At 42.1% G+C, this 72,089-nt stretch overlaps 2 protein-coding genes across 4 annotated transcripts; one reads left to right on the plus strand and one right to left on the minus strand.

Annotated features, from left to right (window-relative positions):
• Positions 1-5,635: 5,635 nt before the first annotated feature.
• On the minus strand, positions 5,636-7,610 carry SOWAHC (sosondowah ankyrin repeat domain family member C). The gene has a single exon (XM_030569231.1). It carries the CDS (start codon positions 7,595-7,597, stop codon positions 5,873-5,875), a length of 1,725 nt encoding a protein of 574 aa, XP_030425091.1. The 5' UTR covers positions 7,598-7,610; the 3' UTR covers positions 5,636-5,872.
• A 312-nt stretch (positions 7,611-7,922) lies between these two features.
• SEPTIN10 (septin 10) lies at positions 7,923-60,040 on the plus strand. Of its 3 annotated transcripts, XM_030569243.1 has the most exons (11): positions 7,923-8,048; positions 13,480-13,597; positions 14,795-14,990; positions 17,824-18,010; positions 32,637-32,798; positions 33,898-33,994; positions 34,575-34,743; positions 40,753-40,821; positions 44,508-44,640; positions 57,729-57,919; positions 59,289-60,040. In XM_030569243.1, exons 1-11 carry the CDS (start codon positions 8,019-8,021, stop codon positions 59,296-59,298), a joined length of 1,362 nt encoding a protein of 453 aa, XP_030425103.1. In that variant the 5' UTR covers positions 7,923-8,018; the 3' UTR covers positions 59,299-60,040. The 3 variants fall into 3 exon arrangements, with proteins under 3 accessions (XP_030425103.1, XP_030425112.1, XP_030425123.1); XM_030569252.1 differs by lacking the exon at positions 40,753-40,821; XM_030569263.1 differs by lacking the exons at positions 57,729-57,919; positions 59,289-60,040 and having other exon boundaries at positions 44,483-44,608.
• Positions 60,041-72,089: the final 12,049 nt, after the last annotated feature.

Consider the following 72,089-nt stretch of genomic DNA (forward strand, 5'->3'; position numbering starts at 1 on the left):
GGATTTTTTTTTTTTAAATAGTCATTGGTAGAGAGTTTTTTCAACCCTAGCTGTGCTAGACAAAGCATCCATACAGTGTCAGCTGTAGCTTAATAGCAACTTTTAAAAATTCTGTATCATAAGTGGTTCTAGATAAAACATGTTACTTATTTAGCTGATATTCACATGCACAAAAATGGTAATACACATTTATTTTAAGACTCTGTAGCAAGCAAAGAGGAACGTTGCACTGGTTTGTTGGACTTTTCAGAAAGCACCTTGTAACCCAGATCTTCATTGTAATACATTTAATGTAACAATATCATGTAACAACTATGACCACACCAAATACAGAAGAATTGTTTAGACTTCTGCAGAATGGTTGACTGTACTGAAAGATGCTGGCAAGAGAAATAAAATTAGATTTGAATTGGACTTACTAAGAATCTTCTTTGTATTTACTAGTTCACTTATGCTGAAGTAGGAATTAAGTGAAAGGATAAACAGATTTAAAAAGTGGTCTAACAAGTATTGTGCCTTCCACAATATTTGCAAACATATTTTTTAATTTTTTTGTAACAGTATTCAGCAAGTTAGATCTCTCTCCATATTAAAAATCACAGTCTTCTGCAGGAGTGAAAACAATCAGTTTCAGATGCTATGTTTAAGACAAAAGGGCTTGGTAAACATGGGCTGCTTTAGTCTTTACTTTGGGACATCATCAAATCTAATGCAAGTTTTAAGCAGAAGTTGGTCAGTTTAGTCTCTAGAACATTTCCTATATTAACCCCTTAATTTATACAGCAGACCATGTTTGACTAAAACAAACTGGGGCCTACTCTTGTCCTTCCTCCCCTCCTTCAATTGATCTGGTGAGACAACCTTAAAAGATGATCCTTCTCAACATTTCCAAGCAAATGCAAAAGTAAAACTTAAGTTGTCTGCAAATATGCCTCTAGGTCAAGAATATTTCCCCAAATAGAGCTATCAGCAATAAATCCTCATAGTTAAGTTTAATTGTATTGATTTGCTCTCCTCCCAAACAAACCACACCGTTCCTATAAAAGCACTATTTGACGCTTGCATTCTAATGAGGTAGATTTGCCAGTACATCTAAGGGTAAGGAATACCACACCACCTGTTGATTACATGGCAAGGCCAGAGAAAAGGAAAGCATCTTGATGTATTTAACCTAATCTTTGTGACGTTTAGTTTCCTAATCTTTGTCATTTAACTCCCAGAAGCATCAGATTTACAGCTAGCAATATCACTTAAAATCACACTATTCGACTTGTTGAGTGTCTGTTCAGGACAACAGAGGGATTAGAAGGGCCAACAGTTGTGCAGGTGGTGGGAACTAGAGATGGGCAAAGTAGCTCCACCCAGCAAGAGTTTTCTACAGAAATTACTAACACTTGTGCTGTGGCCTCACCTACTTCTCCTCCAACCCAATAACTGTAACAAAAGAGTAGGTTAAGGCCTCCTAGCAAGATCAGCTCAGCTGATCACACCTCTTGTTTATCTTTCAGGGGAGAACAGCTGTACCCATCCCACTACAAGAGCAGTCTTCACCCCTCGTGTGTAAGGGAAAGGAAGAAAGTAGCTAATTTACACTGCCAATTGTCTCACCTCCATCAGGACCATTATGGGGAGAAGGAAAAACAGAGCAAAGAAGAGTGAGCTAGAAATAGAGATGGTATGCACAGTAATTTGGACTAGAGCCCTAAAATCAGCAAATCAGGTAGACATGGCAGTTGATAGTAGTATGACTATATGTGCACAGATTATCCATAGTGACACAAAAAGTTTACCCAAACTGAAAACCTCAGTCTCATATGTGAAGGGAATATACTTCCTATTAACGTATGTGTTGGAAAGGCTTAGTGAACAAGTTTTGGTATTGTGTTCTGTGAGACTCTAGGATCAGGACTACTATTTAGGTATATTCGTCCTTCCGAAGTCAGTTTTGATTGCACAAAAACAGCAGATTCAGGGCAACAGTTAAGTTAAGAGGTTAGGCCTAAATGAGGCTGCCTTTTGTTTAAAAGGCCAGTCCTATCTAGCATGGATAACTTCAAGGGCACTTTGATTAACTTTAAAGTAAACTATTCAAGAGTACTTAATAGCCAGCAAAAATTGTTACTGTCTTACAAAGAAGAGACTGTATTCCCCATCTCTCCCCCACCCACCTCACTTGCTAGTGCTTCAAAAGTTATATCCAATCAGTTATTCTGGTGATTAAAAGCAAAAAAAATAAATTAAAAAAAAATGTAATGGTTCTACAGACCAATTTGAAAATAGCAACCTGATACATAAATAAGTTAAAGCAAAAAAAAAAACCCTCACAAACACACAACTCACTGGCATTTGTTTATTTCAGTAAAATGAAAGTTTGACTTTTGCAGATTCTTAGCTCAAATATCCATTCAGACAGACACCCATAAAAAACCCTTGTATTAAAAAGCTGGCAGGCATCCAGACCTCTAATATTTCAGGCAAAGATGTAATACAAGTGATCAAATGGTTAAGTTACAGGCTTGCTGCATCACACCATCATAAAAACTGAATAAAAGAACAAACATTCAATATTTCAAGAGTACCATAAAAAAAGTAAGTGCTCCAGTTTTGTACCATACAAGTTGTTTTAGTTCAATTCACATCTTCCTCAGCAATATATTTGCTAATTCAAATACATACATTTAAGAGTACCAGAAGACTATGAATATGCTGAAACAAAAGGTATCAAGAGTAATCTCCTTTCCCCACAGAGAAACTTGTTTTAGCTCAAATAAAAAGCAGGGCGGGGGCGGGAGAGCGGGTGGCAGCGGGGAGAGGAGTGGAATGTGAAAGCCAAAGTGGTGAAATAGAAGTCTTTAGTCCCATAGCACAAGCAGAAATTTGATTAGCTAGCCATTTGGAATAACTACAGTAGAACCTTGCTAAATTTTGCACTTTAATTCACCATAGTGTACTAATAGTGTGTGCCACCACAACTCAGATTTTCTAGTGTTGTGGGGAGGTCTTATACCACTAAGACGTCATTACTTTTTTAGACATATTACAGCCACTTACTAGTGTGTTGTGAAGTATCAAATTAAAACTAAAACTGAATTACATTGTGATGCACATTTACCAATTGCAAATTTCAGTAATTTGTACTGGTTCTCCCAGTTAATAGTGAGTTTCTACTTTTTTCTGCAGGTATTAAGATAAATGTCAATGGACAACTTAGAACACAATTTGAAGAGTGATGCAGTAGTCCAAGATCTCAACAGTCTAAAGTGTTTCCCCTTTCACCAACAGAATACTAATTCAAGATTATATATTTTTGTGCAATTCTCTGTCAGACCTACACTTGAAAAGCTCAACGCCTGACTCTGTCAAAATGAAAGATACACAAGATTCAAAACTGCTACACTAATATAGTTGAGATTTGGAAATAGGTAGCAGCATGAAATGTGTGTCCACTTAGAAAAATAATACTCAAGGAGCCTCAAGCTAGAAACTTGTAAATTTAACAAACCTTCAGCTTGATTTACAGAAAATCTAGTAGAAAGATTTTATTTCCGCGCTGCAGAAAGTTTCAGTAAGTATCTAGTTTTCAAGTGCACTTCCCCCTTTGAAGCACCCAGTTCTTGTTGCACCAAGTTATATGCTGGCAGAAAGGGCTGAGGGAAGACTGTTATAGCCCTGCCCCATATACATATCAGTGAAAGTGCTGAATATACCCATGTTTGTAGTGTACAACTAGAAGTGAAGGCAAATGGAATTTGCCATGATATCTTATAGATTATAAAATTAACACCTCCCCATGATTTTTAGTGTTTCTGAACAAAAACAATGACCTGAACCTAAATAATGTGTAAAACAGATTAAACTGCTCAAGGTCAGTTTTTCTAGTAACAGTTTGGCATAGTATTAATTGCCTACCTATGTGACTATCATAGCTTACTAAGGTCAACAGTCATGCAAAATCTGGGAAGTGATCTGTGGCAAAGTTCTCCCCCACATCTATTTTATCTATCTATCTATCTATCTATCTATTGTAGGCACTCATGCTATTGCCACCAAAATGCAGAAAGCTGTCAACACGAGAAAGCACAGATCTTTCAGGAGCAACTCCCCCAAATACGCACATACATTACAAGATAGTGTAACTTAGAAACATTTTTCATTGGCAGTATTTTGACATTTACGCACAGATGATTCAATGGCCAGCTGCGTCCATGATGTAGGACCAGCCCAATGCCTCTCTTTTTGAAAAAAGGCTATTTTAACATAAGTATGCCTTCCAACATTTGCAAGAATTACTGACCTGAACAGCAGAGAAACCAATTAAGTTCTGAAGACTGTACAGAACAGATTTAGAATAGACCTGTCTGCGGCTGAGAATTTCCAAAACAATTACTTTGAGAATTTCCAGTGCATTTAAAAAACAAAACCACACAACACAGACAGGAAGGGTTTTGATGTTTCAAACTAAGAAATTTGATTTTTAATCAGTTTTACTAGAGAGTCAGAATCTGAACGTTGCCCCACTACTTTAAAAAAAAAAACCAACCAAACTCTCTCATTAAGTAGCTTTTACTCAATACACTAAACAAACAGGGATAGAGATGGCCTTAGAAAAAAAGAGTTCCTGGGTCCCTCACCCTACCATAGCTCATAAGCATTTCTGCATATAAATACATTGAAGGAGCCAGTAGATACTACAGCACACAATTATTGAATGCCTAGAACAGCGCTATAGCATTTCAATATTTTATTGGTTTTGTGAAGATCTCATACAACACCATCTACACTCCTTTTTAAGGAAAAGTGATGTGCTTGGATGAGATGTGTGGCATAATTACCTAGTTTTACATGAATAAAAATAATCATATCAACTTAAAATATGTTGCTATTACTCTAGTGTAGTGTTGGCGACAAACGATCAATAACTCAAATGGTACTAGACGTAGTATTTGATAGTTCACAGTGATTATGAAAGTAAAATTGCTTTGATACAGAACTTAATTAGCAGTTATTCAATGTATAAAAATTAAAGACCTTTCATTCATGCTACTATATTCTGCATTAGCATCCCAATTCTATTAGAGTTCAGTAGTACCTCAATTAAGCAGCAAAGACTTATAGCATGCTTAACTATACCCTTTGCAAGCCATCCCATTGACTTCCATATTTGAATTATGTGATTTGAACAGCTAAAGTTAAGACTGATCTTAAGTCTTTGAGGACAGGAGCCCAAATGTCTACAAGCATCCTGACAGTCAGCAGAGCAGTTTCGACACACCGGTCACGTGTTGTACTTAACTCTATTTAATCATGTGGTATTGCCATTAGAAAGAGAGACTTTAAAAATACATGAATGTATTTAAGAAATCCTACTTAGATAGTTAGCTGTCCATGAAGAGTAATATAGAATACCAGTTCATAATCTAGCAGTGAAATGTAAAGTTTTGGATTATCTCTCATCTTCCCTCCAACTCCAATTAAAACCAAGTATAAATACACGTTTCCAGACCCTAATACTTAGCTTCTAAAAAGAAAGGGCCTGCAGATTTTACATACTCAGCACTTCTTTACAGACCCACTGTCCCTGGCTGTACTTGCAAGCAAACAGCTCTTAAGTATGGGGAGCCCCCACTGCTTGGCTTGAAGCAGCTATTTCCTGGAAACTGCTAAATCCCAAGAGCCCTGCAGATATTTACACTTCATGAAACTCAGAAGTTAAAACAAGGCATTTTGCTTTATCCCCAGGAGAATGCATGAGTTCTGGATGAGGGATTGTCACTCACACAGGCCTGCAAACATCACCCCTCTTCTGCACTACTTACAGAATGGGTTCAGGAGCATGTAACACCCCTGATTTAGATACTGCTTGTTTCCCTGCTTAACCAAAGACATTGGATTTGGGTCTGAGCTTGAAGGACGTTTTCAGTGGCTTCTCCTCCTGCTCCTCCTCCTCCTCCTCAGCCTCCCCTCGGAAAGAGGGGGTGGTGTGGATGATCTGGGTGCGGAATCGGATTTTGTTGAGCCGTGGTTTCATTCTGCCGCTATTTGAGGTTTTCCTACTCATCTCCCTGCCCTGGGCCGCTGCCCCTTCGCTGGACTCAGTCTCCTCGCCCTGCCCCTGGTGGTGGTGAGAGAGTTTGTGGGTAATGAGGTTGGAGGGGAGCACCTTGGAGAGTCTCCAGCGCCCGCTCCCATTGCCCACAGTGCCCTCGCCCTCCTCCTGCAGGCCCCCCACCAGGCTCCGCATCTCCTCTGTGGTGCCCTGGCTCAGGTAGTTGGAGGCCTTGCGCCCGCTGTAGTCCCTGACATCCACGTCTGCGTCGTAGGCCCCCACAAGCAGCTTGACCACTTCCAGGTGGCCGTGCATGGCCGCCAGGTGCAGCGCCGTGTACCCGCCGCTGGTGCGCGCGTTGATGTTGATGGGCAGCCGCTGCTTGTGCGCGAAGTTGACTAGCATGGCGAGCAGCTCGTGGCGCCCGTGCTTGGCGGCCCAGTGCAGGCAAGTGAAGCCGGTGATGAAGTCGCGCTTGGAGAGCAGCCCCGGCTCACTGCTCAGCAGCCCCTCCAGGCTCTCCCACCGGCCGTCCGCGGCTGACAGCATCCAGGCGTGCTCCAGCGGGTCCAGCGCCACCGAGCTCCCCCCGCCGCTCTCTTCCTCGGCCGTGGAGGAGGCCAGCGAGGCGCTGTCCGAGTCCCCCCCGCGGGCTCGGGGGGCGCTGGGGAAGAAACTCCGTTTCAGCTGGGGGGAGCTGCCCATCATCAACTCGCGGAAGTTCTTGCGGCCGGACCTAGGGGTGGCCCCCCCGCCGGAGCTGCCCGGGGAGCAGGGGGAGCCGGAACCGGCCTCGGCCCCCTCCTCTTCGGCAAGCCGGCCAGGGACAACCGTCTCCTCCGCGCCGTGCCCCGGCTGCGCCTGCAGCCCCCGGGCCACACTGCGCCGCGAGCTCCTCTTCCTGCCGCCGCCCGGGGGCACCTGGCCCAGCCGGGGCAAGTCGCTCCCGCTCCCCGCCTGGGGAGGCTGTTGCGGGCAGCTAGGGGGGCCCTTCCCCAGGAGCGCCCCATCCTCGGGGTCCGGCTTCCCCGGGGCAGCTGGCGCGATCTCCCCCGGCTGCCCCCCGGGGCAAGGCGAGGAGTCCCGACTCCGCTGTACCGAGTCCGCCTCCTCCTCAGGGGTCACCGCGATGCTGGGCAGCAGCTGCAGCGCTACTGGGGGGTCTAAGGGGGCGGTGTCCGCGATGTCAGGCAGCGGCTCGGGCCCGGGCGCCGCTCGGGGATCGAGGGGAGCGGCGGTCTCGCTACCGCCGGGTTCGAGGGGCCGGTCACCGGGCGGCGAGTCCGGCTTGTTCGCAGCCGGGGTCCCCCCGGGCCGGTAGCGCCGCCGCAGCTGCACGTACTTGGCGCCGGAGCCGGGCTCCAGCCGCACGGTGGCCACGGCGTTGACCAGCTCCTTGAAGCGCTGGCGGGCCCGGGCGCGGCGCTCCGGCTCCGGGGGGCTCAGCCAGCCCCGGAAATGCTCCAGCAGCTCCGTGTTCCGCGCCCGCCCGCCCCGCGCCGCCAGGAACCGCAGCACCGACTCCGAGCTCAGCGCCGGCTCCTCGGCCATGGCGCCCCAAGCTCAGCGCGGCCCCAGCATCGCCGCGGCCGCCTCCTGCAGCGGCTCAGGGCCCGGCGGCCGAGCGCTCCCCGCCCCTTGCTAATGCGGCAGCAGCATCTCCCAGCGGCGGCGGCTCGTGGCCCATTATACCGACCGCGGGGGGGGGGGTCAGGGACCGACCGTCCGCTCCCCGCTCACGTCACGTCCGAGACTCCAGCCCGCCGCGTGCGGGGAGCGCCCCGGGGCTGCGGTGCGAAGCGGTTACAGCGCGGCCCCGCCCCTCGGGCCGCCCCGAGGCCACGCCCCTCCCCGCCCCGTCGCTTGGCCCCGCCCCCTCCGCACGGACCCTCTAGCTGCCGGTTACATTCCAACCGCCCGGAGCTTCCCGCGCGCCTCTCCCCTCCCCCTCCCGCGGCGGCCGCCAGGTGTCATGGCTTCCTCCGAGGTCACCCGGCAGCTGGTGAGTCCCGCTCGCGGGCGCGTGAAACTTTCTCGCCTCTTTCCCCCCCTCCCCCGACCGCACCCTAAAAACTTCCTCGGCCGGGCCGGGCCGGGCCCCTCATGGAGGGGGGACGCCCCCGCGCGGGCTCCGATCACTGTGACGGGACGTGCCCGCCCCAACCTCCCCCCTGAGTTACCGCCTGCCACAGCCCCCTGCCCCCAGGCTCCCCCCGCTGTCACCCCCCCCGAGCTGGTAAGACCCCCCCGCGGGAGACTCGTGCGTGGCGCGCTCGCTACGAGAGGCAGGCGGGGGGCGCCGGGGGTAGGACAGTGTCAGGGTGTTGCCTTTGGGTTTTCATCCCAGGATCTCAAAGCCCCTTGCACACGGCTGGGGGGTGGAGGCGCACAAAGCGGGCGACTCCCCCATTCAAGTCAGGGTTTGGTTTTAGAAGTTTCAGAAGACTCGGGCTCTGCCCTCAGCCCCGTCATTCCACGTTGTGCGCAAATCAAAGGATGGAGGCGCTAATCAGCGTTAATGATTCATTAGCTTAACTTTTATTCGCTCTGAACGCTTCTTTTACACGTAGCTCCAGACTGAGGTGGAACTTCACGTTTGTTGTTAGTAAGTCCAGAGAGAAAAAAATCTTAGGAACATTGATTCACATAAAAACCGTGAATGTGCTTCAACTATGCTTACAACAGCTTTCACTGTGACTGCTTTTACCTTTGTCCAGGCCCTATTTTTTGCAAGAATGCTAACAGCAAAGTAGAATTATGAATACTTGTTAAAATATGTAATTACTTCAGAAGTATTCATGTGGCCATCTTGAAAACTGTCAATTTGAGAGCCATCTAGACATAGGAGCCAATCCCATGCGATTCAAATTACCAATCATACAGTATAAATTTCTAGTTATGGAGAGCAAATACTCTAATGGTTAGGAACTGTAGCTCACAAACAATGCACAGACATATGTTTGAATAAGAAATTCCTTGAATAATTTCTAATAATGAGCAAATTTGTTAATTTTCCCTGAGTTTATAGGTAAAATTGTGAACAGAAATAAGTATCATGCCACAATCCTGTACTGAACCTGTATACAAGGCCCATACACATGCACGTCCGTTGACTACAGTTTGCAGGCTCTGTCAGCATTCTAAAATTATTACTAGAAGATCCAATTCTGAGGCTTTGTCTTGGTCAAAATGGCTGAGAGTTGCTGCATATTTAAAAATAAAAAAATCTAAACAGTCTTAGTTATGTGTTTGCATGCTTCAAGGAAAACCTCGCTCCGCATCCTGGCAAATCCTGTCAACTTTCCACTTCTACCTTGTTCTTCAGATACACAAATCCAATCCAAAACTTAGCTCAGATTCACTTTTATTTCTGATGTAGTGAATTATTTGATTAGCTCATGACATAAAGACACATCTTCTGTCCTGTTCCATCTCAGATGTTGCTTTGTTAGGGACACAAGGAACACAAAATGGCCTAAATAACCAGCTGCGGATTTGTCTTGTTTAGAGGAATCCCTGGATGGAATTTAGTTGGCTGTTCTTGTGCTTTTCTGTCTATGAGGCATTCTGAAAGGTGTGTGGCCAAAGTGCTGAATGCTGATGATCCTTGGCATTTGGATAGTCCATGGAGGCCATTGTAGTGACATAGATCAGAGTAGGGTGACCAGACAGGAAGTGTGAAAAATCGGGACAGGAGGTGGGGGGTAATAGGACCCTATATAAGAAAAAAGACCCCAAAATCGTGACTGTCCCTATAAAATCGGGACATCTGGTCACCCTAGATTAGAGCAGCGTTGGGGGAGAATTGTGCCCTGATTACTCCCAATCAGAGAAGTGCAAAGTCTCTTTTCCTTCACTTTCCAGACTTGCACCTAGATCCAGTGCTGAACACTGCTTCGTTTCATCCAAAAGAAGTAGCCCATTGCGTTCCATTTATGAATATTTAATTATGCTATAAAGGCTACAAAACTTATTTAAATCATTTAGTAAAATATAATACAATTTTATATTGCATGTTGTATATAGCATTCTGTATGTAAAGAATTATAGAGAGAGTAAACTAGAGAACAGAAGTTTCACAGCTTGGACTCATGGCTCTTTTTTTTATATGAGCAGAAAGGAAAAACTGGAAAAGACTAGCATAAAAGAAGAATGGACATTTAAAAAATAAATGTCAGAAAGTATTCTTGTGGGTTAACTACAGTGAGAAGATATTTGAAAAAATGCAGTATCAGCAAAAATGAAATGTGTTGGGGATTTAGAATTTATCAGTAGGCTTACAGATTTGGAGAGGCAAGAGAATTCTAGATAGGGCAGCAGAAGCAAACAATATTACACAGGAGAATAGCGGGGGGGGGGGACCAATATAAAAATGGAGGGAGCATTGGGAGGGGACAAGTTCATGGGTATTTTGGAAACACAGGATGGCAGTTTTAGATTGGATTGTAGTTATTATAGGTAGAGGGAAGTGGAGACAAATAGTCTAATTTCTCAAATTAACGAATAGTAGTATTAAAGTGCTCCAGACAATTTTAATTGAATGGGGTTGGCATTCAATCGTCACAGAAAAACAAACAAAATTTCTAGGAGAATTTCATACAGGTTCAACAAAGGAATTATATAAATTACCAATAGGAATTGTATAAATTACTAATAGGAATAGAATTGTAAGACCTCTTATGATGGAAGTGTGTAAAGTACTGTAGCTATACCTGAAAGAAAACAAAGTAGAATAACTGAATATGAGCAATCTTGCAGCAGGTATTGCTACGGTTCTTCTTTATAATAGAAACTTGTCTTCAGTGCTGTTCAGAATAGTGGGAAAGCTTATTGTTTAGAAGTTATTAGGATATGATGTAGTTAACTTATTAGTCTTAATATTAGGGTTTAGTTTAATTGTAAGTATAACATACAATTTAAATAACGGAGGGGTAGCTGTGTTAGTCTGGATCTGTAAAAGCAGCAAAGAGTCCTGTGGCACCTTATAGACTAACAGACGTATTGGAGCATGAGCTTTCGTGGCTGAATACCCACTTCATAGGGTGCATGTAATGGACATTTCCAGAGGCAGGTATAAATATGCAAGCAAGAATCAGGCTAGAGATAACGAGGTTAGTTCAATTAGTAGGGTCTCTATTAAATATCTTGTACCCATATAGTTACATTCTCAAATTTGCTGCTGTTCTAAGAATTCATGTATCTGAAGAAATTCTGAAAATGATATAAATTCCTTTGGCAGAAGTTGAGCCACTCAGTTTCCTGACCAAAACACACGTCTAAACGTAGCTGACTTGGCAGAAGTTCAAGGACCCAAGGAAATAAGCCAAGTTGGACTTTTGATATGAACTACATAACACTGCTATAGTCAAAATTTTTGTTGTGTAGTGAAGTATGGTTATATTTAGGAAATGAATCGTAAAAAGGCATCCTGTTGTTGCACATGTTGACTATATTTCAGTGCCATTATCTGCTTTGCAGTGAAAATTTGTTCTATTCAGTCATCTTCATTGTCAATGAACTTGGAAGCTATATTCATCATATGGAATAGTTTTAATTTTTTTTTTACTTTTTAAAGTCAAAGGTACCAAATTGACAGCTATAGAGACTAGCTCCTCTATTTTTCCACTGAGCAAATACAGAAAGTCCATCAGTAGCTTTCTCTGTACGACCCTGTTGATGGATTCAAATCTTGACATAAATGGATTGGTGCCATTTGTTGTATTTTTGTAGTCATTTGTCCACTGAGACTGCTAGTGACTTATGCAAAGTAGCTAACAGTTGCATGGTAATTTAGGACACAACTAACATAGTTGAGATTTAGGCCAATGACCAGATATGAAAGGCATCATATCCCTCTACAATTATGCTGAGACTCTAACGTCCTTTGTGTGTCTCAAATCTTAATTGTTGGTGTTATGAAAAAATAATATAGCTTGATTTTTGGTCATATACCAGGTTGTATCTTCAGTTTTGTTAGACAGAAGTGCTGTTCTTGTGTTCACCTTTGTGGCTTGTATAATCTTGTCTTTTATGTTGCCTGTTGTCCCCTCTGCTCCGTCAGGACTCCATGTCCCATTTGTTTGATTCAACCACAACCATCTCTCTCTCTCTTTTTTATATTGGCTCCCACACGGAGTGCCTTTCCTGAGGTATTTTGTCATTTTCTCTTTTTCAGATTGTGGCTATATCTGAACTTGTTTTCAGTCAATACCATGTTAATTTTAGAATCACCATGTTTGATAGTCCTAAAATGTACTGTTTTCTCCTTAAATTGTTTTTGTCTGTGTACATTTTTCCAGCACTATCAGTCTAATACGGGAATGACAATACATGAAAATCAATAAGAGAATGAATAAATATTTAAATTATTATAAGAGATGCACACTAGAAAGATTCAGCATAGTTTCATGATGAGTGCTAAACTCATGTCAAAAGGCCTGACTGAAATATGTCCAAACATATTCAGTGTAAAGGATGACGCTTTTCCCTGAGCTTCTAAATTTAAATAAAATCCCCCAACCTTAGTGAAGTAGGCAAAGGCTAGAATGTAAACCCAGGTTAAGATTAAGTCTTAGGATGCTGGCTGTATTAGAAGGCTCAGGGAATTGATAGTGGGTTGGTGATTGTAAACATAGGAACACAGAATAACATGAACCTGTGGCTAATCATGGCTTTGTTCATCTGTTTATGCTGAATGGTTTATTTTTTAAATTGCATTTCAGGTTCTGCAGTTAATATGTGGAAAAATGATGTTGTTTCCTTTTATTTTAGACTATGTATGTTAGGCATTTCTCGTATACCCATCACCAATATATCTAAGTACCAATTCATTATTAAATAATTTAAAAAGAACTATACGCTCTGGTACTCTAACTACATATGTAATGATATCTTTATAGTTGTGATGTATGGATAACTTTATACATTAAAAAATTCTACTGCTTGCACACTTAGAGTACGTTTTTATCTATGTGTATCTTTCCTCAAGTTTTCAGTCTTTATTTTGAATTCCTGCTGTCCTTTATGTTCTCCTCTGATTTTTTTTTCTCTCTTTGTAGAGGTAAATCAGTTGGGATATCCTTCATTCACAAGTTTCCATTTCCATTTGACTAGTGTGCTTTCTTTGGTTTATAAGCTCTGATCTCACAAGTCAGTTAAGCATGTGCTTAACTTTAATCATGTGAGTAGTCCCATTCACTTCAGTGGCTTCGATGGCAAATTAGCTGGCTACAGTAAAACTTAATTATTTATGCCATCATTTCACTAAATGAGTTGATACTTATTTATTCCATTGACAGACTTTGCAAACTCTTAATGTTTTCTTCAGTCACTTACCAGACCTAAAGAAGAGTTGTGGCTTACTAGTAAATCTCCTTGTATATCACTGTTAATTGTTTGGCAACACATTTTCTTAAATAATCATTTTTCCACAGCAAAATGATAATTGTCGACCCTTATCTTTGTCTGGCCATGTTGGTTTTGATAGCTTACCAGATCAGTTGGTTAACAAATCCATCAACCAGGGCTTCTGCTTCAACATTCTTTGTATTGGTAAGTAATATACTTTTTTTATTATTGACAGCAGTGAATATTAAGTATTTGGCCATAAACTATCTTTTGGCACAAATATTAATACCAAAAAAAGTGGATGACAAGGTTACTGTTACTTCCCATCAGGAAATGACTGCAGTATTGATCCACTGTGATCTTAGGGTGTTTTTGCCTTTTTAACTATGATCCATAATATGCCTCTTTTTATTCGTAACCATCCTTTTGATTATCTTTGTTGTATAGTACTTTCATGATCAGGCTTGAAGGATGCCTTAAGTCTTGTTTCCTGAGCAACTTCTAGGATTCTTTAAAACGTGTGGTCTACATCCAACTCTTCCCCATAGATAAAGTATTTCAGATAATAGAATCCAAGCCACTCCTAGGTCTATCAGTAGGAAACCTTGAAGCTTTTTTATGCTTATTAATTTTCTGGCTGAATGTATTGGAGTTCTTTGGATGTACCAGCCAGACACACAGCCATGCATTTTCCTAAAACCCAACACTGAACTGAGCAAGGGTATAAATAATCCACTCCAGCCCATAATTGACTTTCACTTCATCTCTGTCTATTAGCTGATGTGGTTGAAGAACAGACCTCCCTATATGCATGGAATAGCTAATCTTAAAACTTGTGTAAAATAGTGAAGATGGATAGCTGTTGTTTTAATACTGACCTAATGAACTAGTAAAGTTTTCTTGGTGTTAAGGTTTTCTCTCTTCCCCTGTCCCCCATGATTTTGGAGTGCTGGTGCCTAGGCCACCATGGCAGGCCCATTTAATCATGCTAAACAATCTTTATTCCTCATTTATAAGACACTAATCCTGTTCTTGGATCTTAAGATTCTAGTGAGAGGCTCAAAAGGAATGCCCTTAGTGCTTAAAGGTGTGTTTTATTGTTGTTTTCCCTTTGGGGTACTAGTAGGTGTGTATGCATGTGTTCTACTTGTCAAGGAATTGAAGGTTTGAGGGAATATTCAAGATAATGAGGCACTGCAATTGATTTTTTTGTACAAAACACATTTACTGGTGCTTCTAAGGGTCAAAAAGAGGAATTTGCTCATATGTTTGGAGAAGCTAATTTACAGGTAATTTCTCTTTAAACTCTTTTAATGGGACAATAACTATAATAACAACTATTATGCTTTGTACAAATATATGTAAATGCAAACTTCTTACTTTTTCTTTTAATTTTTTTAGGGGAGACTGGAATTGGAAAATCAACCTTGATAGATACTTTGTTTAACACCAGTTTTGATGACCGCGTATCAACACATTTTCAACCGAATGTAAGACTCAGAGCTCAGACCTATGAACTCCAGGAAAGCAATGTTCGATTAAAACTGACCATTGTAAATACAGTGGGATTCGGTGACCAGATAAACAAAGAAGATAGGTTAGTGTTTCCTCATGTGGTAAGAATTTGATTATGCAAAATAACTTTGGTCTTGACCTGTGAAGTCTGAGTAGATTTTTCAAGTTAGGTATGTGATTAAGACAAATGTGTGGTTCAAATTACATATGTACTCCAGATATTTAATTATACATTTTTCCACATAATTAATGGATTGTATTTTCTTCTTGTCAGGCAAGTTATTTAAGAAATCAGCGTTTACTATGCCCTCATGTGCACATGCCTTTATAATGTGTTACAAATTATATCAATAAAATATATAATAGTGATGGGCATTTTTTGAACTTTCATATCATTATACAGATAGTAAGATGCAGTACAATATGTTCTCTACAGACTTGTGCTTTTAAGTTTCAATAGAATCTACAAAAGAGAGTAAGTTGGAAGAAAAATCATCTGGATTCTTTAAATGTAGGTGTATTTGAAGTTGAACAGCCTATTTAGAAGATGGATCATTACACAGCTAGTGAATTTAGAGTTTTCTTTTCTGTCAATTCAGTCTGATGAATTTAAATATTCATAATTATTGAAATGATTTTCTTCAGACTCTTATTGGGATGACCAATACTATGAAGCATTTTTCATAATAATTTACATTATTCAAGAGCCAAGTAGTGTTGGACATGGATGGAGGTTGTGCATTCACTTCCAGAACATAAATTAACATTAAGGCTACGTTTTAGTCACAGGTATTTTTAGTAAAAGTCATGGGCAGTAATCAAAAATTCACAGCCTGTGACCTGTCCATTACTTTTACTATATACCCCTGACTAAAACTTGCGTGGGGGACTGCCCGGGAGAACCACGGTTGCTGGGGGAATTTGGCCTGGGTGCTAGTGGGGTAGGGGATGGGTGACGGTGTGCGGTCTGGACTCCTGCTGATGCAGGAGGGGGGGAGGTGGGCAGCAGTGCATGGCCCAGGAACCCCGCTGGTGTTGGGGGGGGAGGCATGGGTGGCAGGGACAGTAGGCTCCGTACCTGTCTCCGAACCTCCCTCTCGCCCCCAGCAGCAGCAGAGTTTGAGTGTGGAAGGGGGCAAGGGGTTGGGGCACGGTACAGCGTGAGGCGGGCTCTGAGCGGCGCTTACCCAGGATGCTCCCCGGAAGTGGTAACATCCCCCTCGCTCAGGTCCTAGGCAGAGGTGTGGCCAGGCAGCTCTGTGAGCTGCCTCCGTCTGCAGGCACCATCCCCGCAGCTCCCACCAGCTGCTATGGAGGTCACGAAAGTCACAGAATCTGTGACTTCTGTGACCTCTGTGACAAACTCGCAGCTTTAATTAACATTATAGCAAAGGATACTAACAAAAGAGAGTTCTTGCTAGTGACTTGCCTATTCTTGCCTATTTCTTTGATGAACCGTGTTTAGATGATAGAGAAAAATCTCAGGTACTGGCGTTAATGATACGCAGTAAAATATTTCATATTGAAAGCAAGGCTGTCTTTTACCTGTTTCAAATTCACTTTCCATGTAATCAATGCCTTTGAAATTTTGCCTCCCATGATTCGTCTACACTGTATGCAGCAACAGATACTCAGGACCTGCTGCTCTTATGTATACAATAACATGTTTTGAGGATACATTATGGTCCTCTTGTAATTTGGATCATATAAAAAAGGGAGAGAATCTTTAAAATGTAGTTAAAATAAAAATCAAATTCTCATTCTTTAGAGGATAGGATAATTTCCTGCTCTCTTACACGCATTTACCAGTAATAAAGCTCCCCAAAACACAATACTGATCTCCAAAAGATGTGAAAATATCGTAATTATGGACAGTATCTGTCACATACTATTTATAGTGATAGTCCATTATTTCCAAGATTAAGTTGTGAGACTACAGAAATTACAGAAGTCCATGAAATGGATCCCTTAAGGATTTCAGTAAAAAACATAGCTGATACACTCTGCTTTTCATCACCAATAGAGAAAAATTTAACTGTATCTTTAACCCATCTTGTGCTGCATTAGTTTCTCAAACTAGTATTCAGTAACTTTAGTTTTACATTGCATAGACAGTTTGATCATTATCCATACATTTAATATCCTGGTCTAGTATATTACTTCTTGAGATTCCAGTGTATGTAGTTGATATGTAAAGCGATATACTCCTGGGGGAATTCTGCACCAAAAAATTAAAAATTCTGCACACAATATCTTAAAATTCTGCAAATGTTGTCAAAATAATGCTACATAGTCAAGCCAGTTTCAATTATTTTGGTAATTTATTTCAAAATATCTGTCAGCCAATATGTTTGGAACAATACAGACACACACAAAAATTCCCTCAGGAATAGAGTTAAAGAAACCCCCATGAGAACCCAGTTGCTCTTTCTCTGCCCCCTTCCCCACTCCCTCCCCAGCCCAGCTGGGGGGCTAGACACTCACAACCCCCTTCTCCCCTCTGTCCCCAGCCCACCTTCTGCCCAGGGATCCAGAGGGAGAAACAGCCTGATGCTCTGTGCCAGGCTTGTGTTGAGTTTCCTGTGCACTGCCCTCCCTTTCCCTCAGGGCATGCTAGGAACTGCAGCTGCCAGGAACTCTCTAGTTCCCTCTCACCAGTTAATGTCTTATATGTGCAAGCTGGGCTCTTCTGAGTCCATTGCTAGCTAGTGGTAGCTAGCAGCACTGCAGCCTATTTCTGTAGGGGAAAGGAAATTCTGCATGCACGTTAATTTCTGAAAATTGTGCAGTGATACAGAATTCCTCGAGTAAGCAATAGTATGCAGAAAAATATAACATGGATTCCCTTTTTTAGTCCCACTCTATCTGAGAGAAACTAATCTTTGGTTGCTAACACATCACATTTTTTTCCCCAGCTATCAGCCAATAGTGGATTACATAGATGCACAATTTGAGGCCTACCTCCAGGAAGAACTGAAAATTAAACGCTCCTTATACAACTACCATGACACTCGCATCCATGTCTGCCTCTATTTTATTTCACCTACAGGCCATTCCCTTAAAACGCTTGATTTGTTAACCATGAAGAATCTTGACAGCAAGGTAAGATTGTTTGAAACCAGTTTGAATGAATTTGTAAAGATTCCTATTTCTTGCAGCATCTTGCCTCTCTTATAATTCTTTATTTGTGGTCTTGTTAATACTGTAATTTTTTAAAGTAAAGTCAACATATTATGTTGCCAAGAAATATGTCACTCATTGCTTTTGTTTGTTTGGTCATTGAAAGGGATGAGGGAGACTTCTACATTAGGCAAAGTTGAAAAAACATCTTAAAAAATGAAAAATTCTTTGGCAGATTTCTTTGGACAAAATCTGTCTCTTTGGTGACAGGACCTTTCTACCTTGGATTCCTTCAGTGTCTAATTCACTAAAACAGTATTCCTGGAAGTCAATTGCTTTCATGTAGTCTGATCATAAACTTGGACAGGGGACAGGTTCCATAAAACTAGCCTCTTCTGCAACTCTCTTGCATTTGGTGTGTTTCCTTTTCTTTTTCTGTAGCTTCTAGCTGGTGACGCTTGCTGCTGTTCTTATTGCATGTATCTCTTGATCCATACCCTGGGAGATTATGCCTGAGGGATAACACCCCTGCCATCTGGAATAGGGCCTGTAATTCGCTCTGGAATTCCTCTCCCTCAAAACCCCCTATTTGTCTCAGCACTGTAGATCCTCTTCAAGATACGTCTTATCATTATGATCCATTAACTAGCTGGCCCTAGCTGTCAATGTAGGCTCACCAGCCTGGGATTCAGAAGATTGTTGTTGTTGTTATTGTTGTTTCTTTGTAATACTGTAATGACTGGAGACACTAATCAGGGTTGGGAGCCCCACTGTGCTAGACGTTACAGACTTTGTATTGTACAGTCCCTGTCCCAAAGAACACTCAGTCTTATTTAGGACAAGATACGAGATGTGGGAGTCTGTCAGCCTAGGATGCTAGCTGACTGAACAACTTGGTCTGGAACTGCTTTGAAGATGTCCAGAAAACTCTGTTGGAAAGCAGATTCATGTGACTTTCCATGAAAAGAAAGTAATTTTTCATTTGAGCAAGACAGACAGTGTCTAATCCTTGCTAGTTTTCTACTCCCTTTGGTGTGAGCTGCCTGCTGCACCTTAAACACTCTAGGCTCACCTTTAGCTCAGTGGGAGTATACCTGCCAATGACTTTGGTATTTCACCCACTGGCACAAGACTCTCGTCATTTACAGGGGAGACCTTTTTAAAAGGTCTATCTTGAATATTTCCACCTCTTTGGTTTCCATTCCATAATATGATTTAAATGTGGGGCTCGCCTAGTTAATAGAACCACCTTTTCACCTTGCGTTTCACCTAGTGGTAATTGCATCATTTCAACCTGAGGTATTCAGACACTAATGGCTGATTCACTGAATATGGTATTTCTTAAAATGGTGTAACAACATGTCCTCCTTAAATTCCTATCAAAGGTGGTTTCTGATTTTAATTTAAACCAAACATTTGATTTACTGGTATTTTTCCTAATGCTCCATTCACTGCAAAGAGGCCAGACCACATTGTTTGGAAGTGAAGAGGATATTTACAATCTGAACAGGACTAAACTGTACAATAAACCACTGGGATTCCTGGTAGCACACTGCGATATTTTTTGGGATTAGCTAGTCTCCACTCAGATTATCCAAGTTAATTAGATTCTGTGTACTTTCTTCCTATGAATTAGTGAGTATTAAAATGATAGGTATTGGAACACATTCATTCAGGTCTAAGGTGACCTCTTCTGCTTATGTCAGATGTTTCTGTCACTGAAATACGAAATACTGTTACCTGGAATTCAGTCTGTATTTTTTGTATAGAATTACTTCCTGGATTTAGCTTCTAGATTGGATCTTCAGTTTGGTAGAAGAATCCTACAGTCATTGTTCAAGTGAGACCTCTCAATCCCCACTTGAGTTTAAGGACAAATTATTGCTCATCACAGAGTGGATATCAGTACAAGCAATCATACTGGAGATCTGCAGTTACTGTAGTAAGGGAAACAAACAGTTTTTTAAACATTGAATGCTTTCAACTAGCTGGGTTGACTTTTTTTAAAATTGGTATAGTAGAACAAGTTTTGATTCCAAATATTTTTCTTTAGAATATGGGAATATGTAAACAAAGTCAATGTTAACACACCTTTCCTAGTAATAGTGTTTCTTTATATCTGTAAAGCATTTTGAGATAGCTTGTATGAAAGATGATGCACTTTTTCAAGATCTATTATATGATGGATGGTTCACTCCAAGGATTAAATTGGTGATTGAAAGTATTGTCTGATGCCTTTGGAATTCTCTGCCGGCACACCTAAAAATGCTCTAAAATGAATCATCCTATTGTGTGTTGCTGTAGCTGTGATTTCTTTGCATGTACTATGTATGATGTAGTAGTCTGTCTTGTGAGCTATGAAAAGAGATTTGTGTGTTTCAGTAATTAAGCAAGTAATCAATAAAGACAAATGCAAAGTACTCCTCTTAGGAAGGAACAATCAGTTGCACAAAATGAGAAATGACTGCCTAGGAAGGAGTACTGCAGAAAGAGATTTGTGGGTCGTACTGGATCACAAGCTAAATATCAGTCAACTGTGTAACAGTGTTGGGGAAAAAAAAAAGCAAACATCATTCTGGGATGGATTAGCAGGAGTGTTGTAAGCAAGAAGTAATTCTTCCACTCTATTCCACGCTGATTAGGCCTCAGATGGAGTATTGTGTCCATTTCTGAGTGCCACATTTCAAAAAAGATGTGGACAAATTGGAGAAAGTCCAGAGAAGAACAAAAATGATTAAAGGTCTAGAAAACATGATCTGTGAAGGAAGATTTAAAAAATTGGATTTGTTTAGTCTAGAGAAGAGTTAAGGGGGACATAATAGTTTTCACACACATAAAAGGTTGTTACAAGGAGGAGGAAAAATTGTTCTCCTTAACCTCTGAGGATAGGACAAGAAGCAATGGGCTTAAATTGCAGCAAGGATGGTGGACATTAGGAAAAGCTTCATAACTGTCATGGTGGTTAAGCACTGAAATAAATTGCCTAGGGAGGTTGTGGAATCTGCATCATTGGAGATTTTTAAAAGCCGATTAGACAAACACCTGTCAGGTATATTCTAGTTAATACTTAGTCATGCCATGCATGCAGGGGCGTGGACTAGATGACCTCTCAAGGGCCCTTCCAGTCCTAGATTCTGTGATTCTATTTGCAGTTGGTAAGTGGCTTTGAACTTTATATCAACAACATATTTTACTGAGTTCTTATTTCATTTAGAAATATATACCATTAAAAAAATTTGAATATCAAGTGGATGGAAACTTTTTTTTTTTTAAATTTATGTACTCTTTTTGGCACGGAACCGCTAAAATTCAAGTGTAATGAATTTTCTAGCTGTTTGTACTGATCATAGGATGCAGATTCAGTCATTTGTAATTTGAAGTAAGAAGTACTAATGTGGTATGTTACAAACCAGGTTTTCACTTGTCTTCATATTCAGGTGATTTATCTAATGTTTTGAAGAATCAGATATTTTCTTTGTTTTTTCATGCCAGCAGAGCATTTCTGACCAAGCACTTATATGAATTTAGCTTCTGATTCATTAGGGGTACTTTTTAAAATGATAGAAAAACTTAGGTCAAGAAATTAGTGATACTTTTTTATGGCAATTTTATAGACTTCTAAAAAAAAAAATGTTTGTAAAATATATGTAACCTTCTATGAGTTGGGTGCATATTTCTACCAGTGGTAGCTACAGTGTGAGGGGAGTCACAAGAGTTGAGCAGCCCAACTCACGTTCAGGAAACCTGAAATGAACTGAGAGGAAAAAAATGTGGTTTAAAATTAGTTACATCCAGAATGATTCACCATCACCACACCCTTTGAGACAATTCAGTACACAAATGTATTTTTGCTAAAATATTTACAGGTCACTGTTAAGTTAGAAAAATGACATGTGGCTTGTTCTCACTTAATGTATTTGAAAGTTTGTCCTTCAGGATGTTCAGAACAGATTTACCATGGGAATAAGGGGCTCATGGAGTTCAGTGTAGCAGAACATATTGCTCCTTAAAATTAAGCAAAGGTTATATATTTGAGGGTTCAGCACAAACACTGTTTTGGAGCCAACTATATGTAGTACACTTAAAATCACCTGATTTTATGTGGCTGATGTAAAAAGGCAAATAAAGTCTTTGGAGTTATGCATGGAGGTAAGGAATGTAATATATCAAAAATACTTTGACATTAGTGTAAGACATTACTATGACTTACCTGAGTACAATCTAGACCAGCGGTGGGCAACCTGCGGGCCGCGTGTGGCCCACTAGGTTAAGCTGATTACAAGCCATGAGACGTTTTGCAGACGTTGACTGTCCACAGGCATGGCCCCCCGCAGCTCCCAGTGGCCGCAGTTCACCCTTCCCGGCCAATGGGAGCTGCGGGAAGTGATAGTCCGACCCGCCAAAGTCTGAGGAAGAATGTTCCCTGCTCTTTTCTTCTCACATGTTTGAGCTTCCTTTGTGTCTCTTTCTGCTTGATGACTCTGTTTACTGCTTTAATGCAAATTAAGCAGAGTACACATTCCTTTGTTTAGAACAGACCTGATTGCCAACTTCTGGCTGGAACATGTGTTGTTAACACCATACAGTGGAATCTTAAACTTCACATGCAGTGTTGTCTCACATATTTTACTAGGAGATAATAATGACCAGCAAATTGAGTTTTCAAATGATACCTTAGAAAGCATATTTTGTATAAAGATTATTACAATAGTGTGTAGTGTGGAAATGCAGGGGTACATTCTGTCACAATTACTAAAAAAAGGGCTTCATTTGGAACAGCACACTCACCATACAAAAATAGATATTGCAAAGAGAAAACCAGTAGAAGATGATGAAAATTACTTTCATTTGATTTTTTTGAAGTTTTGATATGATAAGCTAGATACATATTTGGTAGCATAAAACTGTTCGGTTCATACTTGAGATATAAGACATTAGGTGGGAAAGTAACGAGTTGGTACCAACAAGCCTACAGTAGAACTTCAGAGTTACGAACACCTCGGGAATGGAGGTTGTAATGTTGAAATGTTTGTAACTCTGAACAAAATGTTATGGTTCTTACAAAAGTTTACAACTGAACATTGAGCTTTGATACTTTACTATGCAGAAGAAAAATGCTGCCATCTTAATTTAAATGAAACAAGCACAGAACCAGTTTCCTTCCTTTGTCAAATCTTTTTTTAACTTTCTCTTTATTTTTTTTTGTAGTTTACATTAACATGGTACTGTGCTGTACAGCTTTCTTTTTTTTGTTTTTGTTTTTTTGTCTCTCCTGCCTGAATGCATACTTCCAGGTCTAGATGAGGTGTGTCGTTGACCTGTCAGTTCGTAACTCTGATGTTCGTAACTCTGAAGTCCTCCTTTACATAAGATAACAATTAAGGTAATGCCTTGAAGTTTATCCTTTGTTATTGAAATCCCTGCATTTTGCACCAAACATTGAGGGCGCTGAAGCCAGAAACCTACAATTGCGGTTAGTTTTGGAAAATTGTGAGCTCTAAGGTCAGATTAACTTTTTTGTTTTGCTTTTCATATTTTAAAGAGCCCATCAATCTTTGAGTGCTGGCTATGGCCTGTAAGACATGGAAGTTTCTTACTTAAAGGGTGAATGGAATATGGAACAGTTTCTCAGGGAATATGGGAAACTTAAGGAGTACAGCCTTCAGTTAAACAATCTTAATTAAATATGGATTGATCTGATGTAACTAAAAATTTTATTCTGTAACATATCTCTGGATGTCCAGAGCCATGCCTTTTAAGGTATCTTTATTGCGATGTATTAATTTGTACCCATGTATGGTTACAAGAAATATTTTTTTTGAATAAAGCTACTAAAATTGCAAATAATAGATTTTAGATAATCCTGACAAAAACAAGTGTTTCCTTAGCAGGTAAATTAAGGTAAATATAACTGTATCCTGTTACATATTTAATGTTGGAGTATTATTGTTTTAGCCTTGGACGCATGTATTTATAATGGTTTAAAGTAGACCTATTTAACTATTATACCAGTCTGTGCTGGTTGTTTTGTTAGTCTTACAGTTACTTCATCAGCGGTTGTTCTCTACCATACATTATGCAAACAGTTCCTCGTTTTTGGGTGGGAAGCATTTTTTGTTGTGCGCATTTGTTTAATACACAAGGCAAGCATATTTTAGAAATTGTATAAACAATTTGCTTGTACAAACTACTCACCTAATTTTTTTCATATCACAATGGGATATTTATACGGGCAACAATAAGGAGGGGAGAGAGCAAGTTGTAGAAAGTAAAGATAGATATGTCTGAAATGAATAAAACACCTTTGTCTGGCTTGTCGTTGCCCGTCCTTCCACGAATGCAAGTCAATACCACACCATTCTATTTTGTTGTGAGCATGTTCTTTCCATTTCTGGCCAAAGAGTTTTGTCATGGGATCGACCCAGCGCATTTTTCGGTCTGCCCAGCGGTCGCTTGTGGTCTTTGGGGATCCAGTCACTGATACAGGTTATCCACCTATTGTCTTGCCTGCAGACTACATGACCCATCCATCTTCACTTTGCGTCATACATTGCCTGCACTGCATTGGTCACTACATCTGTATGCCTTCTCATAGACTCATAGAGTGGAAGGGACCTCGAGAGGTCATCGAGTCCAGTCCCCTGCCCTCATGGCAGGACCAAATACTGTCTAGACCATCCCTAATAGACATTTATCTAACCTACTCTTAAATATCTCCAGAGATGGAGATTCCACAACTTCCCTAGGCAATCTATTCCAGTGTTTAACTACCCTGACAGTTAGGAACTTTTTCCTGATGTCCAACCTAAATCTCCCTTGCTGCAGTTTAAGCCCATTGCTTCTTGTTCTATCATTGGAGGCTAAGGTGAACAAGTTTTCTCCCTCCTCCTGATGACACCCTTTTAGATACCTGAAAACTGCTATCAGGTCCCCTCTCAGTCTTCTCTTTTCCAAACTAAACAAACCCAATTCCTTCAGCCTTCCTTCATAGGTCATATTCTCAAGACCTTTAATCATTCTCGTTGCTCTTCTCTGAACCCTCTCCAATTTCTCCACATCTTTCTTGAAATGCGGTGATCTCCTCATTCAGTATATGATTACATTCGCCTTTCCATTGCTCTCTGGGTGACAGCAAATGTTTCTTCCTCCACTTTCGTGGTTGACTAGCTTTCTGCTCTGTATATCATTGCTGTCAGAACAGTAGCGTTAAACAGTCTTTTCTTATATTCGTAGGCAGGTTCATCCATTAGAGACATCTTTTTGTTGTTGAAACTTGTTGAAATGAGCCAATGCTGATTATTTAATGCAACTGCATTTAAAAGAAAGTCTCTGACATAAACTGTAACTGCTTATCTCATTCATAAAGCTATAGGGAGAAAATAATCCACCTGGAACATCTCTAATATGACATTTTAGAGCCTAGATTATCAACGTCAGCAGTGTTATATTGCTTTATCTTTACCTAGGAAAGTTGGTAATATATAGAAGTGATTCACAATCATTTAGGAAGCTTTTGTCTTTTTAGTCTCTTGTTCTGTGTTTGGGGTTGTTTTTTGTGGACAATGTAAAAATATACTATAATCAGTTTATGAATTTCCTGTATTGAGGGATTTCACTGTATGTAGTATATTCAAAGGTAAGAAGCGTGGGTTTGTGTTCCCTGCTTGTCGTGGAGGAAATCTTCAGTCTTCTGTGGAATTGAAAAACAATTTTTGTATATGAGCTTCTGAAAAAGTAGTTTGGACTTTGAAATAGATTTCTCTTACCTTGTCACGTACAAGGTGTGTGCACCATCTGTCCATTACACACATTTTATTTTGGAGGAATTCTTGTTTCAATGGTCATAGGAAGATTAATGTTTGCAAAGATGAAAAGTGCCATCCTAGGTACTAAGTTATGGTGAAAATGTGATAGAATGACGGTAAAAGAAATGTAAAAAGTTCCTAACATTTTCTTGTGGCTAGGGTAATTGTACCTCCATGGAAACAGGTCTTTTAATTTTGTCTTCCTGGGTAATTGTTCTCATAGACTAAGTCCAGATTTTTTAAGTTTTTATGAGCTTCTTTTTAAGGAGTGCTTTGCTGCTGTTTTTTATTTTTAACCTGGTTCTGCTGTATTATACTGATGGATTACTGCTGTGGGCTTCTATGCAAGTCCATCAGTCTAGTTCTTTGTGAACCTGCATTGGGGTATTGCTGATCCCATTGCTTTGTAGCAATCTTCAATGTAGCCTTGTGGGAGATCTCAAGAGGAGTCTCAAAGTTTGATCAACTCTGTGTGTTCGTTTGCTCATCTATGCGCGTGCTCCCCCTTTTGCTGGTTCCTAAAAGCAATAAAAACAATCACTAGTGGGGGAGAAATGAGTATTTGTGTAAACTTGTGAAGTTAAGAAACTGGGAAATGGATCATTCTTTCTCAGGACTAAATGCTTCTCTGGGCTTCACTGGAAAGTCACGTGCTTTGCAAAAGACAAAATATTTTAGGCTAAAATTCTTTCTAACAGCAGAAACGTGAACACACAGTATAAAAGTAATCAGAGGATTTGAAAGGACAGTTCACAGTACAAAACTACATCTGACTCAACATCTGCTGTTTGCTTTTGTGAAATGTATAACTGTTTGCTTGCTGATATAGGAGAAAGGTGGGTTTTAAAATAAAACAGGACATAATCATTAGAAATATAGTCCAATATGCTGCAGTCCTTTGATATATTTGATATATTTCATTCATCAAACTAGCTAGAGAGATAAAGGGTAACAAGAAAACATTCTACAAATACATTAGAAGCAAGAGGAAGACCAAGGACAGGGTAGGCCCATTACTCAGAGAGAGACAAAAATAATAACAGAAAATGTGGAAATGATAGAGGTGCTTAATGACTTCTTTGTTTCGGTTTTCTCCAAGAAAGTTGGTGGTGATTGGACATCTAACATAGTGAATGCCAGTGAAAAATGAAGTAGGATCAGAAGAGACTAAAATAGGGAAAGAGCAAGTTAAAGATTACTTAGACAAATTAGATACCTTCAAGTCACCAGGGCCTGACAAAATGCATCCTAGAATACTCAATGAACTGAGTGAGGAGATATCTGAGCCATTAGTGATTATCTCTGAAAAGTCATGGAAGATGGGAGAGATTCCAAAAGACTGGAAAAGGGCAAATATAGTGCCAGTCTATAAAAATGGAAATAAGGACAACCCAGGGAATTACAAACCAATTAGCTTAATTTCTGTACCTGGAAGGATAATGGAGCAAATTATTAAGCAATCAGTTTGCAAACATCTAGAAGGTAGTAAGGTGATAAGTAACAGTCAGCATGGAGTTGTCAAGAACAAACTGTGTCAAACCAACCTGATACCAAAATAAGGTTGCAAGCCTTGTGCATGGGGTGAAGTGGTAGAGGTGGCATATCTTGACTTTAGTAAAGCTTTTCATACTGTCTCGCATGACCATCTCATAAACAAACTAGGGAAATGCAACCTAGATGGAGCTACTATAAGGTGGGTGCAGAACTGGTTAGAAAACAGTTCCCAGAGAATAGTTATCAGTTCACAGTCATGCTGGAAGGGTGGAACAAGTGGGGTCCTGCAGTTCTGTTCTGGGTCCAGTTCTGTTCAATATCTTCATCAATAATTTAGATAATGGCATAGGGAGTATATTATAAAGTTTGCAGCTGATACCAAGCTGGGAGGGGTTGCAAGTGCTTTGGAGGGTAGGATTACAATTCAAAATGATCTGGACAAACTGGGGAAAAGGTCTGAAGTAAATAGGATGAAATTCAATAAGGACAAATATAAAGTACTCCACTTAGGAAGGAACAATCAGTTGCACACATACAAAATGGGAAATGACTGCCTAGGAAGGAGTACTGTGGAAAGGGATCTGCGGGTCATAGTGGACCACAAGCCAGATATGAGTCAACAGTGTAACACTGTTGCAGAAAAAGCGAACATCATTCAGGGATGTATTAGCAGGAGTGTTGTAAGCAAGACATGAGAAGTAATTCTTCTGCTCTACTCCGCACTGATTAGGCCTCAACTGTAATACTGAAATAATCTGGTCGCCACATTTCAGGAACATTGTGGACAAATTGAAGAAAGTCAAGAGAAGAGTGTCAAAAATGATTAAAGGTCTAGAAAACATGGTCTGTGAGGGAAGATTGAAAAAATGGATTTGTTTAATATGGAAAAGCGAAGATCTTACGCCACTGACCCACTCAGCACGCTGCTGGTCTGGGGTTCTGTTCACCTAGGCCAGCAGTGGGCTGAGTGGGGCCTGCGGCCGGTACCCCAGCTGGGAAGGGTCTGGCAGCCAGAACCACAGACCGGCAGCAGGCTGTGTGGGACTGGTGGCCGGGCCCCCAGACTGGCAGTGGGCTGTGTGGGGTTGGTGGCCAGGACCCCAGACCGGCAGTGGGCTGAGCGGCTCAGCCCACTGCTGCTCAGGGGCTCCATCCTCCGGCTCCTGCTACCCGGGATCCCGGCTGCCGGACCCGCTGAGCCCAGTGCCGGTCTGGAGTCCCAGCCCCGCCCTGCCCACATACAGTGGGTACCTACCTTCTCCCTGATTCTCGCCTATTCTCTTCCTCTCTCTGGACTGAGCTGAGAGTTGGAGTGGACCAAGCACAGGGCTGGGGGTGAAGAGTCTGGCCAGGAGCTAGAATGAAGGAGGGGGCTCAGAGTTGGGGCAGGAGGTTTGGATGTGGGGGCACTTACCTGGACAGCTCCCATGTGTTGTGAGGGGTGCAGGTGGGAATGTGAGTGGGGGTGCAGGGGCTCCCGTTTGGTGCTCAGGGTGGAGGTGGGGATGTGCATGGGATATGGGGGGAGGATGTGTGGCGTGCAAGAGTCAGGGCAGAGGGCTGGGGGCATGTGAGGGGGGTGCAGGTGTCAGGGTAGGGGGGCTGGGTTTTTGTAGGGGTGCCAGTCAGGGCTGGGGTCATGGGGAGGGTGAAGGAGTCAACAGAGGGCTGGATGGTACAGGGCTCAGGGCGGGGGGGGGGCATGGCTCAGGACAGAGGGCTGGATGTGTGTGGGGGGGTCAGGGCTCAGGGCAGAGGACTGGGTGACTGTCCCCTCCAGAACCCCCAACCCCCCTGCTCCTCCCAACTACCCCCTCCTGGGACCCCACCCCCTGTCTAAGCCTCCCTGCCCCTTATCCCCTGACTGCCCTCCTAGGACCTTACCCCGTACCTGTCCCCTGACTGCCCCTACCCTTATTCACACCCTCACACCCAGACAGACCCCCTGGACTCCCATGCCTATCTAACCGTTCCCCGCCCCCAACAGGATCCCCAAAACTCTGGACCCATACAACCCCCCCCCCGCTCCCTGCCTGCCCCAAACTCTCTCCACACTCCTTCCTCCCGACAGTCCCCCCAGAATTCCCGACTCATCCAGCGCCCTCAGCTCCTTGTCTTCTGACCACCCCCTCCAGAGACCCCCCCCACACCCTAACTGCTCCCCGAGGACCCTCTTTGCTCCCTGTCCACTGACTCCCCTGACTCTTATCCACCCCCCAAACAGACCCCGGGACTCCCATGCCCCATCCAACCCGCCCTGCTCCCTGACTTCCCCCTCCAGAGACCCCTGCCCCTAACCACCCCCCAGTATTCCAACCCCCCATCCAACCCACCCTGCTCCCTGTCCCTTGACTGCCCCCACCCCTTACTCAACCCCCTTGGCCCTGGAGCCGGCTCCCTTTCCATGAGGCTCCTCGCTCATCTGGAGCCCTGCTGCTGCCCCTGTGCCCGCAGCCCTGCTCCGCCCCGCCCCTCAGAGTGCTGTGCGCGCGGCAGCAGGGCTCCGGATGAGCGGGGAGCATCTTTCCCTCCCCACGGAGCCAAACGCTGCCCCACGGGAGCGCCTAGCCCTATCCTCCAGAGCGCTGCGCGCGCAGCAGCAGGGCTCTAGGGGAAGGCAGGGAAGGCGAGAGAGGTGGCAGCGGCTTGCTGCGCTCGGGCCAGCACTCTGACCCGGGACCGTGGACCCCGCAGCTTGCTGCATCGGCAGGATTTTTAATGGCACGCGGAGTCCCAGCAGGCAGCCGCGTGCCATAAAAAATTGGCTCGCGTGCCTTCGGTTGCCGACCCGTGGTCTAGATAATACTTAGTTCTGCCCTGAGGCAGGAGTTGGACTAGATGACCTCTCAAGATTCCTTCCAGTCCTATGATTCTATGATTATTGAACATATTTAGCTGTTCTGTGGTTAGCTCTCTCTACTACTAAGTATTGTGGTCCCTTCAAACCCTCATAGATCTTGCTGAGTAGGGTTTAAGACAACTCTAGGTTGGAAGAGGTGACTTGTCTCATAGAAAGAATACTTTCTAGTTAGCAAGGCCAGGATAGGGAACCAGTTATGGAGTGGTTCTGGCTTAATTGTCAGACCAAATGCCCACCAAACTGCTTAACTACATCCACTGCCACAATGTGAATGATACCTGCTACTCTTACATTATGAATAGTGGTAGTGTAGCTGTGTTGGTCCCAGGATATGTGGGTGTCAAGATGGGTGAGGTAATACTTTTTATTGGACCAACTTTTGTTGGTGAAAGAGACAAGCTTTGGAGCTCCACAGAGCTCTTCAGGTCACAGAACTTGAAAGCTTGTCTCTTTCATCAACAGAAATTAGTTCAATACAAAATATTACCTCACCCACCCTGTCTCTCTCATTATAAATTAATGGCCTTTAGAAGCTATTCCTGCTGTGTTTTTTAAAAAGTGTGTGTGTGTAAGTAAATTATATGCAGCTGTTAGCCACACTTATTAGGTGGCCCTACACTTCCCATTATAAAACTGTTTTAAGATGCTTTTACCTTTGCCAGACTTTAACGATGTGGGCTGAAATTTTTGCATGGTGGGCATCTGCTTCAGGGTGTGTGTGCGTGAGTGAGAGAGAGAAAACATTAGCCACAATGGGTCAGCTGGTTCTGAGAACGAGGCCAAGGAAAATTACATTTTGTGTGTGTTAAAAATACTGACAACCTTTTCTTTGAGAAACTCTAGCATCCCTATGCTTTGGAGCAGGCACGGCTGGCTTTAGGCTGATTCTCCCAATTCCCCAGAATCGGACCCTATGACTAAGAGAGCCCCGCGCCTTAGGTGCCTTTTTAATTTTTTTTTTTAACTCACCTGGCAGCGGTCCGCTCTGGGGGTCTTTGGTGGCATTTTGGCAGCGGGTGGTCCTTCGGTGCCGCGGAAGACCCAGAGCGGACCCCCTGCCGCCGAAGTGCAGCCGAAGTCCTGCACCGCCGCCAGATATTTGAATCGGGCCCTGCAGTTACTAAAGCTGATCCTGGGAGCAAGGACTTGAAATTTAGCATGGGGTTGGTTTTTGTATCAAAAATTTGCTTTTTGTTTTCCTTGTGAAAATCTGCCCAAATTTAGCCAAGTGATAAAGCTTTGAAAAAGTATAGTTTACAAATGCTCAGTAGAGACTTGCTTGAACTTGGTAGCTAAATTCTCCAAAGAGTCCATCCATGCTGGTCATGCTGCAGCGTGGATGTGATGAGGAGCTGAGAGAAGGAGAACTTGGACTTTCCATGGATGGTACATGGCAGAAGGGCCAAATTTGGGGGGAATGGACAGAAGAGCCTGTGCCCAATATATTGCACTCTTCTCCTGAGCCTGGAATGGAGCCCAGGATTCCTGAGTCTCACCATTACTATGCTGTTAGCAAACATCTTTGAAACCGATTGGCAAAATTTCCCATCTCTATTCAGTGCTGGTCCACATAGAAGATGACAACCTACTGTTGCTCTCAATTACTCCATTAGCTCAAGTGGCTGAGGTCTGTGTGGTGGATACAAAGAGTCCAAACTTGCTGACGTGGGTTTCAATATGATGTCACATGATGGAGTTTGTTTATCCATTTTTTATAAGAAATTATGTACAAAAATACCATAAGTTAAAAGCACATTGTTTGCAAAGTCAAGCTCTCAAAACTTAGGAAATGCCAGAATTAAGGCTGCTTGTGCAGTCTTAATTTGTTTTCCCTTGTGCATATGCATTAAGATTCAGACTATGATTTTGGCAGGAATGTTTTTAGTAAGTTTCTCAGCAGGGCAAAGTTAAATATTTGAATCTAACAGCACAGCAGACTTTTAGGGTACCAACAAGGAGAAAACAGCAAATTTGCTGTTTTATAGGCATAGAGAAATAGCTAGAGTACACAGTGTTAATATAATTTTTTCTTAACTTTGGATTTAGGATCTTAGTAAAAATATACATATTGTAGCTGGTAACTTTGTGTATGTTACTATTCCTTTCCTTACAGTCGTCTTTGAATGGTGATGGAGGTTTGCTTTCTTTCTAGTGGGATTATAATACCTTTCTTCTACTCACTTTTGTTCTCTGATCAGCTCTGTTTTGGTGAGATTATTAGGTAACACGTTACTGCTTGATTATGATGTTCAAAGTATTCACTTTGAAAACGTACACAGTGTTTCTTATTACTTTGGCTTTTGAATGGAACCATTCACATAAGAGTCACTGGAAAGCTTGTTAGAAATTAATTCAGATGTTATGGGAAACTGAATATTTTAACATATAAAATTTACAGGCTTGAAAACAAAGCCTTTACACATCTCATGTTGTTTATATTATTTAATAGATGAACATTATACCAGTCATAGCCAAAGCAGACACCATTTCTAAAACTGAACTACAGAAGTTTAAAATCAAACTCATGAGTGAATTGGTTAGTAATGGAGTCCAGATATACCAGTTTCCAACAGATGATGAAACCATTTCTAAAATTAATGCCACCATGAATGTAAGTATGTTGCATACATTTGAAAGAATGTTTGATGTTCTGGTATAAAGTATCCTTTTTACCACTTTTCATGCTTTTCCTTGCATGTTCTTCTTGAGGAAATAGGATTTTATATTTGTAGCAAGCTGGATATTTACTTTTGCTTTTTTATGAACTACTTAAGGAAAAATTTAGAGATATTCATCTAGTCTGGGTCCCCTTCCCCCCAAAATCCCCCTGTTCTTCTATTGGTTGGTGGTATTCATCACCTTAAACTGAATTTGAGTGAAAACTAGGTTTTTCTTTTTGGAATACTGTCTATGGGGGATCCTGCTGTTGGTATCTATGGATCTTGTATCTGCTGGTCAGAACGTTTGACAAGCAGTGCTGTTGAGGGTTACATGTGTCCAAGGACATAAATGGGTGTGCAGCCCAAGCCACCAGTTGGTTCCCCCTTATCACTTGTGGCAGGGAATCAGAATGCTGTAATGTCTGATACCTGGCATGGCTTATTCTGACAGAAAAGGATTCCTGGTTTTGTGTTACTCTAATAACTTTCTTCCCAGTTAGCAGTACTTCAGGTTTAGTTGTGGAGCAGTCATTCAGTGTTTAGGCAACATTTCCTGCCTCATGGCTGGCTGAGCTTGTGGCATGATCAAGATCTCAGGCCTCAAGCTCTGCGCTTTCTGTAATGGCCTCATGTCTGTCACTGATGGATGCTGAGGATGCCTGTTCTGCTTTGAGGAAGGTTGTATCCCAGACAGAGCAACTGTCTGCTGGCCTTTTCCAATAGAAATTGATACATGAGGGACAACTACCTCAAACTCCATTTACTGTAGCAATCTATGAAGACTGTATTGGATTTGAGAACCAGGAGTCCTTGTGACATGTTCAGCCCTGCGTTGAAGCTCCAAAGTCCCTAAGTGCACTAGCAGGCTGGATTTGATTAGCTATTGATCTTTTTAAATGGATTTGCTATGTGAAACTGACTTGTAGTTATAATATGTTTATTCGTCTCCAAATGCTTGCTGTTTCTCTGATTTAATTTTCAAGTGTTGTTTTCCAGTTCGTATGTAAAGATACTGGGAAATAAGACTGAATTGTTCTGACTGTTTTACAGGGACATTTACCATTTGCTGTAGTGGGGAGTATGGAGGAAATGAAGGTTGGAAACAAAATGGTGAAAGCTCGACAGTACCCTTGGGGCATTGTACAAGGTAAAATCTGAATTTTGAGTAGTATGTGAATATTGTTTTCATTATAAAGTCCACTCAAGTTGCAGAAGTGTTTATGTTTCGATGTTAAGTGGGCTGATGCTGGCTTCTGATGCCAGATTGATAGGCTAACTGATCCAAAACATTCATGGCTTGATCTTCCAGGTCCCATCAACACAATGAGATTTATGAGTGCTGAGCATCTCAGAAAATCAGGCCATCAGATCCTGGATGTGGTGATTAGTTATGCTGTTGCACTGTAATGGTGCAGATGGCATTACCAAATGTTACAAGGCTATTATATCTGAACAGAGGAGAAAGAAAGTGATTTCTTTTGTAGATTCAAATAGGGAATCATGAAAAGAAAAATAATGGAGCCTGATAAACAATGTTTATAGTTAATGCTTGAATTATGTATCACAAATCATGAGGCAGCAACTGGGTAAAAGAAACTAGGGACATTTTACCCCCAAAAAACTTAACTAATTGAATAGAAAATACCAAGGTTATTCAAAATACTGTTTTACAGTATAGTCCTTTGTATATCATGGATCAATATTACTATTATTATTTACTTGAATAGTGGAAAATGAGAACCACTGTGACTTTGTAAAGCTTCGTGAGATGCTTATTTGCACAAATATGGAAGACCTGAGAGAACAGACTCATGCACGGCACTATGAGCTGTATAGACGCTGCAAACTGGAAGAGATGGGCTTCAGAGACACAGGCCCTGAAAACAAACCAGTCAGGTAAGCGAGTGAATCCTTTAGCTTGAATGTTGATTTCATTCAATCCTTCCATTATGATCCCTAATCCTTTATAGTCTGAGGGAAAGGATGAAAAATTATATTCTTTAACCCACCACTAGAAACAAATAGTGCTGTCTGAAGGAAATATCAGTAATACGTGGAAATTGTAATATTTTTATCTAGTCATCATCACTGTATACTATATATGTGATGTGACTATTTTAGAGGAGTACAGACTATTTCTGTATTTCTCATAGATCACTGATGCTTTGTTCCAAAACAGGATTTTGATTTATTTCGTGCAAAAACACATTTGGCAGCCCATGTTCTTCTACATATATGTACTCTATTCTCTATTCTTTTTTCTTGCCTTTGAAACTAATTCCAGCATAACCTTGCTTTTTCTTATACTTCCAACTTTGCTGTTTTGTCTCATTTGTTATTGATATCTGATGTAGAAGTGATAGTGTGGTTGGACTCCATGGTCAGAAATAATTGAATAAATAACTTCAATCCTATAAACTTACTGGTACTGCTTTTAACTCTTTTAATTTATTTACCCATAAAGATTAGAAATTTGTTCATGCCACAGAAAATCTCCAAATAGCCTGCCATAGAATTAAGGGGGGATTCCAAAAGTTCTCATGAAAAGCAAAAAGAAAGAGCTTAGTTGTAAACAGGCTTTTTTTGTATAATCGCACTTTGCACAGCAAATCCTCATAATTCGTATTTCCCAATTTTTCTAACTTTCTGAATTTTTTTCTTTATGTAGCCTCTTCTTTCCACATGCATGACTGCTTCATTTGTCCGTGCACATTACGTGTTAGAATTCTTCCAGAAATAGACTTCTGAACTGCCAATTTTTCTCTCCTTCCAGTCTATAATTAGTAGTCGAATTCTATTGAGAATGGAAATCTGTGAAGTGCAATTTACGGCTGTGCAGTAGTGATGGCCAACTCTGGGATGGAATAAATATAAAAAACAACAAAATATCCTGGAACTTAAAAATGTTTTTAATGTTCTGACTCATCATTATTTGATATTTTTATATCTGCCCATTTTTACCCAGTTATTACTAATACTAAAAAGTAACGCGTGTTCCAGCTATTTTTAGAATAGTTTTTCTAGTTGCATAAATTTTCAGTTTTCATCTTTATCTCTTAGAAGAAGCTACAGAGCTGCAGCAACAGATACGAACTGCAGAATGTTAATGTTTAGGACAACACGGTTTTTGGCATTGATTAAATGAATACCTGTTTTTAGCATTATTCTGTCAAGTGGCACATGATCATGCTGGACATGAGAGCACTTTCCAAAAGATCTAAAGACCTTCAGAAAACCTCTCTAGCGACCAGATGGTAATGTAGAACATCAACTACCATGAGAGAAATCTGAATGTAACTGCACATGTATAGAATATTTGATTAGATAATCTTGAGTTGTCCCTCAATCAGGACACTATGTAGTGAATTAAATCATTATTGACCAAACCTAACAGGAAGCACATGAGCTTTCCATAAGTAGAAAACTAAAGGTCAGATCCAAAGCTCACTGAAGTCGGTGGAAGGCTTTCCATTTGCTTTTACTTCATGGACTTTAGGTCAGGCTTTAAATGCATTGGTAGCTGAATAATTCTTCCTTCAAATGGGGAAGTTGTTTGTGTAAATGGCAAAAGGTCTTAGCTGGCATTAAGAGACAAGTTCAGTGATACCACTGTATTGCAGCTGACAAATCTAGTTTCAGCTGCTATTGGAAATGGCCATAGTCAGCATCTTAAATGTGTTGACTGCAGTACTGTCTACGTTTTCTTAATGTTGGTGTTCATATACCTGCAATTTCTTCAGCAAAATACATATGGCATCTAAACTAAAGCTTCAGGCTGCTTTAAACTTAAACTATTTCCAGGCCTAAAGTTGCAGCGTTATACCTATATGTTTTAACACTCTACTCCCTGGATGTTGATTGGAATTGGATTCTCTGACAAGAAATCAGAATTATAGAAAGCTATAACTGCCATTGGTGTGCAGCTGTATTGGGGACCTATTGAGTAGCTAGCCTACTGAGAAGCCTGCGATTGATGGCAAGCATACTCTTTTGTGACAGATGAATTAGATATGCTTAGCCACAACTATTGAAGGCATCATTGTTTTTTTAAGGAGGGAAATAGGTACAGTAAAAGAATTTAAAGAGAGTAATTAACTAACTGATTTATTGTGACAAAAGTAGGCAAGCGGGATCTGCATGCAATTCTCCCTGTGTTCTGTACCACAGTGAGAATTACATAGATACCTAAAAGAGAAGGCACTTGGTTTGTCTGAAGGAAAATTTACATAACTTTATAATGAGAAGAGAGAATTGAGAGGATTCATTTGATATACAGTCTGCCCAAAAATGCAACATTATTCATAAAGTATTTGAATAATATTCTGGCTTTGCTGCATCAAGAGCTTTGTGGTATTGCACCTATGTCATTTTGATGATTTAATAAATGCACTCATATAGTTGCCACTAATTAATGATTGATAATTCGTTTTGAATTTAATTTTAGTCCAAAACTGTTCCTTTTGCAGGCCAACAGTAATAGGTCTTGTATTGTCAGGACTGCTGATGAGGTCATAGGCAGAGAAAACCATAATTGGTTTTCATAAATTGTCTAATATGAAAAACTATGTTGATAAGTGTCCATTGCATTTAAGGCAGTGGAATTATTATTGTGCCCCAAAGCATGCTAGGTCCTCTCAGAAAACCTGGAAAGAAATGGTCCCAATTCCAAATTGAAAAGTTAGAAACTTACTTAAGGTACAAGTGGGTGTAACAAGGAATAGGAATGGGAGAGCAAATATAACAATTTTTCATGGTTAAATAGGCCAATAAATATAGTAGTCCTCCTAATCTCATGTACTCTGTGAGTTTGCTTAGTAATAAAAACAGTTAACTGTTATTTATTTGTAGCTGCATTCCGGACTTTTTTTGTTTATAATAGAATTCTAACAAACCACTATATCCTAATCCCCACAGGATTTAAATGGCGCTGGTTGTGATTTAGATTGTATTAATCTGAACTAAGGATGTCTACCCAACAAATCTTATACATGTGCCTTGTAAAAGAATACTTGTATGAAAAGAAGGATCAGCTGAATCACATAGGATCACGATGAGATAAGCTTCACGTGTGAGGCCCTATCACAAAAGGGTATTACTAAGTGTAGTGATGTGTACTGAACAAACATCAATCTAAACAGATGTGTGGTATACAGTTTTAGAAATTAGAATTTATCATCTAACACTTTGTAGGGTGTATGGTTCATCACTTGAAGTCAAACATAGCTGGTTTGGTCATGTGGTTAGAACTCTTGTTTACTAGCCCTGTAAATAGCCAACCTGTTACCAATCTGGAAATCAAGTTGTTGAAGGATTTAGAATTTAAAAGTTAGAGTGGAGGAGAGGAGATGTTGAGAGAAAGAGATAATGGTATGGTAGCTCTTTGAAGAGAATAAATAATTGAGTAGATCTGCAAGCTGCAATTTAAAAATCCAGAAATCTGATACTACTTGTATCATGTACTTAAATTACGTAGGCCTTTCTTTAAGATGAGTGTTTTTCTGTTTGCTTCCAGTCATAATCAGTCAGAGCCTGATTCTGACAGGTGTAGAGCACCTGCAACTTCCCTGGAGTAAAAGTTGTGATAGTCAGCCCCCCATTTATATATGGCCATTAATGCAGAAAGTATACCGACCAGAGCTATTGGAACCTTTAATGTTAAATTGGTATTCTAAAGCCCATTTACCACTTAGGCTTAGTCTACACTACGGGGGTGGGGGGTAGGGAAATCAACCTAAGATGCGCAACTTCAGCTATGAGAATAGCGTAGCTGAAGTCGACGTATTTTAGGTTGACTTACCTCGCATCCTCACGGTGTGGGGTCGACTGCCACTGCTCCTCTGTCAACTCTGCTTCCGCCTCTTGCCGCGGTGGAGTACAGGAGTCAACGGCAGAGCAATTGTGGATCGATTTATCGCATCTACACTAGACACGATAAATCGATCCGCGATAGATCGATCACTACCCGCCGACATGCTCTTAAACAAACGATCATTACCTGTACCTCATCAATTTGTAGGTAATCTATGAGTGGAATTCTATTATACTGTGTCCTGATCCAGAAGAAGTGTTTGTTCCTCTCTTCTCTCCTCTGCTGTAGATAGAAGTGTGTGCAGGCAGAGTCCAGAGTGAAGTGACTCCTGGCTGGTGCCTCCCCGAGTCTTTCCTTTGGTTCCTACGCTGGCAGGTGGTAGGAGGCTAGCTGACAGCTAATAAGCATCCCTCCTGTAGTCTACTGCTTGCTGACCCAGTGCTATGGTAGGGCCTACTCCAGGATATTTCCTAAATTCTTTCCTTAGGAGATGTTTATCCTCTGGTGGAAGAAAACTGGCTGTTACAGGAGCATTGAAAATATATGCTACTAGTCTAAGTAAATGGGGAAAGATACATACGGCTTGTAAAATGGATGTTTGTTTACTTTCTTGGATTAAAGTTAATCTTTTTTTATTCTTTATTTTTCTGCATTCACAATATGTGTCTCACAAGCTTCCCAGCCAATTTTCTTTTAAAGGGAACAGAATGCCCAAAATTGGAGCAGCCAGTTATTCCTTGGGTTAATCCACTTTTTTAAGCCATGGTGTCGGATTACATTTTAAATTCTTCAGAGCAGGCACTTGTCCTTGTTCTGTGGGGTTTTCAGAGAAGGGCAACGAATGATTAGGAGCATGAAAAAGTTCTTCATGTGAAGAAAGATTAGGATGGTTTACCATAAAAAGAAGATGAATAAAAAGGGACATTATAAAAGTATAGAGAAGATTGACTGGTAGATTCTGTTGTCCCCAGGCCATAACATAAGAACAAGGGGAAATTAAGTGACATTAATAGCTGACAAAATCAAAACTGATAAAATGAAGTATTTTTCCCCACAATGCTTAGATGATGTAACTCATTAAAACAGAATGTCTTTGAAGTCAGAAATTAGTGAGGTTCAAAGAGGGTTTGGATGTTTGGATGTTCTTGCTAAACATATAGAGCAATGGTTTTCAACCTGTGATCTGCAGACCCGTGGGTGTCTGCTAAATGTTTTAAGATTTCCAAAGATGTCCGCACCTGCGTTTGAAATTTTTTAGGGTCCATAAATGAAAAAAGTTTGAAAACCACTGATAACAGAGTTTACAGTTAGTGCTTAAAAAAAAAGTGTTGGAAGGGATATAAAACCTCTTGTGTCAGGGTTTAAACCAATCTCTAACTACTAGGGATTAGGATTACACAGTCATGGAAGCCAGACTCTCTCTCAGCTGCCTGCTGTGGAGTTTCTTGCACCTTCTCCTGAAGTATCTGGTGCTGATCACTCTCATAGATGGGATACTGGACTGGATGGATCATAGGTCTGATCCACTATGGGGAATTCCTATATCTCATCTTTTGTTTAAAGTGCTATGTTGTGTGTATATAAATAATAAAAACAACAAAATCATGACAGCCGTTATCGCTAAAAGGATCTTGAACCCCATCCTTAACCAGTCATTTAGATACTGATTGCCTCTTGTTCAAGCCTTTATTCGGATAAATGCAAAGGTACGTTCTGAAAGTCCACTATTGTCAAATTTAGGAAACCTCTGGGATAGTGAGTCTGAGTCAAAGAACTCCCTGAAAACACCTTGCCCCATCTTCATAATTTAAATCTTGAGACTGTTAACTGTAGTGCCTTAACTCCTGTTGAGTTTTGATACTGAAGAGTTCTAAACCTTTTCTGTCAAATGAAGGGTTTTATTAATAGAATATATCTGAGAAGTAAGTTACCTGAATCACTCTTAAGGTAGGTTATTTGGATCACTCTCTTTATATTTCTATCAACTTGTAAATTTGATCTTTGTGAGCTGAAATATTTAGTGTCCTACTAAGCCTGCTTAAATTAAGCTCATTGAACATGAGCAAAACTTGATTGATTTGCACCTTTGTTTTTAGGGTCCCCCTACTAAAGGGTTACACAGATAGCAAAAAGTCTATATCTCACAGCCACGCTTCTGTAGAAAGGTAGGTGGTAGTGCTATAGTGAAGTATGTGAAGTGTATTAGTAAAATATTAAAAATTATTTACCTTATTTGTACGTAAATGCCTTTGTCACAAACTCCCTTCCCCCAGCAGCCCCTCTTACAGAAAGGGTGATAATATATCTGTATTAGATTTTCATTTTAAAGCTGGAGTGCATTATACGAAGCATGTCAGAGCCAGTGCTGTGTACATTTTAAAAAGCATTTAACTGACCACAGTATACACAATTCATTAGATATGTATAGTGCCAGCTTAAACTCTGATGAAATATAAACCACTCTTAAAATAAAGCACTTTTTAGATCGTTGTTCTGCTGACATTAAACATTGTGGGGAAGGTTGAAGTTATTACATGTTCTGTTTTTGTCGTGATTTGCAGAACAATACTGTATTTTAGAAACAAACTGAAAAAAGAACAAAAAACAGTGCTTTTATAAGTGATTATTTGGTAAATCTGATATCTTCAAGGCAGACTTCTTTGTGTGAACTTCATGGATGCATACCATTTTAGCCAGTATGTTTCTCTGCAGAACTATTCCTATAAATATAATTTTCAACATATATCTAAGTGAATGAATGTCTAGGAGAGGTGCCTTAATTTCTCTGTTTCTTTTAATTTGAAAGAAGATAATGACAACTTACTCATTAAGATCTTGTGGTGATGATTTTTATTTTTAAAGAAGTGACCTGGTCTCGTCTTATAAAATTATTGATGTGGGGACCTTTCACCATTCCACCACTAAATCTGAGCTGTTCAAGTGATGACTTATATTTGACACTTTTAATGTGCTCAAAAAAATACCCCGGCTGCAGCCAACAACAACTATCTGTCTAGGAACTGAAATTATAGCATAGTATCAAAACATCTCACAGACATAAATTCATTAATCTTCCCAACAGCCTTTTCTTTTATTAAGCTGGTTTATACTTAGAGACTTGAGATGTTTACTACCATGACTTATTTTTTTTAAAATGGACTGTTCATTTGGTTGAAAAAACACACAGTACCTAAGGCAAATCTACAGTACCTAAGGCAGATCTACACTACAGCAGGGATTGACACTCTGAGGTCGATCCACTGGCAGTCGACGTAGCGGGTCTAGTAAAGACCTGCCAAATCACCTGCAGATCGCTCTCCAGTCAACCCCTCTACTCTACTCCCGACAAGAAGAGTGAGGTAAGTGTAAATCCCACAGTAACTTGACCTAAGGTACGTCGACTCCAGCTACGATATTCACATAGCTGGAGTTGCGTAGTGTAGGTCGACTTACCACATTAGTGTAGACATAGCCTGAGATACAAGGATTGTGACAGAAGTAAGTTACTGTATCCCACACTGGGAGAGAAGAAGAGGAAGGAAAGTAGTGTTGTCACAATAATTAACTTACCAGTGGTGTCAAACTCTTACCTGGTATTGAATTGGGGAGAGCTTTAGAGTAAGAAGAGGTGAATCAACCCCCTCTGCCATTACCCCACTGAAAGGATGTTGCAGTCCCACCACCCAACAGTCAGTGAGGCAGTAAACAACAAAGTGCTGAATGTATGGAGGAAAAAAAGTAGTGAAGGAACTACATCTAATTTAATAATTGAAACATTCAGCAACAAGACTTTCATAGAAGGATGAAAGAAAGAGGTGGAGTGAATAGACTATCAGCACCGGTGATGTCATACTTCCTGTTACGTTGACTCAAAATGGATTGATATTTAGGAATGGGGAGCTTTCCTGCCACTGTCATAGAATTAAGGACAAATAACAAGAGGTGAAACTGTTTCAGTTTCTTGTAACATCTACATCAGCAAGTTCTGAATCAGGAAAACTAAGAACTTTTTATACTGAAGATTACTTTGAGTGGTAACAACTGAACAGAATTTAAATCTGTTAATGTGGCAAAAAGGAAGAACATAAGTTAATGAATAAAAAGATGTTGATGCAGTGTTTCAGCAGCCTGGAAGGAAGCCATGAACCTTGCTCTTGAGAGTGAGGAAAGATGCCAGATGCAGCTAGAAAAGGGAACAAGAATATTAAACAAGGCAAACAGGGCACATGTAACACCAGAACAGAGAGGGACATCATTGCCAACATTACGACTATCATGGTTATTTTTAGTAAAAGTCACTGACAGGTTGTGGACAGTAAATTCACGGAGGCCTGTAACCTGTCTGTGATATTTACTAAAAATAATGGGGAGGTCTGACATGGGGAGTGATTGAAGCCCAAGCCCCAGGGTGGAGAGGATGAGAATCTAAGCCCCACTGTGGAAGAGGGGGACTCCAGCATCCATGGCCATGGTGGCTGACAGTTCCAGGGCATCTGCTGCCTGCAGTGGCTCAGAGCTGTGGGGTCCCTCAGCAGCTGACAGCTGAAGCCCCGCTGCCCCAGGTCACACAGCTGAAGCGGAAAATGTCACTGAGGTCTCTGAAAGTCATGGAATCCATGACCTTCGTGACGCAATCTTATCCTTAATCATTGCTAATAGTTTGAAGCTCCTTTTATTAAACTACTCATCAGCATTATTTCCTGTAAGAGACAGGCCCAGGTCCTCAGCTGGTGTAAAATAAATGGACTTATCTATACCAGCTGAGGGTCTGGCCCACAAACTCAATTATCGTAGACGTTGCTGTCTTACAAAACATTTATTCAGATACTTTTTGGAAAGAGCATTTTTCATCCAAGCGTGACAAAGCATTTCTCAAAGATAGGTAGGTTATCCTTTTTTTAAGATGGGAACTGAGGTGTGGGTACAGGAATAAAACAACATGATCTGATTAACAGTTTTGTTGTTGATACCCTTCTTCTGTGTTTTGTGTCCAGGTTTTTGCTTGATAGCCTGAACTGTTTTTTTGTTACCCTCTTAATAATTTCAAAGACCAGTATGGTACGCTTTAAATGTGTTAGCTTCTGTGAAGAAACTAATTTTTTTAAAACCATACTAACAAAAATGTTTTTGTTAAGGAAATTCAGACTTTTCAAGAAATAAGCCTGTATTGTGGATATCAAAGTACTTGTAAAATCAGATATCACCTTTAGCCATGTGACTATCCCAGATATTCAGTTTTGAAATCACATAAAGAATCCTATATATTTTGTTTCAGGGTCACATTATTTCCCTTTCATTCAGGTTGAGCCTTCTTACTTCACTTATTTCCCCAAGGATAGCTTTTTATAGGGCATAATCAATCTAACACCTGTTGTGTGCGAAGTAGCATCTTGGGTGAAACATTTCAGAGATGCTAAGTTTTCACTTATTACGATCAGTCTATCCAAGTATGAGAGAACTCCTGGCCTTTTCCAACATATTGAGTGTCTTGCCACCGCCTTTTCTTGTAAACTCTGCATTTTGCAAAATGGAGATTGAGAGTGTTCCTACTCCATGTTTCACGAATTGTAACAGTCCTAAACTGCTGTAATTTGAAGTGATGCAAATCAGATCAGTAAAGGGCTTCTTGTCAGTTTTTTCAAATCTACCCAGGCATGTTTACTACAAAGGTGTAGGGAGTAGTTGCTTCTATTTAAGGTTGTTTATTACTTGCATATGAGAAATTTGAGAGATTTTTACATGAGCTGAACAACTTGTTGAAGTAATGTGCCAATCTGTATTTACATGCTTCCTTTATGTTTCCTTATCTTACAAACAATATGATAGAGACTATAAATTCTCTGGACTTCAGTCTACAGGAGACCTATGAAGCTAAGAGGCATGAGTTCTTTGGTGAATTGCAGCGGAAGGAGGAGGAGATGAGACAGATGTTTGTGCAGAGAGTCAAGGAGAAAGAAGCAATATTGAAAGAAGCTGAGCGAGAGGCAAGTATGCCTGTTTTCTTTTTAATGTACAGGTGTTTGGAATATTTTAGCAAAATCACTACTACAATCATACCTATTAATTGTTAACTCTTGTATAGCACTAGAGCTAAAAGGACACAACTAGGTTGAGTTCCATTGTGCTGGACACTGTACAGAAATATAATAAATGACAATATTATTCCTCAAAGAGCATACAGTTAAAGAACTGGACAGATGGAGAAGAGAAATACACGTGGGCTTGGACAGAGTGATGGAGACAGGGTAACATAACAGTCTGCACAGTTCTTAGCCATTCTATAGCAATAATCGCAGCTCCCTATGGCCTGGCCGTTATTAAATTGCAGTTTTCTGTATGCATTATGGCAGAAGTAAGTTTTGCGGAGGGAGCTGAAAGAAGGTAAGGTGGTGACTACAGATTTTGATTAGGAGTATTTTCCATACATCATGGTTAGCATGGGAAGAAGCACAGAAGTGCTTGTTGAAGAGATGGGTGATTGAGACATTATTGGTGGAATTAAAGTGGGAGTCAATGTTGCAGTAAAATGAGTTAGAAGGGGTGGGGCTAAATTGTGGAGTGCTTTTAAAAAATAAAAAAAGGACATAATTTGTTTGATGCATTGAGGGTGTGGGAGGGAGCGATGGATGAAGCCTAAACTAGTAAATATCCTGTTTATATTATTTATAAGTCCACCATTGCAGTAGTATCTAGGTATATCTTTTAAATTCATCAAAAGAAATTGCAAGATTTCTATAGAAATCCTGCAGGTTTTCCATATTCTTCAGCCCAAACAGCTGAATGTGTGGTTATCCCCATAAACAAGGGTATTCTGGAGCTGTGTAGGGACTTTGAGTTAACCCAAGCTTCAATTCCTACCTGCTTTAAAGCAGGCATACACTATGTATCAAATTCCTGAGAAGGATTTTGAATATCTTTTTACTTTCACCCAATACCAGGCTCTTTCTGGTAGTGGTAGTAGCTAATGAGAAATCTAGACTGAAGCTTCTAGATCCTTACTTAATAAATGAAGTAGATGGATCTCTTGAGATCTGAGGCATTTGTCAGTGCAAGAAATTCCTCAGAGGATTGTCTTCCATCAAGCCATGCTAGCAAAATTATTTTCTTACCACTCCGCTCCCCCAGCCTCCTTATTTAATATTCCATAAGATGGTCCTACATGTTTACCTCAAATCCTCTCTTAAAGTGGTTTCTGATTTCCATTGCAGGTCATTAACCGTGCATTTTTCATTGCGATGCAGGTGCATTTGAAAGGAATTCAGCTCCACACTTTAAATGTCAAGAGGGTCTTAATTTTATTTTCTAAATAGGATCAAACTAATCCACAAGTTGCCCTCCGTTACTTGTGATGTGTTGGATAAGATTAGAATCATAAACTCCTTCCCAGCATAAGACTGCCCAAGCAGATCAGGATATGAATGATTTATTGTGTTCAGCAACCAATGGGTTTCAGAGCACGTTCAGGTAGGTCTAAGGCAGCCTCTACAACATACCTTTGCAGTTTGCTTCTCTAATATACGCAAGATAGTTTGCAATGTTGTAGCCATGTTGGTATCAGGATATGAGAGAGAGAGTGTAGATGAGATAATCTTTTATTGAACCAACTTCGTGAAAAGTACAAGTTTTCAGGCTCAGGGCTGGATTAACTTTTTGTGGACCTGGTGCCAAACATATTTGTGGGCTCCCATAGGGGTGGTGGGGAATGGCACAGAGAGGCAGAAGGGTTGGTCCCCAGAGGGAGGGGCCAGTTGGGGACAACGAGACAGGGCATGGTGTGGTGGGATCTGCCCCTCTCCATGCTGCCCAGCACAAGGGCTCTGTTTACAAACCTGCAACCACCAGACGTGCACTGATCCGCCCAGCCCTGCACTTTCAGTATGCCCCTTCCACCTGGGGGTGGGTCCATGCCATACCACCCCCCTACCCAGTGCCCTGCCTTTATGCCCAGCACCCCCTCGCCCAGAGACCTCCACCACAGATCCCTATGCCCACCGCCCTTTCACTGAGACCTCCCTCTGACCTCTGTGCCCAGCGTCCCCCCAGACCACCCCACTGCCCAGCATCCCCCTTACAATCACACCATCACAGCTGTACAGCACCCCATGAAGAAATTCTGCAAAGAAGAAAAATAAAAAAATCTGTGCACAATATTTTAAAATTTTGCAAATTTTATTTGTCAATACATAAATGTGGAAGCTCCAGCATGGCAGTGGGGAGAACAAGCCACTGGTTGCATGAAAGTGGGAGATCACCCTGCATCCTCCCATCATCCCGGGACAGGGACTCAGTAGTGAGGCTGCACCTGACCCTGACACAACGCAAGGGCCAGGCATGCCCCAGAAATATTCTGGGGCCCTGCCCATCTACGCAAGACACACCAGGTGTGGACAGGTAGGCTCAGCCTGGCAGCAGGATCCAAGTACAGAGGGACTTAGTGTGGAGAGATCCAGGTGGGGGTAAGAGGGTTCTGTATGGGACAGTCTGGGTGTGGGCAGCTCAGTGGGGGATCTGGATGCACAGGGACTCATGGGGGAGTGGGGGCCAGGTCCCGGGGCAATGGAACTCTGCAGAGGGGATCCAGGTGAAGATGGTTGGGACTCAGTATGGGGTGTCTAGGTGTGGGGAGCTCAGTGGGGCAGGTCATGGTCTGGGTGCGGGGGAGGTGGGGTTCATTTTGGGGTGGAGGTCCAGGTGCCGCTGGTTGGGGCTCAGTGGGGAGGGTGTGTGGGGGGCTCATTGGGGTGTTCTAGGTGTAGGGGAGGTGGGGCTTCTCAGGGTGGGGATTTGATGGGCCTGTTTAATGGGGGAGGCCCAGCTCCTGCCAAGGGGATACCGCATGCTGGGCTCCCACTTCTCCTATCCTCTTCTATTCCCCATCCAATGCCCCTTCCCCACTGCTCCACCCGCTCCCCATCCCATCCCTCTTCCTTCCCCACTGCCTCTTCCCCCATCCCCAGCCCATCCCCCGCTCGCCCTGCCCCACCATGGGCACTCACTGTTGTACAAAAAACAGGATGGCTGTAAGCACAACCAGCACTAGGACCCAAAGGCAGCATCCAGCAGGCGCAGTCCCCCGACCCCGTTCTCATTGGCCGTGGTTCCCAGCCAGTCGGAGCTGCAGAGCCAGCGGTTGGGGCAGGGGCAGTGTGCGGAGCTTCCGGACTGCCCCTACACCTAGAAGCCGGAGGGCGGACATACCGCTGCTCCCGGGAGCCATGCGGAGCCACGGCAGGCAGGGAGCTTGCCTTAGCCCCACTATGCCAACCCGACTTTTAACGGCCCAGTCAGCAGTGCTGACCAGAGCCACCAGGGTCCCTTTTTGACCAGGTGTTCCAGTTGAAAATTGGACACCTGGCAACCCTACCCAAACTAAGCCCATGGGCATTCTCAGCTGCCCCGCCTCCCACTCCCTTTACTTCTTCGTCATTTTCTAAAAGGAAGCAAAGAAATTTGCAGGGGGACCTGTTTTCATTCCCCCAGGAGTATCCCACACAGACCACCTCCAATGCCCTGCCTACCCTCCAGCCTCAGGTGCTGGGAAGTGACTATGTCTGTGCATGAGCTGAGCCTGCAGCACAGCTGGAACTGGTCAGGGATCACTCTGGCGTCTTGGAAACAGCACAGTCAGCCAGGCCAGAGCCTTCGTGGGCTGGGCTACCTCAGGACCTACTTTCCTGGAGCCGCCCAAACCAGCCTGCTGTGCTGCCCCCCACCCACTGGCTGAGACCGGCCTGGTCCCTGCACCAGTCCCAGGCAGCTCGGCCTGGGGAGGTGGGCAGGGCCGCACAGGTGGCGGGCAGTAGAGACTGCCCAAGCCAGAGCTGCCCCTTCAAGTGAAGCAGACCCCTGGGACGTGACCCCTGAGAGCCCACCCAACCCAGCTGTGCCACTGGCCCCACACCCACGGGTGAGGCAGGAGGGAGGGAGGTGAAGAGGAGTGAGTGGTGGGGGGACCTTGAGTTAGAGCTCAGGCAGAGTGGGGAGGGGAGGTGGAGCCACGGTCCGGACACCAGGGCCCCTTCTGAGTGTGGGCCCAGCACCATGATTAACCCAGTACTGTTCAAGCTACACAGAGCTCTTCTGGTCTGGGGAAGGAAGCAGAGTGTCTGAGCTAAATTCAAGTTGGGACAGATATTGTTAAGCATAAGGGGTGTCAAAGTTAGAATCAGGACTCACAATTTGTCAGACCACTCTGTTTTATTAGCACAGCACTCTGCCAATAACATTCAGAATATGTGAGCGCCCATGCAAGGCTCAAACAGTCTTATTTATACAGATAAAAGAGCGGGAATTAGACAAAGGGACAAAGATACCAAAACAGTAAAATTCACCTGGGGCACAGCATGCATATCCTATTTCCTTACTAACTGTTATCGATCTAAGGCTAATGCTTCACCAATTGCCCTTAAACGGTGCAATTGTTCTATGTTAATGTCTGTATTCCTGACACCTGGTTGCAACATTCCAACATCTTTGCTTAAAGATACAGACAACATTTCTTTAATCCTTTCTATTTTCACAATATAATTCATTCTACTTTCACAATCCCTCCTTTTGGTCAAGCGCACGCCATGACCAACAATTACTGGGTTCCACAAATTAACCGTTTCTTATCTTTTTGTTCATCAGTGATATTCAAAATCATTATATTAGCACTCTGTTTTGGGGCAGCCATCTGGGTGACACAATTCTGGATACAACAGATTAACTGAAAGCATACAAAAATCACTAAGATTTCAAACAGGATAGTTAGGGCTCCCTGAAACAACCAGTTTCCTATGCCAGAGAAATTGAACAGGTTACTTAGCCACTTCCATAAAGAACTCAGCTCTTCATGAGGAAGATATGCGATTTGTTCTAAGTGGCTATAGCGATCTATTACCTTATTGGTATTGTATAAACATACAACATTGTTTTCCAGTGAGAGCACAGGTCCCTCCTTTGGCAGCGAACACTATGTCCAATGCCTGACGGTTCTGGAGGGCCACCTGTCCGATCGCCTCTGTTTCCTTGGCCAGGGCTCTTAAACTTTCTCTGGTTTTATTTGCCATTATTTAACTACTTAGGAGCCTTTTTTTTGCCTGGTATATTGCTCCCCCAAGTGGGATAAAGGAACTGCCAATAGCCTCTTCCAGGTATCATGACTGTTCCATATTGTGTTAAACGGACAAGGTCCTCCAGTGAGGTCTGGGGAATTGAGTGGGATAGCCAGGACAGGAACACCAGTTTGAGAGTGGGCAGGGATGTGGCTGCAGACCCAGCATTTAGAAATAATAAGGGTCTGAGCTATTCACACTTGCTGCTGGATAAAAGAATTGTCATTGTGGACTCCCCAGACCTTAAGATACCAGCAGCCGAAGAACAGGCACCACCAGAGGCGCATGTTGGAGGCAGGGCCCTTCTGGTTCTGACAACCTCAACTGAGGGAACTGCAGTCACAGTTTTATGTCCACCAGGCAGCAGGCGCTAAGCTCACTACTGCTTCTTCTTGGGCCTTGCTTTATGTAGTCATCTGCTTCTGGCAACCCTTACGAGAGCGTAGATTGTAAGTTATTGCAGGCTGTTCCTCTACGTCTTCTTCTGGAGTCAAAAAAAATTGACTCTGCGTGGTCCTGAGGTGGTGGTTGGTTCACTGGGGGTGGTGCATTCTTACACTGCGAAGCATGTATCCACTCTGAGATGCCAGACAGTTTAACAGCTGTCCCTTGACTCTGGCTGTAACAATGGCCTTCACACCTTGTCTTTTCCTGATGCATACATTCCTCATTCACACAAACAGATTGAGAATACAAACAGTAGTATTTTATATAGAACAAAAAAAAGCATTGCAAATTAAACCTTGCTAAGTTTTACAATTGATAACTAAGACAATTTACATTGAGACCCAGGCCTTCAATGTTTCTCTAATTTACTTAACACAGACACAATAGAGAATCCTGTCTCTTACTACCTAAATCTTTAAACAAAGAGTTAGAGAGGGCCCAATTTGTAATGCATATGGGAAAACAGAATCTTATAGTCCCAGGGGGTCAGTTCTTTCTGCTATTTAAAAAAAATGGCTAGCAGGATGAAATCAAATTATACTTTAGTTCTTATGGGACATTATAAAATCCTGCTCCTACATATCCCCCTTTTGACACTAAGATTATTAATCGCCAGTGTCACTTCTTATTTAGTCCACGTAATAGAAAATACTGGGAGGTGATTTGGGCCTGTGGCTTTAGCTTTACATACATTTGTTTTATCCACCAGCACATTTTAAACATTTCAATTAAACACATACAATTTAAAACCAAAAACAATTAGGAGTAGTATCATTAGTATGCCAGTAGTTGTGGGAAACCATCCAGAAAATATGTTATACCAATGGTAAGCTGTTATGCTTTTCTGCAGTGGCAATTCTTAACATGTCCCCATTTGCGTGTATAATATGAATAGTCCAGTTTTCCACATTTTTGTTTTTATTTTATTATTTTTTTTTTTTAGGAACTATGTTACCTTTTTACCTTTTAACAGATGATTGGTAACTGTTTGCCATTTAATGCCAAGGTTGATAGAGAACTCAGCTAAATCAGTGCTTACAGTAAGCTGAGACTCTTTTGTTGTTGTTGTGGCAAATAGTAAATGTGATTATTGGTAAACACAGTACTTACATTACATTTACATGTGTCTTCTGGTGGGTTGCTAACACTTTTCCCCAAGAATTAACACATACACATAGTTCATTATACAGTACTTTGGATTAACTGAAAGACAAAAAGAACAGTTTTCTACCCCTTTTGGGGTGGCATTGATTATTGCTTAAAGATTCCATTTTTTTACAAATACCCTTCCTGACTGCAGGCAAAACAGAGGAATTACCCCATATTTTCCTGTGTGTGTGTGTGTTTCTTTTTTTTTTAATAGGCAGGCCAGGTTTTAATGGCTTCTACATTTTAAGGGTTATGCAAATATAATTTCACTGTTTAGTTATTAAATTCATGAGGTGGTGTACCTCAAGTTTTGCCTCTTATATAGCAGACCAAGTTTGTAATGTTTTTCCTGCTGTGTTAAGCTTTAAGTTTATTTACAGGTAATAGCTGAGAAGCATCATTACCATATTACTTTAAAGGATTTTTCCAAAAATCATACACACTACAAGTTGTTACAGGGGTACTCACTAACATTAAAGTTATTTTAATGTTTAATATTAACAGTAACATTAGCATCAAATTTATTAAAGGTATCTTGTTATACCACGCCTTTTATGTAGGCAGTTTGTTTGCTGACCAGGTATGTTCTTTATTTGCAGCTTCGTTTGTGCTGGCAGTTCTCACCTTTCTTTATCAGTTAGGTAATTTGCATCAACACAGGCTAAGCTTTTGGATTCAAAGCCATCAGCAGAGCTCAGGGACTCTGTTTTAACACACAGGGATCTGAAAAAGAAAACACAGCCTATTGCGGCTCTTTTTGGAGCCCTAATAGGATTTTAATTCAGCAGCATGTTTCATTTGCATTTTTTTTTACATCCCTTTCTACAATATACGCTGCACATGTCCTACGGAAAATGCACATTCTTTCTATACTATAACTTTTCAAAAACATTAGCCATATTAATTTTTACATAAGGTATAACTTTGTTTTGTTTTTACAGAGTTTTCATGTACTTTTATTAAAGTGACAGTCTGATTACACAGAGTCATTTTAAGGCTCAGTGTTCTTAACATTGCTTCTTTTTGTTTTGTGCACCTCACCTCTGCTGTTGCTTCAGAGGGTCACTGTTAACTTCTTTTTCTGTCATTACAGCTCTTATCTGCTATTGTTACAAAAAAAACCAAACCAAACAAACAAAAAGACTCCAGAATCTCTACCTATTCTCCTGATTCTGACTGCCCTATTGCAGCCATGACTTGGTCTTTATTTAAAAACATTTTAATTTTTGTAAAGAATCAAGTTACCCCTTAAGGGTTAAATGCTAAATCCCAAAGCCAAACAACACTAATTACCTGTGTCTTGCAAAAAGGTCTGTCAGTTTTGCAACTTTGAATCAAAGAGTCAAATGAATTTTTAGTGGCATTAAAAACAAAAACAAAATCAATTTATCTTACACCTACAAAACAGTAGTTTACAAACCAGATGTGTTGGTTTAGATTCTTAGAACTTTACATATTTTCACAGACAAATAGATACATACACATTTTCTTTTCCTTAGCATTTTTTTTACACTGCTTTGTTTTTGCATAGCTGTGTATATATATGGATTATTTACAGGCACTCTTCTGGAAAAGGGCCCATTTTCCCTTCAGAATGGCTGCAAAGAAACCAAGAATTCTCTCTCTTTAACATGGTCCTTTTTAACATTTTCCACAAAATTTAACTGCTTATTTCTCTCCAGCCTCTGTAGAGTTAACTTTTACTCTCTTTCCTTAAATCACTTGTTTATGTCCCAAAATGACACCTTTATTACCTCAGATTTCACCATTTTAAGTATTGTTCCAGGGGTTCATGCCTGCACTTACTACTTTTCTTACTCCTGACACTATTCTCTTAGGGCTTTCAACCTGTTTCTTTATCTGTTGCCTGCCTGCTTGTCTGGGCCCGATCCTGCTTTTTTTTTTTTTAACCATTTGTGAGTGATATTGTGGTCATTTCACAATTTTGAAACAAATGTTTAAGGAAAGGGACCAGGAAGGGTGGGGGCTAGTTGAGGAGCTCCCTCCCCCCGCCCCCAGCCTTGCTGAATTGGTAGTGGGACACTATAAAGAATCAGTTTCTGAGGCAGACAACAAAGGGGAACAGAACAAGGGACTTTTTGTCCTTTTTACAATGAGATGGGAGTATGAAGGGGTTTGGATCGATCCGGGGTTTGGAGAACGGGTAAAGGGGAGCGCTCGATCTAGTGGTGGGAGAGGAGGCTTTTAATAAAGCTTTTAACTTATTATTTGAATAAGTGAGAGAGGCCAGTTTTGATTTTGTCCACCTATGATTTGCCTATTCCCACCACTGCATGAAACAATTAACCTCTCCTTTAGCCAATTTAGTTTTAGGTTGGCCGAGTTTGTCTTTTAAGACGTCCACTCAGTCTTTGTTCCAAGATTTTAACAGTGGCCACTGAGTTTTGGGATCCCCCTGAGTTAGCCTAGACCATTTTCCCAGAAATTTACAGGAGTCTGGACCCTTTTTACAGGAGTCTGGACCCATCCTAAATACATAAAATGAGCCGGCGTTTATTTAGGGAACTGTCCCGACTTAGACATCTGGTTACCAGTACAGGAGGACTTTCACACACCAATCACACAAGAAGGAAATTCAGGTTCGTCAGAGCGATGCCTGCTGCAACACACAAAAGGAGCCCACAGGCTACTGCCTCAATTGCCCTTGCTTTCACACCAGGGGTTTTACCCAAAGTGTGGTGCGGCTGCAATTGTGCAGATTTCACTCACTCAGACCGCGGGGACAGGAACCCCTTGGTTGGCCGATCCCCAGACAGAGACGGCACCCAGACTCAAACACTCCACAAGAGGACAGATAGACACAGAGACAGGACAGTCCTCAGTCCAGACAAAACACAGAAATAATTACCTGACCAGATTCCTGATGTCAGATCCCGGGATCCCTACCAGAACAGAGTGGGAACCAACAGGTTCGATGGCGTAGACCTCACTGTGGCTGTGCGCCTTTCCGCTCTAGTGGGGGACCGTTTGGGCCAAACGCCCAGGTGCCGGCTGCCACGGTCATCCTACAAAAACAGTCAGGAATCACACAGCCCCAGTGAAGACGGTTGCCATCTCGGTGGAACCTCCAAATTGTCAAAGTTAGAATCAGGACTCACAATTTGTCAGACCACTCTGTTTTATTAGCACAGCGCTCTGCCAATAACATTCAGAATATGTGAGCGCCCATGCAAGGCTCAAACAGTCTTATTTATACAGATAAAAGAGCGGGAATTAGACAAAGGGACAAAGATACCAAAACAGTAAAATTCACCTGGGGCACAGCATGCATATCCTATTTCCTTACTGTTATCGATCTAAGGCTAATGCTTCACCAATTGCCCTTAAACGGTGCAATTGTTCTATGTTAATGTCTGTATTCCTGACACCTGGTTGCAACATTCCAACATCTTTGCTTAAAGATACAGACAACATTTCTTTAATCCTTTCTATTTTCACAATATAATTCATTCTACTTTCACAGGGGTAACCAATGTTTGAAATGGTCACTTGAAATAAAATAGGTAATTGGGGGCTAGATTGTTATGTATAAAGGGTTTGAAGTGGGCAGTTAAGCGTAGCAGGCAATGTGGTATGTTACAAATTGTTGTAATAAGCCATAAAAGCAGTGTCCCTGTGAAGTCAATGGTTTTTGGTGTGTAGCAGAGTATGAATTTAAGTTCCCATGGTCTCCTTTTGAAGGTGTTATGCAGGTTAGCTTTGAGGACAAGTATTAAAAGATTGGATATGAACCGATTGCTTTGTGAAAAGTGTTCACCCAGAGTGATATGGTGTGTTAGTCTTTTATCGTTTTTCTGTGTGAACTCTTTTGAAAGTATAGTGATTCTTGGGGCATTTGATGCACTTGGGTGATTTACACTACATGCAGTAAGCATGTGTAGAACCCACGGATCTTGAAAGGTGGGTTATGGGAGGTATTGATCTTTGTAGCTGTAAAGATATGTCTTCAGGTTTTGCGTTTGTTGTTCTGGAAGCATCTGGTGCTGCTTTGAGTTTGCATTTAACAGCAAACACTTTGCCCAAACCATGTGAATGGCCATTGGTACTAGGTTGGCTCCCCAGTATGCCAGCGTCATCATGGGTCACTTCAGGGAAGAATTTCTGGAAAAATGCACCATGAAACTAGTGATATATCTGAGATACATTGATAATAGTTTCATCCTCTGGACAGAAGACCTAAACTTCCTCATAGATTTTCATCACAACTTTAACAACCACCTATCCATCAGACTCTCCATAGAGCACTCCCACACCAGCATCAACTCCCTGGACACCATGATTAGCTTAAACAATGGAACCCTACAAACATCTATGTACAAGAAACCCACGGGTCACCACACTTATCTTCACAGATCCAGCAACCACCCGAGACACACCAAAAAATTTATTGTCTACATCCAGCCACTCAAAAATACAACAGTATTTGCTCCAAAGAGAAAGTCCAGGTTGCATACCTAAACACACTTAAAAGCACCTTCACTAAACAAGGAGATTCTACCAGAGAAGTAGATTGCGTTCTGGAAAGGGCCACCAAAATGTTCTAGGAGAACATTCTTCAATACAAGGAAAAAAACCCGAAACCATTGACTGCACATCCCAAGCAACACAGTTATATCGACCTACCTCCTGGTGTAGCTCCACCTCCACTTCTCGGGGAGGTGGAGTACCTACACAATGGGAAAAGCTATTCTGTTGGTGTAGGTAGCATCTTCACTAAGTGCCACAGCAGCACAGTTGCAGTTTTGTAAGCGTAGACAAACTCTCAGACACTGCTTCCTTCACCAGACCTGAATGAGTGCACTGTGTAGCTCTAAGGATTTGTACCTCCCACTGACAGAAGTTGGTCGAGTCAAAGATATTACCTCACCTATCCTACCTCACTTATATGCAAGGTTGGTATTTGGAGCTCTTTATGCAGAATTACTCCCTGTACCTGAATTCTGCCCAATTCAGGACAGTAGTCTTGCAGTTACTTCTAAATACTGCTCCTCAGACTGACCGACCTACAGGATCACTATTTGCTTGCTAATCTCCCAAGTGTGGCAGTCCATATGGACAGCTTCAACAGAGATTTTGAGCATGCAGTGGTTCACTTGGAGCTGTAACTGCACAGATCCAAAGAGAAACTTAACTAAGGCCATGTCTATACTCTGGACCTTATAGCAGCACAGCTGTACCGCTGCAGTTGCGCCACTGTAAGGTCTCCTGTGTAGCCACTTTATGCCAGTGGGAGAGCTCTCTCCCACCAGCATAATTAAATCATCCCCAATGAGCGGCGGTAGATATGTTGGTAGAGACACTCTCCTGCTGACATAGCACTGTCCACGCCAGCACTTTTGTCAGTGAAACTTATGTTGGTGAGGGATGTGTTTTTTTTCACACCCCTGCTTGACAAAAGTTTTGCCAACAAAAGTGCTAGTGTAGACAAGCCTAAAATGTGTTTCTTCAGAGAACAAGTCTTGCAGATAAATAATTAACTCTTGTGATACAGCAAATAGTTTTTCTCCAACTACTCAAATTGTAGTCATGGACACTGGGCTACATACATATACAGCCATCTGATGGCTTTCTGATCATCTGGTTTTAGAGAGGTAGAAGTCAGATAGTTTGCCCAACAGTTCCTAATTTTCGAATGCTCTGCTAATCTTTTCCTCTTCTCAGAGGTTCTAATATCAAAGAGTTTCACAACTCCAGTTTTTATTAAGCTGTTGTTTTTCTTTACTCAGGTCAGTGATGATTGGATACTTCTCTGTTGAACCATAAAGGGGGCGGTCCCTCTCTTCAGTTTTGGAAATGTTACCTGTGGATGCCTCAATTTTTGATCCACAGAAGATATTTCCTGATGCAAATCTACTGCCCTATTTAGTTCTTGCAATTCATAGGCTCCAGTTTTATGTTACGTGCAGTAATCGATCATCCAGGATAAGGTTTGGGGCTTGTTTACTCCCTGTTAGTGGTGGGAAAGAATTGCTGACCCATGTGTCTCCCTGTTAATTTTTTAATACAAATTAAAATCTGTATACATGTCATCCTAAATGCCTTTTTTAAAAAAAAAAGTTGTTTGAAAAAAAACAGTTGTTTAAGCATTTTTTGTAAATGCAAACACATATAAATATGTGATTGTACTCTGAAAGTTTCTTTAAGTTTTTTTTTAACAAGATTATGGTTCCCCTGTGTTTGATTTATGAATCAAGTGTTTTAAGAGCTCCAGATATGTAAGAAATCTGCAATGATACAAAATGCAAGTTATCTATGTAGCTTACAAAGTTTTCTTTGAGTATTAGTGAGTGCTTTCCTGTGGCAAGGCTACCACCATGTGTCACTAGTTGGAAATGCAATTTTTGTGCTTTGGTTAATAGCTGCAGGCTAAATTTGAACATCTTAAGCGACTTCACCAAGAAGAGAGGATGAAGCTGGAGGAAAAAAGAAAACTCCTGGAAGATGATATGATTGCATTCAATAAAAGGAAAGCTGCTACTGAGTTACTTCAGGCACAGGCATTTGCATCTACACCTAGCGTTACTTTGAAAAAAGACAAGGACCGTAAAAAGTAAGTGCTCATACTAGCAGTCTGTCTAGGATAGCAATAGAGAAAAAAGTCTTCACATTTCCAAGAGTTATTTAGTCATAACCAAATTTCAGTCATTTTAATAAACTGTGTAAATATGTTATCTTTTATATGATGAGAATTAAAGTATGAATAATCATTATGTTTGAGTCATTGACTCAAATAACTTAGCTATTTTGACTGATCTAAGGAACTGCTGTATATTCTATGAGAGTTCTTTTTTTCAATAAGGGATCCAGGTTTTCGGCTTGAACTCCTGTGCTTTGATGTCAGAGATCATGAAATTGTGAACGTGCAGGAACAGAGTGAGAGGGAGAAGTTAGAAAGGGACAGAATCTCACACAGGGAATTCCAGAAATAGCAATTGGATGCAATTGTCGAGTTTTTATGGGTTTAGGGTATGTGTTAGTTTCAAAAGTTGTAGAATTGATCTTTATAGTTACTACTTTTTTCTTGCATTTCTTCTTTTATTCTTTGTCTTATCAGATGTTATGCTATTTTCTAGTAAAGAGTGAAGCCAATGTGGATCTTTGTCAGTGCTAAACAGTAATCTTTGCTGAGTCAATGGCACTCATTGGCTTGCAATCCTCCAATCCCTCCTCTCCACTGAGGAACCAGTTGCTCTGCCATAGTTGTGATTGTCTCATCACATACGTTACAAAAAAGTGTTTTCAGGATTTTGTAACATGGTCCTGCAATTGTGCTGTATCCTGAATATGGCTCACATTTTTTCATTTTTGGAGCCAGTTGATTTTTGTCTTGTGAAAACTTGAAAAAGTTGTGGAGTTACAGGAGTCCTTTAAAAAGCAGAACTCCCAAATAATTCATTAAAACAAATGTGTTTTCACAAAGAAAATTGATGCACACAAAATATGTTTTAACTTTGAGTGTGACAAAAACAACAAACATCATAAAATTGATCATTTTGGTCCCTGATGGTGGATTACAATTTAACTGTAAATAACAGTTTACTTTGTTGTTTATGTCAGTCTTATTGAAATTGAAAAATCAGTTTTGATCTGATACCCAGCTGCATGTTACTGGCCAACTGCTATGCGTAATTTTAGAAGTTATATGGGCACACACATTCCCATGAATGCTGGAGCAAGACCAGGCTTGACTTTTTCTGTATATACATCAGTTTTCTATTTCTACTTCACCTTCTCAGAATTGCATCTTATAAACAATGTAGCTATTTTCTTTTCCCTTCATGTCTTCTTCTGTAAGAATTTTACATGAAAATGGATTTATTAAAATGTATTTATTAACTGTACCATTATGAATAATTCTTGTGTATAAAGTTTTTCATTTTCTCTGTATTTACTAATGTATTTTTCTGTTTCATTTCCAGCTTTATGTAATACAGAGAATTATGGCAAGCAAATGTTAAAAATTATACAAGTAATCTATGGTTTCCTATACTTCTTTTTCTTCTGTATTTCTTACCAAACAAAAATTTGGAAAATGGCCATTACTACTGCAAATTAAAGAAGAAAAGTATATGGTCAATGTGCATACAGTATTGTAAGTTACTGTTACATTAATATAATTTAATGAACATTTCCATTAAGCAGCTATGTTTATATGCCCTTATACTTTAGGAGCATATGGCCAAGTCACACTTAAGTGCATTGTACCAAAGAAAATATCTCTACCGTAGACAGTTTTCATTCATAATATGAATGCTGTAGTACAGAAGTATTCAGTGAATATATATATTATAGCCTTTTGAAAGTAATTTTGATACGTTATGTTTACTTATTAAACAGCATTTAATGTAACTTCTGAAGTGTTTTGAAATGTATTAAATATTTAAATCTGCTCAAATAACCACTTATTAATTTTGCTGACATTGGTTTATTTTTTACAGAGATGCTGTTCTGATTGTGTGTTCTAAGCTTTCTAATGAAAACGAATCATGGTCTTCAGTGCTGCAGTGTTGCATGCTAATATATTTGTAGTTGACATTACTAATTGAAGACCAAGTCATTTAAAAATATAGTCTAATCCACTTTCATCTGCTTTTCAGTCTTTGGCCTCTTTACATGTATTCCCTGGTTCAGAAGCTGAGCAGTTTTTAAATAAACTGGGCTATTAAAGACACACATGACTAACTTTACGACATGACTAGTCCCATTTATTTCAGTGAGACTTCTTGCATGCACAAGTTAAACACGTGTATAAGTGTTTCCAGGATTGGAGCCTTACTTTATTTTTATCTCTTTACTACATAAGACAAACTGTTTAGTGGCTTACAGAATAGGTTGAAGAATCATTTTTTAAAAACAAACTTTGGAAAGTAACCATAGCTTTGTAGTGTTAAAATTATGTCATACAACTAGAACAGATGACTAAACTTCCCTTTTGTTAACTTCAGCATCTTTAGGTTAAAGCACGTTTAAAACAATTCTTATATTTTAAAAGTCCCCAATAACTATTTATCTGCAATAATCTATAGACAGTGTAATTCTCCAAAGATGACTTGTATGTTACTATTTTTTAAATAAAATATTAATACATAACTTCACTGAAATAAAATGTACTTGCTGAAAAGTGTCTAAATTGCTTAAAATCCTACTTTTGTGTGTGTTGGTATTAGACACATGGGGTAAGAATTCATGTTACTCTTAAAAATAAACAAAAGTAATACAGTTGCAATTTTTTCAAACATTTTTCTTAAATGGTTTATTGGCCAAAATAAAATTTTAGTTCTGGCGCATTGGCTTAGGAAGTCAGACTGGTTCATACACTGTTACTGTACTCAAGCTCTGGCCCTTCTGAGTTTATTTAGACTGAGGAGATGATGCACACAAAGATGAGATATGGTGATAAGAGGGGAGGAGAGTAATGGAAAGGAGTAGTAGTATAATTGGAGATGAAGTGTAGTTTGGAAAAGTCCATAACTGCCTTTGGGTGCACTTACCCTGAAATATAAGACACTGAATAAGTGCTAGTATGTGTACTTGCATGCCGTACAGTACAGTAGAGTTCAAAGCATTAGAAAGCAATTACAATCATCATGTGGGAAATGAGAGTTTAGGTGGAACACTTTAATTTACCATAATTCTGTATATGCTCATTAAGCGGGCCCTTCTGAAAGGACTATTCTGTTCATGTAGTGATTGCTAGGATATTCATTCTAGTTTCATTGTTGCTGTTTTGATGCCCCCTATCACAATGCATACTGTATGCATTGTTAAGGCTAAGATTTTAAGGCATGGATATTTTTAAAAGAAGTCACAGACAGGCCACGAGTAATAAAGAAGAATTCACGAAAGCCCATGAGCTGTCCCTGACTTTTACTAAAAATATCCCTGACAAAATGGGGAGCCCAGCTGTGGGGTCCCCACGCCACCTGCGGAGGTTGGGCAGCTACTGGGGCCGCTCTGAGGTCCGGGGGCCCCCATCATCTGTGGGGGCTCGGTGCTCCACAGTACCCACAGCGTCCGGGAGCTTTGAAGGACCCCCGGCATCCATGGTGGTTTTGAACTCTGGGGGCGGTGGCTCAGAGCTCCAGGGTACCCCTGGCAACTGGGAGCTGCGGGGGGCCCCCTTACTGCCCACACCATACTAGGAGCTGTGGTCCCACCACCCTCGGCAGCTTGGAGCAGCAGGGAGCCCCTGCCACTCACTGTGTCTTGGAGCTCTGGTGAGCCCCACTGCCTGTGTTGGCTGGGAGTTGCAGGAGGGCCCCCCTGTCCGCAGCAGCTCAGAGCTTGTGGAGGGGCCGCAGGAGCAAGGAGCTGAGGCCCCGCAGCGGCTGGGAACTCCAGGGGCCCCCATCACCCACAACCATGGGGAACTGTGGGGTCTCCCCCTGCACCGGGGGGACCCTGCAGCACCTGGTGGACAGGGCTGAATTCATGGAGGTCGCTGGAAGTCATGGATTCTGTGACTTCTGCGACCTCGGTCGAAAAAATCGTAGCCTTTTTAAATATACACAATATATATAAAAATATGTATTCTGGGCCACTGGACATAAGAATGGTTAGGTAAAGGACCAAAGAACATAAGAACAGCCATACTGGGTCAGATCAGTAGTCCATCTAGCCCAGTATCCTGTCTTCAGACAGTGGCCAATGCAAGGTGGTTCAGAGGGAATGAGCAGAACAGGAAAACAAGTGATCTATCCCTTGTCGCCCATTCCCAGCTTCTTGCAAACAGAGGCTTGGGACACTTCAGAACATGGTTTTGCATCCCTGCCTATCCTGGTTAATAGCCATTGATGGATTTATCCTCCATGAACTTATCTAGTTCTTTTTGAATCCTGTTATAGTCTTGGCCTTCACAATATCCTCTGGCAAAGAGTTCCACAGGTTGACTCTGCGTTGTGTGGAGAAATACTCCCTTTTATTTGTTTTAAACCTTCTACCTATTAATTTCATGTAGTGACCCCTAGTTCTTGTGTTGTGAGAAGGAGTATATAACATTTCCTTGCTTACTTTCTCCACACCAGTCATGATTTTATGCTTTTTACACTTTACCTAACGAGTTATTTGTATGCTTTGTAGTTTAATGTAACTTTAAGATACAGTAATATTTGTACCTTGACTTTGATTTCCTCTCATAGCAAAATTTTATTTTAATCCCCTGATGTTGCTGATATAAGATTTTCCTTTTTCCATATTCCAGAGAATCTACAGTTGCACAATGCAATTAGATGGAGAAAATACCTGATTTAAAATAGTGTATTGATATTTTCTGTATTTCACAGAGTCATTGTAACATATGGGAACAAGAACTGCTTGTGACATCAACATCATTAAGCAGCATCTCAACCTTTACTAAGAGGCAGAGCCATCACTAAGCATTTTGCTTGCCCCAGACTTTAATCATATTTGCACCCACTAGAGGCAACATAGAGGGGAGACACTCAGGGTCACCTGCCCCCTCAGATTTTTGCCTCCCATTTAGCACAGAGGTTTTCAACTATGGAATGTGCCTCCCTAGGGGGATGCACCCCACAGTTTGAAAACTGTCACTTCCTGCCAGGAGCCAGCACATTGGAAGTTGGTGGAGCTGCCTGGCCTGCTCACACCCCTGGTGCACCATGTTGTTGGAGCTGGGCCACTGGCTGGCTGCCCAGAAGCCCTCCCTGTCCTGCTGCCCAAGCCAGGCCACCTCTGCACAGACAGGCACTCCCAGGCAGGCCAGGTGGCACAGCTCCAACCTGTGCCTGACGCGCTCTTGCCTCTTGCCTGAAGGAGCTCGGTGCTGGCTGGTGACACCCTCTGGAGCTGATCCCTGCCTATGGAGCCTGGCTGCCATGAGATGCTCCCCATTCCCTGGAGGACTCATTCCCCCTAGGGCACCTACCTCTCAGCAGTCCAGTCACACCCTGCTCACTGCCCAGGGACCTGCCATTGCAGCCAGGTCACTCTCCCCACCCTCCCTGCTCACAGAGCAGAACTGGCCCTTGCTCCCCTGCCCCAGCCCCATGGCTGTCAGGATTGCAGTCTCACAGCCAGAGCTTTGAGCTCAGCCATGCGACTCGGGCTGAGCCCAGGGCTGGGGGCAGGCAACTGCTGGCAGGGTGGACTCTTTACCGCCAGCACCTGAAATCAAAGCTGTGAGAACAGAGCAACCCCTAGGGTTACCATACTTCAAGTTCCCAAATAGAGGACACTGCCAGGGAGAGGGGAAGGATGAGCTGGAGGGAATATTTGGGGGCTGCTGGAGGGGTGTCTGTACTGGGAGGGATATTTGGAGGTGCTGGTATTTGGAGAGCACTGGAGGGGCTACCTGTGGCAGGGCTACCGCCAGGGGTGGGCTGCTGGTGCTGGGAGAAGATGGGCCTTCTTAACAGGGGAGCATCAGCTGCTGCTGCTGAGGGGATGCTGCATATCTGGCTCCTGCTTCCCCCCATCCCCTTCTCTTCCCCACCCTATCCCCCTTCCCCACTGCCCCCTGTCCCATTCTCTCTCCTTCTCCCCACCCCATCCCCCTTCTCCACTGCCCCAGTCCCTCTCCCCATCTCATCCCCTTTCCTCTCCCCACTGCTCGCTGCCCCAATGCCTCTCCCCATCCCCCATCTGCCTCTATTTGCCCCATTCCCCAATCCCTATCTCTTCCCCACCCCATCCCCTTTTCCCATTATCCCCTGCCTCTTTCCCCCTCCTCCCACGCCCCCTTCCCTTGCCCTATCCCATCCTCCTCCTTTCCCCACTGCCTCTTCTCCCATATCCCCTCCCCCTGCAACCTAGGCACTCACCGTTGTACAGAAAACAGCATGGTGGCTGTATAGGGCAGCCAGCACCTGTGGAAGAGGAAGGCAACCAGCACTAAGACCCAGGAGGCAGCATCCAGCTGCAAAGGCAGCGCGCACCCAGCAGGAGAAGCAGCTCTGGAACCTCCTCTCTGGGGGAGGCAATGCTCTCCCAAACTACATTCATGGACTTCAGCTGACACTGCTGGGCCCAATCCTGGGGGAGGTGAAGGGGGCAGGTGTTTGATGTTGTTGGGCCTGTGCTGCCCCATTTTTGCACTCCCGCTGGCTCTGTGCCCTGAGCGGCTGCTTCTCTTACCCCACTCTAGTTACGGCCCTCAGAAGGGGAACCAGCAAAGGTACAAATAATTATTTTAATGAAACTATTGAAGCTTTGAATAAACATTCAATAACAAATATTGTAAACTATTGTTAATAATGGGTAACAAACATCCATACTAAGATAAGTAGTTTAGTGCCAAGAGAAACACTTTGACAGAACAATGCAGATGCTTTTAAGATAGATAAACTTTTGCAGGTATGGTCCAGGAGCAGTGCCAAAAAGAGAATTTGTCCCTAGCAGCACCCACAAACCTGCATTCAGCAGTGAATCCCTGAGTGCTTTTGTGGTGGTCTGCCCAGAAGGTGTGTGAGTTACATACTTCCCCTAGCTGAGGAAGCGTATCCTGAGCTTCACTTACATCTTCCACCTTTGCCATTGGTGAAGCATATCCTGGTCTGTGTTTGTTGCTTAACATCCTGGCCTTTGACCCAGCTAGATTGCCCTTGACTTAGTTATACTATAGCAGTGGTTTTTAAACTGTGGGTAGCGATCCAGTACTGGGTCATGGAATGTAAGGCACTGGGTCACGGCAACTCTGGTCAGCACCACTGACTCGGCCATTAAAAGTCCCGTCTGCCTGCTTTCTCTGAGCTTTGGAGAAGTAGTTTCTGTTTTCTAATCTTCTGTTTCTAAGTGTAAGGACAAAGAGATCAGATAGTAAGTTACTTAAAAGTCCCGTCAGTGGTGCTGCCTAGCTAAGGCAGGCTAGTCCTACCTGTTTCAACGCCATGCTGAAATAGAGCCAGCCTAGGAGCCGCAGCAGCAGGTCCGGCTCCTAGGCTGGGGGCGAGGGGTGGGCGGGCCCACAGGGCTCTGCATGCTGCCCATGCTCTGAGCACCAGTTCTGCAGTCCCATTGGCCAGGAGCTGGCGGGGGGCCGTGCTTGTGGGCGAGAGCTGCACTGAGCAGCTTGCATGCCTCCTCCTAGGAGCCAGACCTGCTTCTGGCCACTCCTGGGGTGCAGCGCAGTCCGTGGTGCCAGGACAGGTGGGAAGCCAGCCTCTGCACCCCTGACCAGGAGCTGCCTGAGGTAAGCCCGTGCCCCCAACTCCGTAGCCTGACCCCCTACCCCAGCCCTGTGCCCCCAAACCTGGAACCCCTTCCTGCATCCCAAACCACTCAGCCCTGGCTGTACCCCAGAGCCTGCACCCCCAGCCCAGAGGCCTGACCCCTTTCCGTACCCTAACCCCCTGCCCCAGCCCAGAGCCCCCTCCCACACCCTGAACCCCTCATTTCCAGCTGCAGCCCTCACCCTCGTACCCCAACTCTCTGCCCCAGTCCTGAGCCCCTTCCACACCCTTATCCCCAGCTCCACTGGGTCGTGGGCATCAACAATTTTCTTCAACTGGGTTGCCAGAAAACAAGTTTGAAAACCACTGATTGGACGAGGACCCGGGAAGTTACAAGTTCTTACTCCTTAGTTGAGGCAGAGTTCTTTTGTAGCCTTATGTCTCTTCAGGCAGAGAGATTAGTCTTCCTCCATCTGTAAAAACATGATATACCTATGCCATTGAGATACTGAAAATGTAAAGCATTAAACACATTATACATTAGTATTTCTGACAGAGAATGGAATCTTAGATTATCTAGGTAGAAGTGAGGGGCAAACACAAAAAAGAGCATTCAAGTAAATGCATACAATGCAAGAGCTGTGAGTTTCTATTCAGTGATTTCTGTCACAGTGATAGTAATCTGAAATCAACCTTGTATTTGGAAACAAGTCAAAATACAGCTTTAGGTGATCACAGTCCAAAAACTCTCTCAAAAAGGCTTTCCAGAAAGAAGAGAGGTTAATTAGTATAGTTTCCCTTGATGCTGATGAAAGGAAATTTATGACTATCCTTCAATGTGGCCTCTGCATATTCCAACTGTGGGATATATTGCCCTGTATCCTGAGCTTTGTGAATCCTATAGAAAATCTGTAACTATTGGGGCTGTACAAGTGCCTCTCCCATGGCACCAAACCATTGGCTTCTAGATTATATTAAGATGTGTGTATTCCAAAGTGCTGAGTTACTGTCTTTACATGGCCAGCTATGGGCATAGGAAAGGCCCAGATAGGAAAATTAGGTTTAAGTTGAAGATATTGTATCCCCTTTGTCTTCCACTATGTGTAGAAAAATACTACCTTAATGTGAATATGGTATAAGAACCCAGAGAGTTTAAAATATTATCTCAATGATAGGTCACATGATCAGTGCCTATAGCTATACAACTTCTTCCAGTTGTCCCTATGGGTGCTCCATGTGAGAATGTGCAATGCCTGTGTGCATTTGATTAGAGATTTTCATCAACAAGGCCTATGGATCCATGCCTGCACTCTACCATCCTGGTTCTCTGGTAGAAGGGTATATAGGAAGGGGTGGGACCTACGGCTGTTCTTTTTCCTTCACAGTTGGCTGCAGCTTGAGACAAAGTGCCGTGGTATCCATCAACTAGCTGTGTAACCTGCTTTTTTAAATCTCATTTTAAGTATTTTGTTCAGTTGTTATATTCTTTACTTAGTAGCACAGGTTTGTGCTTCCAAAGGGTCCCCCACCCTTTTTTTCATGGTCAGGGCCTGCCACTGCCCTGAGCCTCTCTCTGTTTGTGGCCTTTCCTACATAGGTTATGGCAAAAACTCCAGGCTTTAATTCCTACCACAGGGCCTTTCCCCCTCAGCAGCTAGCATTTGAGCTGCCACCACTGCCTTGGGGAGTCTCATGTGCCATCCAAGTGTAAGGTCTGCTCCTGCTTCAAGAGCAAATCCAGGAAGCTGAGGGGAGATATACTGACGAAGTGGGTATTCACCTACGAAAGCTCATGCTCCAATACGTCTGTTAGTCTATAAGGTGCCACAGGACTTTTTGCTGCTTTTACAGATCCAGACTAACACGGCTACCCCTCTGATACAGAAACTGCTTCATGTTGAACACTCCTTGCAAGAGTCTGATTCCCTTCCCCAACACCTCCCCCAGTCACTCAAGATGCCTTGGTGACTTCGTCGGCTCCATCTCCATCTCCCAGCTTTGGACCTTTTGAAGCCTTGTAGGAGAAAAGGCCTCATTCTCTTGAGAGAGAGCCTAAAAGAAGGGGAAAGTCACCATTAAAACCAGGGAGCAAGTTGACTTTGCGTTCAGATGCTAGTACTGCTGAAGCTTCTACCTATTCCAGATGGACTGTCCGTATGATCCAGCAACATGGATGAAGCAACTTTTGATGATTTCTTGTTTGTGCTTTCACTCCTGTGTCAGGAAACTGGCAGAGCATCTCTGAGGTGGTGGTGGACATAACAGCAGCATTTTCTGTGTTCCTGCAAAGGTACCTGATGGCATTGCAGACTTTGACTGGCAGATGCTGCTTAGTAGAATTGGCATAGTCACTGATTTCCCCCTATGTAGATCACTGCTTCCAAGGCTGGGCCACAAGTGCAGAGTGGTGTGACCACATTGTCATGTGAACGTGGGATAACCAGATATTGGGTGGGGGTGGAGCAGGGGCAGGAAGAGGCAGGGCGGGAGTGGGGCTTTGGGGGAAGGGGTAATGTGAGATGAGGCCTAGGGTGGAGCAGGAGCAGGAAGAGGTGGGACAGGGGGCAGGACCAGGAACGGGATATTGAGCACCCCTAGGGCCCAGAGGAAGCTGGCGCCTGTGACTAGATGACCTCTCTAGGTCCCTTCCAGCTTTATGTTTCTGTGACTTTATAATACCTGAGCACTTCATAATCTTTAATGTATTTATTGTCACAACAATCCTGTGAGCATAGGGAAATGCTGTTACCTACGTTTTACATATGGGGAACTGAGGCACAGAGTGACTAAGTGACTTGCCCAAAGCCACACAGGAAGTCTGTGGTGGAACAGAAAATTAAATCTTGGTCTCTGGAGTCCCTTAGTGACACTAACCAGTGGACCAGCGTTCCTCTCATCTACCCTCTTCAAACCTGCTATTAGTTTGACGGATTATTTATAAAAAGAGGTAGCTTCATAGGAAGCTGATAAGTATAAGGAAGGGAATCAGGCTGTCCCTTCTCTGAGTACTTCCTGCTGCCATCCAGCCTGACTCCTCTCTAAAGGTATAACCCAAATACAAGAGGAAAAACCAGAGGTAAATATCAACACAAACAGGGAGCATGCAAAAATAAGGGAAGCTAAAAGGACTTACTTGGGTGTGCACCCGCCTGTCACTGCTTGGTGCTAGCTTGCAGTTTATGCAATTTTCACTCTGTATGGAGGTTGGAGAGAGGAAAACCAAACACACGTGCTCGGGTGTTGCCTGTCAAGGGATTATTTTCTGTGATGGCCTGTTCTGTCATGTCCACAGAGCTCTGAACTGTCCTGTTTTAAAACTATGTTGCAGTTCACTTTTGAACACTGAAAATGTATTCGTGCAAACATTTGAGGTTATTTGTGGATCTGAAAATTATATTTTAAATGCTTTAGAAACTTTCTCTTAAAGAGGATTTTCCCAAGATGTGGGTTAATACACCTGGGTGTGGGTTGCAAGGGGCAGCTCGCTGGTGGGTAGAAATAATCTGTCTTTCAGGCACTTCCATGCAGACCTTTCATGTCTCCTTCCTTCCACTAAAAGCTGCTGTTTGGATTCAGCAGCTGGTACTCTTCTCTCCTGCAACTCAGCTTTCTGTCTAGACCTTATTCCCCAGCCTGTCCCATAGTGTATTGGCCTGACCAGGATTGCGCTGAGTCGGCTTGAAGGAGATTCAGTTCCTGGCCAACACACGGAATGAAATAAGGCATCAAACTGAAAAGAACAAGACAGAGGGATGTGTCCCCCAAATAATTAATGCCCCTGAAAGGGGGTGGTAGTTACAAAATAGTTGGGAAACTGTTCTGAAGTAATCATATCTAGCTCTTATCGTTCCATTGATCTCAAAGCATTTGACAAAGAAGGTCAGTATCATTACCCTGTTTTACTGACGGAAAAATTTAGGCACAGAGGAAATTGACTTGCCCAAGGTCACCCAGCAGGGACAGAGTTTGGAACAGAACCCAGTCTAATGTTCTGGCCACTACTCTACATATACACTGCATTTTTGTCATTAAAACTTCTGTCATATAGGGGTGTGAACCCCTCCCCTCCCGACGACAAAAGTTTTAACAACGAAAAGCACCGGTATGAACAGTGCTTTGTCATTGGGAGACCCTTTCCTAGTGACAAAGCTACCCTCTCTCTTAAGAGTGGTTTTATTTTGTCGCAGGGAGAGCTCTCTCCTGATGACAAAGAGCAGCTACACTGTGTACCTTACAACGGTGGTTCTCAAAGCCAGTCTGCCGCTTGTTCAGGGAAAGCCCCTGGCGGGCCTGGCCTGTTTGTTTACCTCCAAGCCAATGGGGGCTGTGGGAAGGGCGGCCAGCACATCCCTTGGACTGCGCCGTTTTCCGCAGCCCCCATTGGCCTGGAGCTGTGAACCACGGCCAGTGGGAGCTGCAATCGGCCAAACCTGCGGACGCAGCAGGTAAACAAACCGGCCCAGCCCACCAGAGGCTTTCTCTGAACAAGCAGTGGACCGGCTTTGAGAACCACTGCCATACAATGGTGAGACTCTAATGGCACAGCTATGCCGTTGTAAGGTGTGCAGTGTAGACATAACCTTGCTTTGGTTACACCATTCTGAGAGACATTGCCTGTGGTTAGAATGTGTAATATTGGTCGAACCAACAAAAATTAGCTCTCCGATTAGCATATGTACAGCATGAGTTGTAGCTGCATCAGTCCCAGGATATGAGAGAGAGACAACTTGGGTGAGGTAATATCTTTTATTGGGCAACGTCTGTTAGACTGACAGAAGTTGGTCCAATAATAGATATTACCTCACTCACCTTGTCTCTCAGCTGAGTAGACAATTATGGAATAACCTGCCAAATGGAGGTAATGAAGTTTGTTTGTTTGTTTGTTTGTTTAAAACCATGATGTTCAGGAAATATTTAACGTTCACAGAAAATATTTTTATGCAAATGGTTATGAAGACTATAAATAGCTACTGTCATACCTGCCTTAAGCAACCACCAAAATTATTTGTTTGAAGGTTCAATCATAACTCAAAGAGGAATAAAATTGTATTGGAGTTGTTGGATTCACTTTAAATGGGAAATGTATATTCGGGTGGTTTTAAATCCAGGTTTTTACTCTTTATTTGCTATGCTTTTGCATTGATGTCACTTCCCCTTGAATCTCAAACAAAAATCTTTTCTCCTCCGTTTACAATTGGCATGTTCCTAACAGTCACCAGCAGATGATGCTAAATAATCACTCTAGAAATGCTACTGCTTGTATAGCTGTATTACCATGTAAACCAGCAATTATATGTAATTGTTAAACCAGTTTTGTGTATTTGACACCAAACCTCCCAATTTATCAAACAAAAAACAAAGGGCTGTTACAATTTTATTCTTATTAGAAGCAATTGAAAGGCAAAACCCTTCAGGCAATTTCCCAGTAAAAGTGAGGTGGCCTGAATGAATCAGTGGCATATAATATAAAATAAAAAGTTAGATCCTTATTCAAAGGTCCTGATTAAATACTGCCTTGAGGATGAAGAACAGCTAAAAACCACAAAAATCACAGGTTGTGTATGTTTATTCCCAGCTTTTCTCTGTATCATTGTGGAGTGTCAGTAGCTACCCAATGGGGAAGTTGAGTCACTATGTTCAAAATGTGAGACTTATTCAAACAAGCCATTTTAAAATTAAGGGATGTAAGTGTTAAATTAGTTTGAAATTTGTTTTTTTTCTGTCATCTCATAAGTATAAAGTGATTATCTGAGAGACTTCAAGTAAGTTGAAGTTTTAGATAACCTTGATCTGAATTCAAAGAAATTCAAACTCTGAAAGTTTGACTGTGCTCTCTCAAACTTTCAGAGTTTGAATTTCTTTGAATTTTAACCTTAACTGTGATTTTTTTCACCTTTTAATGATTGTCTATTTGGTAAGTAAATATTTTTGTGAGGATTTTTAACCCTTGAGGCTGAAAGTACATATTGCTTCCCAATAAAAATATTTCTAAAAATAAGAACCCCATACCTAATGTCTCTGCCCTGCTGCATTCATCATGCAAGCTGTCGATGAAAAAGACATGTCTTATCTGCCTGCCATCATGTGACTGCCAGCTTCTTCCTTGCACTATATTCTGTACAGCTTTGTCAAGTCTAGTTTTGAAAATAGGAGCTCTCTTTCTCCAGGAGTTAACTCCACAGAAGACAGCCTTAGGGGCAGAAGAACTCCTTAAGCTTTCTCACTCTGATATTTCTGCCATACTGTCTTTTGGTGGCACCCTTTGGAGTGCACACAGAAGGTGGGATCTCTCACCACAGCAAATCCCAGAGACACTCAAGGAAAAGGGATTCTCCTCCCTCCTGCCAAGACCTGTAGAAGGAGAGGTGAATTTAGATTTATTGGGGCCCTGGGCACAAAGAATGTTTGCCCCCCCCCACCTCCCTCACCACAGGGCCCTGCCCGCTGCTCCTCCTCTCCCACCCGAGGCTCCGCCCCCTCACCAGGACAGAAACTGGAGTCGGGCTGTTGTAAGAGCTGCTGCCCAGGAAGTCCAGGCCACTGTGTGGAACCCTGGACCCTCCACCTGCCCAGGGGTTGGGAACACAGGTCAGC

Source organism: Gopherus evgoodei, chromosome 1 (assembly GCF_007399415.2).
Source record: "Gopherus evgoodei ecotype Sinaloan lineage chromosome 1, rGopEvg1_v1.p, whole genome shotgun sequence".
Lineage (NCBI taxonomy): Eukaryota > Metazoa > Chordata > Testudines > Testudinidae > Gopherus > Gopherus evgoodei.

Excerpts from the sequence above, each read along its gene's own strand:
- SEPTIN10 (XM_030569243.1), top strand. The coding sequence starts at position 8,019 with ATGGCTTCCTCCGAGGTCACCCGGCAGCTG. Across the intron at positions 13,598-14,794 it reads CTTCAACATTCTTTGTATTG|GGGAGACTGGAATTGGAAAA; the intron begins GTAAGTAATATA and ends TAATTTTTTTAG. Across the intron at positions 18,011-32,636 it reads TGAAGAATCTTGACAGCAAG|ATGAACATTATACCAGTCAT; the intron begins GTAAGATTGTTT and ends ATTATTTAATAG.
- SOWAHC (XM_030569231.1), bottom strand. The coding sequence starts at position 7,597 with ATGGCCGAGGAGCCGGCGCTGAGCTCGGAGTCGGTGCTGCGGTTCCTG.